The 70,585-nt window shown below is 38.3% G+C and overlaps 5 protein-coding genes across 20 annotated transcripts in view; 4 read left to right on the plus strand and 1 right to left on the minus strand.

Annotated features, from left to right (window-relative positions):
• The window catches only part of LOC113655878 (receptor-type tyrosine-protein phosphatase beta-like), a 10,611-nt gene extending 3,363 nt beyond the window's left edge, over nt 1-7,248 (plus strand). The window contains exons 5-11 of the mRNA XM_027166713.2: nt 278-354; nt 2,719-2,853; nt 3,560-3,682; nt 3,774-3,934; nt 4,115-4,250; nt 4,402-4,466; nt 5,522-7,248. Of these exons, the coding sequence (XP_027022514.1) occupies nt 278-354; nt 2,719-2,853; nt 3,560-3,682; nt 3,774-3,934; nt 4,115-4,250; nt 4,402-4,466; nt 5,522-5,798 (974 nt within the window). The 3' untranslated portion in view covers nt 5,799-7,248. The remainder of the gene's footprint in view (nt 1-277; nt 355-2,718; nt 2,854-3,559; nt 3,683-3,773; nt 3,935-4,114; nt 4,251-4,401; nt 4,467-5,521) is intronic.
• Nucleotides 7,249-11,033: 3,785 nt separating this feature from the next.
• nadka (NAD kinase a) lies at nt 11,034-28,953 on the plus strand. Of its 6 annotated transcripts, none has more exons than XM_027167133.2 (12): nt 11,034-11,302; nt 13,883-14,040; nt 17,092-17,175; nt 22,064-22,193; nt 22,365-22,470; nt 22,568-22,653; nt 23,257-23,359; nt 24,116-24,255; nt 24,714-24,813; nt 24,908-25,065; nt 25,662-25,744; nt 27,239-28,953. In XM_027167133.2, the coding sequence occupies exons 2-12, from the start codon at nt 13,883-13,885 to the stop codon at nt 27,384-27,386; spliced, it is 1,296 nt and encodes a 431-aa protein (XP_027022934.1). In that variant the 5' UTR covers nt 11,034-11,302; the 3' UTR covers nt 27,387-28,953. The 6 variants fall into 6 exon arrangements, with proteins under 6 accessions (XP_027022934.1, XP_027022932.1, XP_027022936.1 ...); XM_027167131.2 differs by having other exon boundaries at nt 11,037-11,302; nt 22,362-22,470; XM_027167135.2 differs by lacking the exon at nt 13,883-14,040 and having other exon boundaries at nt 11,038-11,302; nt 22,362-22,470.
• A 1,496-nt stretch (nt 28,954-30,449) lies between these two features.
• LOC113656038 (solute carrier family 35 member E2A-like) lies at nt 30,450-56,340 on the plus strand. 4 transcript variants are annotated; one of them, XM_047823172.1, is made up of 10 exons: nt 40,635-40,792; nt 40,877-40,917; nt 44,584-45,029; nt 46,411-46,546; nt 47,273-47,400; nt 50,184-50,304; nt 50,408-50,461; nt 52,107-52,179; nt 53,952-54,097; nt 54,425-56,340. In XM_047823172.1, the coding sequence occupies exons 3-10, from the start codon at nt 44,738-44,740 to the stop codon at nt 54,651-54,653; spliced, it is 1,179 nt and encodes a 392-aa protein (XP_047679128.1). In that variant the 5' UTR covers nt 40,635-40,792; nt 40,877-40,917; nt 44,584-44,737; the 3' UTR covers nt 54,654-56,340. The 4 variants fall into 4 exon arrangements, with proteins under 4 accessions (XP_047679129.1, XP_047679128.1, XP_047679127.1 ...); XM_047823173.1 differs by lacking the exons at nt 40,635-40,792; nt 40,877-40,917 and adding an exon at nt 30,450-30,632; XM_047823171.1 differs by having other exon boundaries at nt 40,635-40,917.
• LOC113656039 lies at nt 31,646-40,481 on the minus strand. Of its 2 annotated transcripts, none has more exons than XM_027166976.2 (9): nt 40,170-40,481; nt 39,604-39,697; nt 39,327-39,495; nt 38,530-38,672; nt 38,054-38,230; nt 35,696-35,812; nt 34,713-34,799; nt 34,480-34,627; nt 31,646-33,157 (listed from the first exon to the last, which is right to left on the minus strand). In XM_027166976.2, exons 1-9 carry the CDS (start codon nt 40,304-40,306, stop codon nt 33,135-33,137), a joined length of 1,095 nt encoding a protein of 364 aa, XP_027022777.1. In that variant the 5' UTR covers nt 40,307-40,481; the 3' UTR covers nt 31,646-33,134. The 2 variants fall into 2 exon arrangements, with proteins under 2 accessions (XP_027022777.1, XP_027022778.1); XM_027166977.2 differs by lacking the exon at nt 40,170-40,481 and adding an exon at nt 39,879-40,040.
• Nucleotides 56,341-60,063: 3,723 nt separating the features above from the next.
• The window catches only part of cdk11b (cyclin-dependent kinase 11B), a 15,031-nt gene continuing 4,509 nt past the window's right edge, over nt 60,064-70,585 (plus strand). The window contains exons 1-12 of one of the 7 annotated variants that reach the window (XM_027167068.2): nt 60,064-60,203; nt 62,641-62,771; nt 63,363-63,478; nt 63,657-63,784; nt 63,865-64,012; nt 64,395-64,546; nt 64,735-64,872; nt 67,395-67,484; nt 67,593-67,721; nt 67,926-67,997; nt 69,605-69,801; nt 70,526-70,585. The exon at nt 70,526-70,585 is cut by the window's right edge and continues 153 nt beyond it. In XM_027167068.2, coding sequence (XP_027022869.2) covers nt 62,661-62,771; nt 63,363-63,478; nt 63,657-63,784; nt 63,865-64,012; nt 64,395-64,546; nt 64,735-64,872; nt 67,395-67,484; nt 67,593-67,721; nt 67,926-67,997; nt 69,605-69,801; nt 70,526-70,585 — 1,341 coding nt within the window. In that variant the 5' untranslated portion in view covers nt 60,064-60,203; nt 62,641-62,660. Of the gene's footprint in view, nt 60,204-60,494; nt 60,612-62,634; nt 62,805-63,133; nt 63,248-63,362; nt 63,479-63,656; nt 63,785-63,864; nt 64,013-64,394; nt 64,547-64,734; nt 64,873-67,394; nt 67,485-67,592; nt 67,722-67,925; nt 67,998-69,604; nt 69,802-70,525 lie in introns of those variants that run through there. The other 6 variants (XM_027167069.2, XM_027167075.2, XM_027167070.2 and 3 more) reach the window with 6 other exon arrangements.

Here is a 70,585-nt window from a genome sequence, read left to right on the forward strand (position 1 = left end):
TGGAGCTGGTTGGACAGCACTCTTTTATCAAACTGTTTCATTCCTTCTTCTTCTAGAGCGGTTAGATCATGTGACTGATCAGGCCATTACAGACAGCACTGTCACATTCCTCTCTAATTCCACAGCTGGTTAGCATAGTTTAAAGATGTGTTTGTGGTCAACAATAAAGAAAAATATTTTAGAAACCTGACAGTACTAACTTAGGTATACAAGCACCTGGTACTGGCTTGGAGCCTACCCTGTACATTTCCTAACACATTGACTTTTTGTTTTTCAGATGATCACTCCAGAGTTAGGCTGACTCTATTAGAGTCACAGCCACACTCGGACTACATCAATGCCAACTATGTGCCTGTGAGTGAAGCAATGGCTTGATCTACATTATTAATCATTCTGTCAGTTCCCTTTTTAGAAGGGAACAGTCTATCATTTCCTAAGTTAATAGTAAGAAAAATACAAGAAGTCAGTCATACAGTAATCAAGTGTAGTAATCAGAAAGAGTTAAATGGTGTCTATTCATGTGACAGAAGGGGGGCATGGTGGGTAAATGGTTACCTCGCACCTTCAGGAGTTTAGTTTGTTTCCTGCCTCCACCCTTGCATGGAGTTTACATTGTACCCACTGTGCTTTCATGGTTTTTTCTGGGTACTCAGGTTTATTCCCACAAAGTCATGTGTTGTATACTGATCTCTAAATTGTCTATAGTATGTGAGTGTGCAATTATGCCCGGTGATGGGTTGCCACCTTCTCCAGGATGTTCCCTGCCCTTGTGCCCCTAATAACCTGGTATAGAATCGAGGTAGAGAAGTTTGATGGATGGATTTAACAAAACATAGCAACAAAAGCAATTCTAAATGTCTTGCCTTTTGATAAATGTTTAGCTACATTCCTACAGACATGCTATAAGCTCAAATAATTATAGATGCATCTGACTAACTAGTCTTCCTAAAATAACATTAGTATGAATCTAATCAGCTATGGAAATACGGCATTAGCGAATCCACAGAAGGACTAAAGAAAGAATATTACTTTCAGGAAATGTGATAGAGTTAAAAATTTGTTCTAAGTTCTACGCACACTTAATCTTATACCGTACTTGAATAAACAGAAGAACATTTGCACATTCATAAGTTTCCCAGTACACTCTTCCACTTGGGCTGTACTACCCTGTGGGGTTCAATACAACCGGTTTCTGTAGATCTTAATTGGCTGTATCAGACTATATTACCATATGGTTAACTAAACAACACAGATTATTAGGGGTCCAGTGGCTCAGCATGAAAGTAAAGCCAAACACACAAAACACAGATGCCGCATATTTGATGTACACTCTCCATCTGCTTTATTAGGAATGTACGTACCCCTGGCTTATTCATGCAAATATTTATTCAGCCTATTCTGTAGCAGGAGCACAAAAACACATTTTAGTGACTGTTTAAATAAACCTCAGGATGAGGAACGATATGTAATCGTCAACATGGCATTGTCTAGCACTTACACAGTATGGTGTTAAAACAAAAAAATAGCAAGTGGCAGTTAAGCATACAGGCAGGTGAGAGAAGAGTGGCCAGACTGGTTTGGGCTTAAACAAAAGCTTCTTCTTCTTTCAGCTTTTCCCGTTATCGGTCGCAACAGCAAGTCATCTGTTTCCACCTAACTCTATCCTTGGCATTCTTTACTCTTGCACCAGTTACCTTCATATCCTCTTTCAACACATCCATATATCTCCTCTTTGGCCTTCCTCTTGACCTCTTACCTGGTAGCTCCAACTCCAATATCCTTCTACCAATGTAACCACTCTCCCTCTCCAACCACCTTCATCTCTTCCTCGTGTTTTTACGTCACTGTTACAGTCTCTAACTCATACGGCATAGCTGCTCTCACTATGCCCTGTACACCTTTTCTTTGATTCTTGCTGACACTCTTCTGTCACACAACACTCCTGACACTTTTCTCCATCCACTCCAACCTACCTACACTCGCCTCTTCACCTCTTTTCCACACTCCCCGTCACACTGGATGGTTGACCCCAAATTTTAACTGCTTACAGGAAAGTTACAGTGAATTAAATAACCATGATTTACAACTGTGTTGAGCATAAAACCAGCTCAAAAAACACAGCATGTCATACCCTGAGGTGGATGGGCTACAACCGCAGAAGACCACATCATGTTCCACTCCTGCCAACCAAGAACAGGGATTTGATGCAGCAGTGGACACAGTTCTTTGGGAACAGACAGCTGAACACTGGAAAAAACAATGTCTGCCTTTTTTGCTAGCAAAACTGTCAATATAGCTGGATATTTGGGGGGGGGGGGTTGCACCATTTTATGTAAACTTCTGTTCCTGAAGATCCTGTTGTTGCTGAAAATCTCAAGATATCATCAGTAGCCAAGCCATGGTCAAAGTCACTAAGATCATAAACAGTATGAACTAAAGTTCTTGACCTATGTCTGAATAATTTTAAGCTGCTGTCACATGATTAGCTGAATGGAACATTTCATTAACTGGCAGATGCATAGGTTTTGCTATTGAAGTGAATTGCCCTACACTAACATAGATGATGTTAGTGTATGACCAGAGCACCAGATCAAAGGTCAATTAATATAGAATTAATGATTCAGAAGTCAAATTCATTCAGTATTTAATGAGTAATTAATCAGAGAATCTAGATTTGCCAGACTTAAAACCTAAGATGTTTTTCCTTTTTGTCTGTAGGGTGGCTATACAGAACATGACTTCATCTGCACCCAGGCTCCTTTGCAATCAACCATGGCTGATTTCTGGCGGATGGTCTGGGAGCAAAATGTGCAGGTCATCGTCATGGTGACAGCATTAAATGAGAGGGGCAAGGTGTGTAAACAGACCAGTCACAATGGGAATTTATGTTATAAGCACAGATAGTAGCACTTGTATCCCAACTGTAAGCAAATACTAGCTCTCGAGTCCTCTCTCACTATATCCGCACACACGAGTTTATACATGATCATAAATCTTAATGTCTAGTCCTTTATTCAATACCAGTAGAAGTGTCTCATAGAATAGATGATTTAAAAGTACAGACATAATTGCCTATCAAATCATATAGCACTTTTAACAGTGGAAATTTTCATAAAGCAGCGTCACAGAAATCCAGATGTAGATTTAAATTTTAAAAAAAATGTATACTTAATGGTGGTAAGGAAAATTTTATTCAGAAACCTTTCTCAAAAGCGAACGCATCTTCGTCTTATAAGTGTATTTATAGACACATACATTATGATTATGAAATATCAACTCATATTGACTTTCAGAATCTTCCTAATATTATGTTCCACAGACTACAGAAAACAGTTGTTGTGTTGTTGATTGCTGCAAAAAGCAACTGAACAGAATTGAATAAAAATCTAAGAATTAATGGAAACTTTAACTATTTAAAAGTGATTTTTCAGTATTAAGGTTGACATTTTCCTGGAATTGCTCTAAACAAAATCAAAACAGCACGATGGTTAATATATCTGAATGTATACGATCATAAACATGTTTTGAATTATATTTGGAATGTGTCATGGCTTTCTAGGTGCTATGTAATCAGTACTGGCCTCCTGAAAGAGGCACTGGTTGTTATGGTGCTCTGCAAGTCACCACCGTCTCCCGTCACCATGGTCCAGATTGCTACATCACAACCATTCACCTACAGCAGGTGACCCATAAATAACCTGAAGATTATCTTAAATATGAAATGCATTTTCCTGTGTCTCTGTTCATTATCATGGTTCTTGTGTGTTTTTCAGCATAGCAGCCATACAAATAGATACATAACACATTATTATTACCCGAGTTGGCCTGATCAGGGTGTTCCAAATGACCACACATCTCTCGCCAAATTCGCCGAGCATGTACGGAAACAGCTGGATGATAGTCCTCTCTTAGGCCCCACGGTTGTTCACTGCAGGTATAAAGATACAAAACACACACACACATATTCTAAATGTGTCATATGAAATGTCTAGTATCATCTCGCAATGCAACTCGATTCATCTGATATTATTCTGATTTTTTTAGTAATAATGTTGATATTTTTGTCGAACCTTCCTGAAACTAAAAAGAAACGTGTGTTTGTGTGTGCAATCAGTGCAGGCATAGGTCGCTCTGGAACATTTGTAGCAATACTGTGGTTGATGCAGCTCTGTGCAAGGGGGATTCCTCCTGATGTATATCTCGCTGTCCGAGACCTGCGCAGACACAGAGTGTTAATGGTGCAAAATGTGGTGAGAGAGCTTACTCATACATTTATTTGACCAAATATCACATATTCACACTTCTGATTCAACCTTTCAGCATGTTGCATCAAGTGCATAGAAATACTACAGTATGCGGAAAAGTAAATAACATGTGCATTTGTATATGTGTGGTTTTTAGGAGCAATATATACTTGTGCATCAGTGTCTACTTCACTGGCTTGGTGGGAACAAGGAGAGACCAAGGTAAGAGCCTCATGCGAGCATGCACCCACACATACACATACACCATTTTAAACCGTGCAAGTTCTATAAACAAAAATGCATAAGAAAATCACAAACGATTACTAACTCTTCAGCAAATTAAACTTCCATGATCATGACCATCGTATCAGCAGCTGGTATGCTGGGCAACTAAATGTGGACAGAAACATTTTTCCAAAAACATTGCAGTGGCCAAGCTTTGGACAGACATCCTTCAGGTGTCAGGAGTCAAATGTCCCATAGTAGCAAAGGAGAGCAAAATATATAGAATTGGGTCTTGAGTACCACAGACAGGGCTGAGAGTCTAGACGATTTTCAGGGCACTTTTATGCGAGGCATAAGAGTCACCACAGACAGTAAGGCCATTAAGAGCATGCCTATAGGTCAGGTTTGAAATCTGTAGGTCTGTGAGTGTCTACTTGGACACAAGTCAATTACAGATCAGCCCCTGCTGATTTGCCTTGGTGTGGATATCTGCAGCTGAGAGACCAAAAACACAACATGGCCTCAAGTCAAGTTTAAAATGTATGAGATTAAGTTCTTTTAAATCCTCTTTAAATATTTAGGATTTATTTAGTTTAATTCTGATTGATCTGAGCCACTGGTGTGGCATTGGGGCATCATTCACCATTCACCTGAAGATAAAGAGTAAGCTTTACTTTATCTGTGAGATGTTCTCCCATTCCATGTGATCGTTCCCCCAGATTATTTGGTTTCATCCCAACTCATCGAAATACATGACTATACAGTACAGTACGTGGACTAACTATGCTAAATTGTCCCAACTGGAGATTTGAATAAATGTGTGTATATTTATGATTATAATGCCCAGTGACTGTTCCCAGTATAGGTTAATTAATGATTCATATTTAAGCTAAATATATTTTTATTTAATGATTTTATTTATTTAATAGTGCCATTTACAGTAAACAAGTCCAAACAGAAACAGTACTCCATGGTTATTAGCTTTAACAAACACATCATTGCATATAAGCAAAGAATTAGTTGTTGATAGAGTGCAACCTTTTTGTCAACAGAACCCAGAATGTAGTGCATTTTCAGACAGAGCCACCACAAGCACACAGGCAATCCAGAAGGGATCGAAAAAACAGGAGGAGAAACTCTGATCACACACAACGCCCTCAGACCTCTAATTCCTCTGTTCCAGTGTCACACACACCCCAGCCACAGCACACAGCATGGCAATCATTACGGGATTCGCTACATGCTTTTAATCCTGGGAAACTCCTGCAGAGGATAAGGCCTCTATCTTCTCAAACCAACTCAAACACACAGCACAACACACAACTGTAGGGTAGATCTACACACCGGTACCAGCTACTGTTAGGGTTATCCTTAGAGTAGTGTTCAATAGCTAGCTGATTTTGTCTCAAAATACGTCAAAGAGACTGGGCTCATATTTAGTGCTGAGCAAGGATTTCGGCTCGTGTGCAGCAAACAAGATAAACAACAGCAGCTGCTCAACTTGTTATATCTTAATACCAAATAGATAGCTGTAAGCCAGTAAGCAGGATAAACAAAATAATCCTTTCTATTTTAGATTTTACACCATAGATTAAAGAGAAACACTAAGAAACAATGCCAGTCTCTTTACAGTTCCGAGTCATCAACTTCCTTTAACGTAGAATCCATGTGTGTCTTACTTTACAAATGAACACTTGCAGAACAATCAACAAACTCTTAATGATTCTACATTTGTATAAAAGTGTTAGAAAATAGAAGTATTCAGAACCACAAGTGTCTGCGATTACAGCTGCACATTTTTTGCCTGTCCTTCTTGCCGATATATTTCTTTGACTGAATCATATTAAGGTATAAGTGTAGATATGAAGAGGAATTACTAACACAACAACAATTTAATTTTCAGCCTTGATGAAGAGTGAAAAAAATAGTTAGACGAGACAATGCTGTTGCTATATAGCTTGGATAAAGTTAAACACCTTGAATTTGAACACCTACATCAGAATAACACAATAAAAATCTGTCTGCTGTCTATTGTAAATACGTTTATGTTATCTATAGCTACTTTTAACGCTGGGATCATTTTTCCTTATTATAAGAAATGTTACAGGCCAGAGGTCTGTTGTGTATTTACCGTTGCTTCTGTGATTTATGAAATGAGATTAAACATTCTAGTTTGTTTTGCCTTGACATTTTATTCTGAACACCAGATCAGCTTCACCGGTGTGGAATTACATGTCTTCTGAGATATCATACTGTTTATTAGCAAGAAAAACATGTTTTTGGAATACATGCATTTTTTTTTTTTTTTGTAAGTGAATGGATTTTTTGATTGACATCTCTGTAAATAGTGTCTAAGGTAAATAAATGAAGGGATATACTGTATATAATTTTTCAACACAATTTATATAGTGTGCATATGTATGTATATATACTGCACCCCATTTATCAAACTGGATATGAACTATTTTTTTATTCATAAAATCCCAAAAAATGTGAAAATCCATCTCAAAATTATTATCCTTCGAGAGCTCCTGAGCTTATATATGCTTATATAGTTTATATATATATGTTGTCAAATAAAATAGAACAAAAGGTACCTTTTAAAAAGAGGATGTTTCTCTGTTAACAGACATGCTTTTTATAGTTTACTGGAGTCACTATTAAAAAACAAATACAAAGATGTAAATATATTTACACTGTATAGTCACAGTATAGATTTCCACACTTTCTACTGGGCAACTATTGCCTTAATCCTCCATTAAAGGCTTGTTAACATTCACTCTTGTTTTTCTGTTCTAGTTGTATCATTTGGTTATTTGTATATTAGAATTTCATACAGATATATAATATATCGTTTAGAATTCCAGTTCCTTTTTCATTCAATTCAAAAATTCTAAAATATTCTTTTATCAGTATGTGCGAAGATTGTTTACATATAAATCCAATGTTATTTTGGCCAAGTTTAGCAATACAATATTTTTCCCCTTCCTGATTGGTTGGCATATTATTTGTTGTAAAATGTCACCTTAGAAAAGTAAACAAGGTAAAGAAAAACATTGTTGATAATGTAGACTGACAGGTCCACTTTTTATTCATGAAGCTTCTCTTTTAGATTTTCTAGTGTGAAATTTTCCCTTAGTGTATTTGTGAAGAGGCAAAGGAGAGGGAAAGGCAGGTAAATTAGGTACCGAGCAGGATAACAACATGCACATGTGACTTGACTCCTCACTCCTGTATAAACGTGCAATCATGATATAAATAAGTTGCTTTTGCAGTCATTCCTTCTTATGAAGGAGTGCATTTATGGCCTAAAGTGAACAAGTTTCGGCTTTTACCATTTCATTTGTCCAGGTGATCAAAAGAAACTTAAAATTTAACAAGTGGAAATGTCCAGTAATGTCCTATTTAGCTGTCCAGTTGAGCTTATTTACTTTAACAACTTGGCTTTCTTCTACTTGCTGCCACTTTCATCAAAGTGCATTATGGGAATTTTGTACCTTCAAAGTTGGTGCATAATTTGCATAGGATGCTGTCAGTGTTAAACATACCGATTCTCATCCTGATTGTTGTTCAGGTTTTGAGGCCATAGACGCTTGAGTGATCAATAGCACTATGAGGGGCTGAGTGCTGTTAGACTAGCTGGTGAAGGTGAAAGCAGACAGCACTGTGTGAAAGAGTTACTGGAGTCACTAGAAATTAAACGACCTGAGGTGTTCAGCCAGCAGGATTTAAAAACAGCAAAGGCAAACTACATCCTAATAGACAGCGCCAAAATGTCTGGCTCACTTCTGGAGCTCACCTGTAAAGTAAGAGAGAACTTAAAATGGTAACATAAACTTAAAATGGTATTTTTTTTTTAATTCCATGTATTATCCAATTGTTTGTGAATACACGGCCTTTCAATTGTGTTACAATTTTTTACACCTACTCTGAGTGCGCTGCAATGCTAGCAGCAGAATCCTAAGATTTACATTTCTTTACAAAATGAAGAGCTTTGGGAGATATTTTTTGCCTAATGCTCCGAACAATTTCATTTCTTCCTCTGAGCATCTGGAAAGCACTGTATGAGTGGATTTGGTCCATATGCTTCATAAGAAGGAATGATGACATGATAATAAAAACAAACATGGAAAACGAAAGGTGATAAAAATACAGAGAACAAACAACTAAAATTACAACTACTATAGTCTGAGACTTTAGAGCCCGAGTGCTTTGCTACTGTATACAGACAGTAAATCCACAATGATTGTTGCTCCTGCCAATCACCATATAGTCAAGGTTCTTTTGTGTCTGAAACTGTAATGGCGTATGACCTATACATACAAATTTCCACCAGTTCTCGCCTGCCCTTTCTGACACAGCACTTCCTGTGAATTACTAATGCAGGAATGCCAGGGAAGGTCACATCAGCAACCAAATATTATTTTGTCAATTTTTAACAAAATACCCCTTCACGCCATAGCTTTAAAATTACAGAGAGACTATGGATATTTTCTTCATCACCCAACATCAAAAGACAAATTGTCTGACAGGCCGTGTATTCACAAACAATTGGATAATACATGGAATTAAAAAAAAATTATAAAAAAATCAAAGACTGATTTGTTACCATTTTAAGTTCTCTCTTACTTTACAGGTGAGCTCCAGAAGTGAGCCAGACATTTTGGCGCTGTCTATTAGGATGTAGTTTGTCTTTGCTGTTTTTAAATCCTGCTGGCTGAACACCTCAGGTCGTTTAATTTCTAGTGACTCCAGGAACTCTTTCACACAGTGCTGTCTGCTTTCACCTTCACCAGCTAGTCTAACAGCACTCAGCCCCTCATAGTGCTATTGATCACTCAAGCATCTATGGCCTCAAAACCTGAACAACAATCAGGATGAGAATCGGTATGTTTAACACTGACAGCATCCTATTTACTCTTTATTGCATTGTACAGTATATGAAATGCAAATTATGCACCAACTCTGAAGATACAAAATTCCCATAATGCACATTGATGAAAGTGGCAGCAAGTAGGAGAAAGCCAAGTTGTTAAAGTAAATAAGCTCCTCAACTGGACAGCTAAATAGGACATTACTGGACATTTCCACTTGTTAAATTTTAAGTTTCTTTTAATCACCTGGACAAATGAAATGGTAAAAGCCAAACTTGTTCACTTTAGGCCATAAATGCACTAGCTAGACTGCAAAAGCAACTTATTTATATCATGATTGCACATTTATACAGGAGTGAGGAGTCAAGTCACATGTGCATGTTGTTATCCAGCTCGGTACCTAATTTACCTGCCTTTGCCTCTCCTTTGCCTCTTCACAAATACACTATGGGAAAATTTCGCACTAGAAAATCTAAAAGAGAAGCTTCATGAATAAAAAGTGGACCTGTCAGTCTACATTATCAACAATGTTTTTCTTTACCTTGTTTACTTTTCTAAGATGACATGTTACAACAAATAATATGCCAACCAATCAGGAAGGGGAAAATATTGTATTGCTAAACTTGGCCAAAATAACATTGGATTTATATGTAAAAAAAAACAAATAAATAAACAAATAAATAAATATGATGATTAAGGATAAATATTGTTATATTTATGTTTAAGAATGGAAGCATGGTGCACGTGTTATTTATACTTATAAACGTGTAAGTAAGTGTCTTAAACTGTGCGCACGTAAGGGGGCAGCAGTGAGACAGAAAAGTGCTCCCTTTCATTTAATAATGTGAGGAAATGCAAAGTTTTAGTATAAACTCGTTTATTGAGACGGTTATTCACTCCAACCGCATCTGCCATAACATTTGCCTAATATTGTGTAGGTCTACCTTGTGACATTAAAAAACTCTGACGCTCTGACCTGTCAAGGTGTGTACTCCACAAGACCTCTGAGTTAGCAGATCTTTTCATTCCTGTAGTTTGTGTAAGGTGGGGCATCAATATGATGTAAAACATAATGTGATTCATCAGACCAGGCCACCTTCTTCAATTGCTCTATGGTCTAGTTTTGATGCTCACATGCCCACTGTAGGTGCTTTCAGTAATGTACATGGGCAGTCTGACTGGTCTGCTGCTTGTTTGGACACATTCCAGTGATAGCCAGATTTAACTTTTAAAGCAATTCGTGCTATAGTAACTCATATATAACTAACTATTGGCCAAAATTGTATCTGTAAAGTTGTGCATCTAAGTCAGTTTATTAATAATAAATGTATAGCTAGGAAATACTAATTCGCACTTTTTACTTATTTCTTTATTTTTGCACACATTTAGACATTTGCGGGGGGGGTAGCATTGTGAAACGTGGTGGTGAAGTAAAGGGTGGCCTGGTGGTGGGGTAAAGAGTGGAGTGGTGGGGTAATGGGTTTACTGGTGGTAAGGTAAAGGGTGGACAGGTGATGAGGAACAGACTCCAGCCCTGCGCTCTTATTTTGAATCAAACCCCACCGTCAGAACACCAGCAGAGGGAGGGGCTTAAAACCTGCTTATCCACATCTTGACTAATCATCGTGGGCACAGCAACCACCCGTCCATTTCAACCAATCGGCGCCGGCGTTGACATCGCTGTAATAAATGCATAGCAACCGGACTGGCTGGGCGAGTAGCATTCAGGAACAACAGATGACAGCTCAGAAGCTGCCGCTAAACCGGCCCGCGTGCTATTGGGATAAACGCCGAAACCGGCGAAATGTCATCGTGAGAACAGCAGCGTGTATGGAGATAGACAGCTAATTACTTATTCATGGCGGTGCTGTGATCTTCACAGCGCAGCGGCCACAGAGTTCCTTGAATACCCGCTTCCCTGCAGGGTTTAGCGCGTAACCGCGCAGGATCAGGCCGAATGTAAGTAGCCTGTTAGCTAATACTTAACCCAGTCGGCGCCTGGAAGCTAGTTAGCTAACTAATGCTAACTCTACTGCTCACGTGCAATTCCTGCATTCAAAAAGGTTCCTTGTATGTGTGTGTGTGTATATATATATATGTTCATTGTATAAAAAAGTTGTTTATGTAAATAATTTAACTAACGGTTTGTGTTGTCAGTCATGTAGCTGGTGTTAGCCAGAGATACCCATACATTCCCTATGATATCTCTCTTCTGTTCTTTGCCTTAGTCCCATTAGAAAGTGTTCTATTGTTTTAAGAGACACGTTTTAAGGTTTTTTTCTAGACAGACACGTTTTAATAGGATGAAATGAATCAATTTCCCCCACAATACTGCGATTCGACACTGTATATCAAACCTTGTCTGGTACAGAAGTATACATATATATCAGCCATAACACCTGCTTAATGTTGTGTCGGTTCCCTGTAAGATTCGTCTGTGATTCTTAAACGGTTCTGAGTCGAATGCTTGAGCTCCAAAAGACCTCTGAAATTGTGCTGTGGTATTTGGCGCCAAGACTTTAGCAGCAGATAATTTTCTGGGGAAATTTAAAGGCCAAATCAACAACTTGAACTTTTTTGCCATGCTGCTCAAACTATTCCTGAATATTTATTTTGGGAGAATTATCCTGCTGAACGAGGCCACTGCAGTTAGGGAACACTTTTGAACAACAGAATGCACAAGAACGCCACTCCTTTCACCATTTTACATATTGTGCCATCGCTTCCCTGGGTTACAGACACACAATTCATCAGACAATGATACCAATGGCTCCGTTTGTTCACCTTTAGTGGTGAACAGGGGTGATCTGTGGTTACACAGCCCCGTACATTCATGGCGTTTGGCACACCCTGATCCAGAGCGACTAACGTTTATCACACTTTTTATACAGCTGAGAAATTGACAGTTAAAGGCCCTGCTTAAAGGCTCAGCCGCTCGGTGCTTGGTGGACCTGGGATTTGAACTCGGAACCTTTCATACACTAGTCCAACACCTTATATAGCGAGCATTAACCTTTGCGGGAACATCCTGCAACAGTCCATTCAATTTGTCCCCTTGTCAAATTTGCTCAGAGCCTTGTGCTTGCCCATTTTTTCCTGCTTCCAGTACATTAAATTCGAGAACTGCTCGTATATTTGCTGCCTAATCTATCCCACCCCTTGACAGATGCTATTGTAATGAGAGAGTCAGTGTTATTCACTTTACCTGTCAGTGGTTTTAATGTTCTGGCTGATCAGTGCATAAAAGTGGGGGTCAAAAGTAGAGAACAATTTATAAACACTTGACACTTTTTTTCTGAAATGTTAATCTAATGAGAAGAATTAAAAGGAAGCGTAAAGGCCCTGGTTTTGAGTGACTTCAGGACATCTTGTGGCCACAGGACATCACAAGTTTCATCTTGACATCACATCCATGTATTTGTCCCAACTTTGCTGCAGAAAGAATCCCCTAAACTTTCTACTACACCTTTCACAGACTTCTTTATCTGGTTTGATGCGGAACATACTGTTTCCCAACAGACCCAAATAAACAGCAAGAGATATTTGTGTTATAACGACAGCAACCGCTCAGAAAGCAGAACAGTTAAATGAACCTGGATAACCGAACTCAGTTCAGTGTGTTTTATTGACTATTGTATTCTCAATATTTATTTGCAGAACAGCAGCTTGCCACTTCTCTCCAGATAACAGAAGTCTGATAACAGAAATCCGATTCTGCTCTTGGACTTCTGTTTCTCTGCCGAGAGGAGAACTTTGCCCTCAAAATGCTAAGCTGTGTTTTCACTACTTTACATGAAGTTAACACTGCATCTTGAGACACCGAGCATTTGTCTAACCGCCAACATCCTTTGTTTGTCCCTGGCTGAGTCCCCATGTACTGCAGGCAGTTTGGCCTCATTAGAATTCGTCATCCATCACAGCAGCCCCGGTTTCAGCCCGTACCAGTACTGAGCCACTCTGTAATCCTTCACCAGCCTCATACATTCGCATCTGCCACCCTGCTGTAATCAATCACATCTATCACACGATGGTCACAGACAGTCTCGGTTGCCAAGTCTTCTGTCTGTAATCTGCAGAGCCTTGACATCAGCCATGGCAGCAGAAGTGATGACATAGTGATGAGTGACATTTTTAAATAGAGAGATTTTTTCCCCAACCATTTATGACATGCTGAAGCAGCAAATCCTGATAATTAACTGCAGCAAATTGTTCCTAGTAACATTTAGGGGGGGAAATGGTAATGAAAGAAAAGTTTGAGAAAACATGCAGGTTAAAAGAAATTTTGAATACTAGTGCAGCTTTAATTAACGAGTGGAGTATAATGGAGTATAGCTGTTCTTTTTCAGTCTTATTGTGTGTCTCTCTTCATTTCCGAGTTGCATCAGCCTTCATATCCTCCTGAACTAGATTGCACAGAAACCCATGACACAAGACGATCAAGAAGCCAATAAGCCTCCGTTCGCGTTAAAGATTTACACAGCGTTCAGACCTTAAGCCATTCTCGCTCTGTTTCTGTCGTCCTCCGTGCCCTTGTCTCAGATGGAGAGTTCTGGAGAGGCGAGCTGTGTGCTGAAGCCAGAGGCAGCCTGCTCATCCTATATCGGAACAGAGCCTCCTGTTTCAAGAAAAGCTTTCCGTAAAAAACAAAAAGCCAGGAGCATGTCCACCTCAGCTTTGCCCAGCTGCGCAGAGTTCAGGTAAGAAAAAAAGTTTAGCATGTGCAGGTTGTCAGCTCTGTTTCAATGACATGAGGAGAAACCTGATGAAGAAACTTCATGTAACATTTTAACCTATTATATTATATTATATTATATTATATTATATTATATTATATTATATAGAGAAGCAAAAAGAAACAAAACATTTACAATTTTTTTCCTTCTTTCTAAAAAAAAAAAAAAAAAAAGTGGCTTGTACATGAGATGAGACTTTTTTCTCTCTAAAAAAATAGAATCATTTCAAATAGCCTAACATTTCCCATCATGCTGTTGTTCTGCGCTTAGACTTTCTCTTCTAGCGCTAATGTAATGATCTGTGTGCAACCAGTAATCCATTTAAATAGCAAACAATGAATTTGATTAAACAAAAACATTTGCGTGCGCGCGCGCACACACACACATATACATGGGGTTTTGTAGTGTTAAACAGATTATCTCTATATGTCTATATGACAATGATGTTTGTCATTTTGTTTGTCAGTTTGTTTGTTGTCCACATACCAGGTTTGCATCCTCTTTTTGTTTCAACTGAAACCACTTCTGATATTTCCCAGTTGCAGCATCTTGTGGGTTTCGTCGTTTCTAACAGCAAATCTCGCAACACCTTTAACGCAAGCTGTTTAAACTGCATCTTGTATAACCTGTCCAATGTAATTTGACGTTGCAGACTGTCACTTGTACGCCATAATCGTCAAGTAAGGGTTGTTAATTTTTATTTCTTTGCAATACTCTGGACATTTGTGACGTTGTGCAAACACCATGCCACAGTACACAGGCTGATTTTTGTGTTTATTTATTGTAACTAAATCATGGTGCCATCCCAAGAAGTCCTGGTCCTCTTCTAGCGAGCCCTGGTCTTAGTATCATCACAAACAGTTTCCCCCAATAAAATCATATACAATACATATCAACACAGAGGAAAAAATAAATGATCATTATAATGAACATTTAAAAGGCAGTTTTTCATCAAGCTTTAAACATTTGCTCTTTTTTTTTTTAAACCATAACTCTTTAATTCTGAAGCACGGATCTCCTGATTCTGGGCCAAAACACTTTAACTCTGTTAAGAAATAAAGAGACGGTTTGTTTTAAAAAAGGTTAAGAAATACCCCCATACGAATACAAGTACTATTTAAAGTCCTCTGGACAAAAGCCTAGCAAATTGACCCCGCCAGATGCATCGCTCCTGGGCAGAGACGCAGTCTTACCCACAGCTCAGAGAGCACGCCGTTCCTTTGTGTTCGTGATAAAGCAGCTTATTAGTTTTGTTAGAAATGTCTACTGAAGTAAATTCTCACTGCACCACAAGTTCTGCTGTCAGAAACACAAAATGCCTTCAGCGCACTGCCATCATTTCTGTGACCCACTTAGCCACTGTTCCATTTTTTTTTTGTATTAAACATTATATTTTTAGAACTAAATAAAAATGTTGTAATCTCTAAAATGGTCTTAGAGCATTTATTAACCTGCATAGTCATGCTGTTATGCAGGTCAAATGATCCTGTGTTATCAGTGGTGTTTATAACTTCATGTAGATCCACTTCAGTTAAAGTTCATATCAACTGCCAGGATGGTGAATTAAAAAATATATATTGCCCAGTAATTCTTCAAACTTTATCATTACATGTTGTATCATAATTTGCTTGTATTTCAGTAACTTGTTGCACAAACCAAATAAATAAGGACTGAAATCAGCTTCTGAGACAAGTAAACATTCAATTTCAACAAACGTCCCATTAACTACAGACACTGCATCTATTGATTCCTGTGTGTTTTCTTACGGACACACCCCCAACTCGGAAACTTGTAATTCCGACTTTGTAATGTCGTTCGACTCATAAATCCGCTCTTTCTACATAACTCGAATGCACCATGATTGCCATCGTACCATATATGTGCACATAACGTTTCCGAACATGTGATGTTTGCTGTCTGCCAGCAGGGGGCAATACAAAACCTCTGTTTGAGTGCAACCAAAAAGAGAACTGCAGAAATATACATGGTTCCTACATGACTGGAAGCTGTACATAAATCAACGCGTTCTTCACAGACCTACGAATTATATTCCTGATTTAAATCCGTCGAATTCTGAAACGGGCTTGTTCAGTTCTAGCGACTCGTCCCTAATCATCATTTGAAATCCGTCACCTTTGATGCGGTCTGTGTTTTGAATGGAGGCTTTTCATGTCTCACAGGTGTCCCATTGTTCTTTCGCATTTTACTCACAAGCATGAAACATCGTGCTGCAACAGGAAAAAGGGAACCTTTTTATAGACCCAAAAAACCGAATACAAATCAGATTGTGTGTCCTAATCAGTTATTTCTTCTTTCTGGCCCAGAGTGAAAGAGTAATATGTTTTGTCATGTTTATTACTTTTTAATAAGATAATTCAAGACTGCATGAGTTTAATTCTCATGCTCGAATGCGATATGTGTAGTTATAAATGAAACTGAATTCCGTGTATGCAGAAATGCATTTTGGGTGTCAGATTAGTATTCTGTACTTGTGTTAGCTCATGGGACTTAAACAGAAGTCGCTGAAGACATGTGATCTCGTCTATAAACGAAAATACTTGGCACAAACCGCAAATGTCCTCTGACCTTTGTGCCTATATTTGGGTCTCTAAACAGACATTATGTAGTGCATAGCGATCTTCCAGACAATGTACATAAAGGAGAAATGTGTATTATGCTAAGAAGTTCCTTTTAAAGCATTTCAGCCTTGAACAAAATTGTATAGACTTTTATACGGTGTGTTTGAAAAGAGGCATGAGGAACAATAATGATCTGTCAAAATGTTCCTTTCTGTTTCTGTTGTATGGAGCAATAGAATGCACGAAACTGGAAAGATTTCTTGTATTTCTTCGATTAGCTTTCACAGCTAGGAGGTTTGTAGATTTGTACAGACATAAATTCAACCCCTTTTGCTGCTTTTTTTTTTTCTCTTTGTCGTGTGTGTGTGTGTGTGTGTTTCTTTAAAAAAAATGTTAACCTATTTATTTTCTTTCCTTTTCTTTTCTTTTTTTTTAGGCGGTCCAAGCCACTGCATGGACCGAGTCCAGTGACCACATTCGGGCCCAAAGCGTGTATGATGAAGAACCCAAAAGCAGTGATGTAAGTCAATAGTTGTTTGTACTCCTTCATCTCGGATGGACGTTCAAGTATTTAATGTGCCGTAGTGGAAAGCATATGAAATACTCTGACTTGAGTAATAAAAGTACTGCTACTGTAATAATAGTAATAATAATAATAATAATAATAATTTACTTGTGCTAAGGTAAAAGTTGCCTTTCAGTAAAACTCAAAAGAAAGAGTAAATAAGTTATCCGGGAAAACTGCTCGATTCACATGTCTTCAATTTCCACAATTCATCTGAAATGTTCTAACCAAGTGAGCGATGCTGAAGTGAAGTGAACACCACCTCGAGTCACAACACTATATAAAGAAAAGGTATCATTAACTGTCAGTAGCTTGCTTGGTTTATCAGTCTGTCGGTCTATCTAGCTAGCTCATGTGTTTTATTAAGAAACCCTTCACACACTTGCTCAATACAGAGCTTTCAAATAGTAAAACATCAGAAGATCTGATGAGCACTGACCCTAGCTTTTGGCAATACAGAGTTTAATGGCTTTAACTGTACATTATTATGAAGTGTGGATGTTAAAATGGCAATATATTCATTTTAGCTTCACCGTCTCAGACATTGCTGTAAAGCATTTTGGAGATTTGTGTTCAGCATTTCAGCTTCAACTGGATATTAAATTCTTTAAAATGTAAGCATATTAGTGTTTAATAGGTTTACATGCTACAGTACCAGGAATAAATGCATGTATTCTGTTGTTAACACTGGTCAAAAATAAACATGGCAAAGGTGAAAAATCACAAAGCTCACGTAGCCACACATATAATAATAAACCAGATACTTGCACTATGTTACGCCATCGTGTGGTATAATGTGTTCACACTCGAAATCCAACACTTCTTGTACCTGGAAGATTCTCTTATTCAGCTGAAAAGAATGTACTGTGGAATGTTGGTCACTTCACACACACTTAACAAACGTAGCTTTATTTACATAGCGGGACAGGTTGGCCGGGGCTCACAGGCACTAATGCTGGATGAGAAGATGCTCGACAACCCTTCAGTGGACGAGACCCCATGCAAATGTCTTTTAAATTAGCTGTAGATGAAGCACATGAAAGCAAAGCCGTGGCAGGCATGAGTAATGATTTCCCCTTTTTATATAATGTGATGTGATGATCAAAGAAGTCTTTTTAAATTCTATTGACCAGTTTGTTTGCTGTGGTCTCAGTTTTCATCTGTATTGTGTGTGTCTGTGCGCGCGCGCGCGTGTGTGTGTGTGTGTTCGTTCTGAACATGGACACAATGCAGTGTAATATTGAAGTACCACATTCAATTTCAATGCAATGCTATTCACTAAAGGAATAAATGCTCATAAATATATCCGGGACAATATTTCTTAAACGTGTGATTTGAACATAGAAAGGGGAAATTTTATATATAAAATCTTTGCCTTTAATAAACACACACACACAAAAGATCAGAAGGTATTAGTGTAACCATTGCTTGGCTTTTTACAAGGTGTTTTTAGATTGTTTGTATGAAAAGGTTTGTCCACCCACCAAAGAAGACATTTGTGTGAAACCCGAATTTGCATAATGAGGAAGAGGAAGCTGGGTAGATTAGAGAATAGTCCCCCCCCTTCCCATAATTTGGGAAACCCTAGTTACTCAATACTAAAAATCACCTCAGTCATTGTTTCCTGTATTTATGGGTTTAGGCATAATGTTAATGGCACAGTATAGAAATGAGGAGAACAGGAGTTTCACTATAAATAAAAAATCAGAAGAGGTAACACATCCATAATGTATAATCAATATTAAGAATGAGAACAGTGTTGACTCTAGTATAACACTTCTTGAAATTTCAAGTGTATTATGCATGACCAAGGGATCTATTACTCATTAGTCACAAGCAGAGGATTTCAGCATTTGGTCTGAAGATACACTGATGATGTCCAAGCCCACACAGGAATAACACTTAAAAACAAAAACAAACAAAAGACTACGTGTGGGTTTCCTAAAGGACGGTGACTTTGTCAGCATTGCGAACAGAAACTAATCTGATCCTGAAATAAATTTTAAACTTTTTATTTTTTCCTAATTTTCAAAAAAAAAAAAAAAAACTATATCGGTAGAAATGAAACCCTGTTAAAACAAACGGCCGTCATAACGGATGTAAATCTGTAAATCTATGCTTTGTTGCTGAAAAGGAAAAGGTATGGCTGCTAAATAAGGAATACAAGAACTGACTGTGTTTAGTATAAAATAGTATACAGAACATTTACATTCAAAGAATTTACAGTTTTGTATTACAGCTGTTTTTAGCTGTTAGTACAGAAGTTAAAACTTTCATAAGCCTCCATGTTAAAACCAGGATGAATCTCCTGGTTACACAGTTGCACATTTTGACTATACGGTGAAGGGAAAATATTTATAATCGCACTATTCAGTGTCGCCTCTGGCTCATCGTGAAGAACTTTTTATATCCTTGATAAGTAACATATTTGTGTAAAGCTGCTTTGTGACACTGTCAATAGTTACAAATAGAATTGATTAGCATTAGAAAAAGCGTACGATTTGTAGTCGGCACTAGTGACAGGGCTGCCATCCGAGAAAATAAGTCAACACTACCTGACCAATCAGAATAAAGATTATCAGCAGTACTGTGCTTCGAATGTATGTAATGGACTGATAGGACAATTCTGTATAAATAGTTTAGTGTAGCATGTCGTTATATTGACTTCAGTCGCCGTCCGTTCGCATCGTGCTGAACGATAATCAGCTAAACTCAGTACAGAATCCAACCAAGCACTTGGTCAACAGGTTGATTCATGCCGACATTTATAAATAAACAATTAGGTTGTGAGATTCGATCTGACAACGTAGCCTCTGATCATTTGCAGCGAACAATCAGGTAATCTAGTCTGTGTCCGAAAGCTGGGCTTCGTTAAAAAATAATTGTCGTGTCCGTGTTTACTTTTGCCTGAAGGTAAATTTGCTTCTGTTGATCAAGACTTTTTTTTTGATGAATGCAGAGCAGGTATGGTAAAGGCTAAAGGTTAATCACCTTTGGGGTTTGTAAAGGTATTTTAGAAGGGTGACAGGACATGACTTTAACACACACTCCTATCATAGCAGGTAATGTGAGCTGATGTGTACACGGTGTGGTGAAGGTTAACCTGTTTGAAGAATGATTAAAGTTTGAAGGTTCATTGTGAATTATTATTTAGTTAAACTCGAAACTACATGAAAGGTGTCAGATGAAACCGCACGGTCTCTTGTCGTTACTTATGCTAATTAAAGGGAATGTGGAGTTTTTGGGATACATATGTTTTTGTTTAGGCTGAAAGTGGTAACTCCCAGTTTCACACCCAAAACAATACACTGTGGTACAGAAAGAGAATTTTAATATCATTATGGGGTTTTTTTGTGTTTTTTTTTTTTCTTTCTTTCTTTCTTTTGGATCACAGCCTTATTTATCCAGCTGAGGGTCACGGTCAGTGTCTAGTTTTAAAGTAGCTGCTCTTGTTTATAGACAGTTTATCTCCTGTGGACATTGAACTGTGTCTCATTTCTTCCTCTTTCCGTAATCAGGTTCCTAGAATTCAGGTGTATTTCCGCTCCCTTTTTCCTCTTATGTTTATATTTCCCTTTTATATTCGCTTTTATATACAGAACTTTCAGTCTTTTTATTTGGTCAGAAAGTTTGGGTTGCAGATTCATTGTGTAAAAGAAGAGAGACACAATTATGCAATTCAGGGAGGGAGTTGCCTATAAGGGAAAATCCTGCCTGATCTAGCCAATCACAAAGAGCCTGGCTTTGTGTCTGGTTGGACCACATGGCATGTGGGCGAGGCCTGAGTGGCGTGGTCAAGAGAGAGGTTTGTTTTTATAGTCAGAGGCTTTCTGAGGTTAATCACTCGAGATGGCAATCAGGGATGAGGACTGAGACGTAGGACCGGTTTTGGAAAGAATTAGAAATGGAAGAGATGACAAACACACCCAAATAACCTGAACTCAGTGCTTTATTAGAAACCTGTAAGCAAATTAGTTTGCCTGGATCGCATGCTGAAAACCATGAAGTTCAACACCTGCATGTGGAATTGGTAAGATATCTGCATAATAATGATAACAGTGTACGATCAAGTCGTGTACGAGATAGTGAACTAGTGTTAAAATACTAATGTTAAAACACTTGTTGATGAGAGAGAGAGAGAGATTAATACTGATTAGGGTTATGTAGTATCCAAGGCTGCCTCTTTGCACAAAACTAACTCGGCAGAAATATAGGCAAAGTGTGTTTAAAAGATTGGAGTTTTAAAAAAAATGAAGCACTTTTTAGCACTTAACTCTGCCAGTCATTACTTTTTACAAACCTGCATATGTTTGCATTGATCCAGTCTCTTTGCACAGTCTGTGGTAGTGACTTCAACAAAGTGTAGGGTGCTTTCTAAGCACTTAGGCTTGTTAAACTATTTACTAAAGGCTACAATGGGCAAAGTGCTAAGTCGTTTGATTACATACCAGATTTTGGTGGTTACAGAATGTTCTTACTTGGAGCGACTGAGGAATGCACTTGCTGTGAACAGGTTTGCACTTCAGGATGAATTGGTTCTGGATATGGATTTCAAGTTAAAACCATAAAGAATTTAGACGTGACTCCGACGCTCTTACACATGAGTTGCCTTTAAGCTTATAATTACGCTTTATGGTTGTATAGTATGCAGGGAGCTGGTTTAATGAGTATAGCCATGGTTTCTGTCATGGTTTCATCACCACTTCTGGTTCAGTCATTACGGGTCAGTTTATAAATTTAAATATATCTAAAATTGATCTATTTCTATAGAGCTGTTTTGTTAATGTCTATTGTTTAAAGTTCAGTTGAATGTAATTGAAGTGTGTGTGTGTGTGTGTTACAGGCATATTCAGGACCCAGCAAGTCAGAGGTTGACCTGGAACAAGCCACCCAAAAGTGTCCTTGTAATTAAAAAGATTCAGGATGTCAGTCTTCTGCAGCCTTTTAAAGAGCTTTGCATCTTCCTCACAGAGGTCTGAATACTTACTCGCTGTGCAGATGTGCACAGCTGTTTTTGCTCATGTTTGAAATGTGCATAAAATCCCATATGATGACATACTTTAAGCAATTTCTGGTTATCATCTTGGCATCTACAACATGAACTAATTTGTTGTTCCTGTGATGTTTTGATGCCCCTTTAGCAGAAAAAAATGATTGTTTACGTGGAGAGGAAAGTCCTGGAGGACCCTGCCATTGCTAACGACGAGAGCTTTGTGGCCGTGAAAAAGAGTTTTTGCACTTTTAGAGAAGGTACACCACAGTTTGTCCACATTTACAGTGCGTGTTTGTAGAGCACCAGTGTTTATGTAATCCCTGACCTTTACTCCTGTTGCTGTACTTCTCACAGATTATGACGACATCTCCAATCGGGTGGACTTCATCATTTGTCTGGGAGGAGATGGAACTTTGCTGTACGCTTCCTCCCTCTTCCAGGTACAGAGACGTCGGCCTTGATTTAGAAAACCTCAGAATCTCACGTTTGTTGGTTGTGACCGAAGCATTACTTGGTAAATCAATTGGACTCTACAGGAACTATAGTTTACTAGCAGACACCTGAAGGTTTTGCATTAAAAGTGACTGCTATATTTGTAGTTATCCGTGATTCCCTCTACTTTGATTAATACCCCAGAAAAGTAGCCCTGAAGCATGATGCTGCCACCACCATGTTTCTCTGCAGGTATGGTGATGTACTAACATACCTTTTGGAACTTGTGTCATTAGACCGTAACACATTTTTCCACTTGGTTTTGGGTGATTTATTTGAGCCTGAATGTTTTTTTGTTTGTTTGTTTTGTTTTGTTTTTTGCTGTTGTTGTTGTTTGGTTGTTTTTTGTGTGAAAGTGTGTTCCATCTAGCCATCCTACTCCATTACCCAGAAAAATCTGCCATAATATATTACATTCCAGTGCTTTGGATATCTCTCAGTACAGATTTGCTGCTGAAGTTATTCCACCTTCATCAAGCAATACTACAGGAAAAGAGCTGAACACTGTATGCCTTCACCAACGTTCCTGTGTGCTTTTGTGTTTGTTTTAGGAGAGCGTACCTCCAGTTATGCCCTTCCATTTGGGATCTCTGGGCTTTCTGACACCTTTTAACTTCGACACCTACCAATCTCAGGTTACACAAGTGATCGAAGGTGAGCACACAGTGCTTTATCCTGGAATCTTACCGTTTTATTTAACATTAACTTTATCTTTCTTCTTTTTTACACACTTTACTTCCCTGTATGTTTCAAGTACAGGAAGTGTTTATTCTTTTGCAGCCCTTTTCCCATCAAACCAAACCTGATGTGCACACTTTGTTACAGTGTTCTTTTCTTTTATGGAGACGTACTGTATTACTCATGTATAAAGAAATCTGGAGGAAAAGAGAGACGGTGGTATAAAAAGCAACCTGGCTGGTGGATTAGTTCTCAAGGAGTATTGCAGTGAAAATGATCATGACATTATCTGCTATGGGGAAATGTGGATTGGGTTACAGGAAGTCCCAAAGTTAATTAAGCTGGGGATTTATCCTAAATGTAGTTTTAAGACCAGCCTTAATATGTGTATGTGTTCATATATAATAAACACGTCAGTTGAGCACAACATCCATCGTGTATTTTGTAATTGAGAGAAAGTGAAGTGTTTTCACTAACTAAAACCTTATTTAGTTGAGACTGTTTATTTCATTCATTACTTGTTTCTCTTTTCCTTTCCAATTTTCCCCCAACAATATACTTCGAATTTCTTTTTTTTTTCTCAAACCATTTATTAATGTTAAAACACATTTCCGTACGAAGGGCATATGAAACCCCTCCTTTCGTTGTCTTTGTCTTTGTCTACTACTAGTTTTAGTCATTTACTTGGAATCAGAATTTTAAGCTTTCGTCTGTCTGTAAATGTTTCCATAGGCAATGCTGCCATAATCCTGCGCAGTCGACTGAAGGTAAAAGTGGTGAAGGAAAACTGGGAGAAAACCAGGCCAAAGGAGAAAAACTCGATCATCGCAAACGGGGAAGCCGAGTCGGGCCGCAAAACTATGCAATACCAAGTGAGTGAATAAGCATGGAGTGTTTTAAGGACAAAGGGTCATCTGAGATTGTGTCTGTGTTTGGATGACAGAATAATTTGGTTAAACTTCCCGTTGGTTGGGTTTCGAATAATGAATGTCTCAGTGCCTGTTGAGACAGCATTGTGATGTGTTTTGAAACCTACACTTACAAAAATATGTCCGTCTGATTGTCAGCCTGTGTGTGTGTTTGTGTATATACCTAGCCACCATTGCGGACTTCTGGTTAGTTAATGTGTACATGCATTGTTAATAACATGGTGTCAAAGCCACAGAGGTGATCTGTTCATCTGGTTTGTTAGAATTAGCCACAAATTGTTATGTCACTCTAACCACAAATTCCCTGTGTGCACAAAACTCGATTTGTTAGTGTGTAGTCATTCAGTATAGAATCGGGTTCAGCAAAGCCTTGTATAAAATGACTCCTGTCTCTCGCTCAGGTGCTAAATGAGGTCGTTGTGGACCGAGGTCCTTCCTCCTACCTTTCTAATGTTGATCTTTTCCTGGATGGACACCTTATCACCACCGTACAAGGCGATGGTCAGTGCTCATAATGATTTCTGCTATGAAACCTGAATGTGTCACTATTTTGAAACAAGCAAATATCCCTAATCCTCTTCCTCTACCTTAACAGGAGTGATCGTGTCAACACCGACAGGCAGTACCGCGTATGCCGTGGCAGCAGGAGCCTCCATGATCCACCCCAACGTCCCTGCCATCATGATCACCCCGATCTGTCCTCACTCTCTCTCTTTCAGACCCATCGTTGTCCCTGCAGGTGTCGAGCTCAAGGTAAGACAAGACACCTGAGACAAATCTGAAGCATTGTGTCATTGTCTCTTCATCAGAGTTTCACCAATAATGCATGAGGAATGATCTACCTGTATGCAAAGCCCACTGTAATATACAGTAACAGCGGAGCATGACTAATGGGAAACCAGTGACAAAGTTCCTGGAAAGAAATGAAACCAGAAACTATAGTGTATAAAAGGAGCAAACAGAGACTACATGAGATTAGATGAATTCACTAAACTCCCAGTTGCTATCGCCCTGAACTTGATCTTGTATTATTTACTCGGAAAATCATAAAATGAATGAACTCGCCCTCGTTACAGCATTACTAATTTACATATTTAATACTGTACAATATTGTGTCTTATCTTTGTTTGTACCACAGCGATTGGTCTTGGTCTTGATTTATTTAATTAATTTCTTGTTATTTCTTACGTAATTGACCTTTTACCTTTGTAGGTGCGATAAACAATGATTTGTATATGTCGTAAACCTCGTGTTCTCCGTCAACCAGGATAGTAATTGTAATATAAATGTAATAGAGATCTTGTGGTAAGATGACTGACCTTGTTATTCCCTTGATATCCTGCTTTTAGATCATGCTCTCACGTGAGGCAAGAAACAATGCATGGGTTTCCTTCGATGGCAGGAAACGGCAGGAGATTGGACACGGAGACAGGTGAGAGTTAATACAGTCCTTGCAGTTACTGACTTAACCCCGATCCCTGCAGATATCTATATCTCATTAAAGACAGGTACAAAGTCTGAAAAGTGTATTAACAATCACATGCTGTCTGTTACCAAGAAACAACAAAATATTCACCACGATTATCAGCGTCGGTGTCGTACTGTGCATTGTAAAAACATGTCAGAGTAAATAACAATTACTCGGGTGCTGCACTGGATCCTAAGACATGAGCATCTGATAGGTGAAACCAATATCCTGTAGTCATAAAGGACATGAATTATTCAGGCCTGCAGCTAGCGTGTGGCATACATTTACCTTGTTTGTTATAACACTAGCATTAACGCTCCTATTCCAGGCTAAAGAAACAAAATTCGGACATGTGTTTTATAATAGACTAGAATCGTTTCTTTAATTTCACGAAATACTTTTTTTAACAGGCTTGCTCGTAGATTTCAATAGTGTAGCAAAACAATATAGAGGTTTTCACTGCTTTTCAGCTGTTCTCTACAAGTACAAAGTACAATAAAGGTCCTGGAGTGATGGTGAGTTGTGCTGCTCCTGAAACACAGACCTACTTCAGCTTTCCTAATCAGTATACGGTTCCACCCTGTTGTGCAAGTTAACAGCTGATGAAAAACACATTATCCATTTAGCTATGGCATGTTTTGTTTGGCTGAATATCTCTTTAACTAGACAATAAAATTAGGACTAAGTGAAACAAACAAGGATATAATCATGTAGGGTAATGTGTCGTATCCCTCAATAAAGCAAATCCTTGGCCAGTGTTTTGGCTTTTTATGTCTTGTGCTAACAATAACCCAATAACTTTGACATTTTTAGCTTCTCTTTTTATATATATATATATATATATATATATATATATATATATATATATATATATATATATATATTAGTAATATTTTCATGTTTGTTTTTCTTAACGACTGATGTTCCACCAACTCAGTCACTTGATGTCAAGGAACCAGATGGAGAAGTTTGTCTATTTTCATTGCAAAACTTCTACGTTTGGGCGGCACTTCAGCCAGATTAGCGTAGGAGTTCAGCAATAAAATAAAAAAAGGTGTTTTTTTTTAGGTTTAGAGAATGTTGTAGTGACTTTTGTTAAATAAACAAATTAATTAATTGATCAAATATTGTAGTATGTTGTAAGTTTCCATTAGAAGCCCCATTTGTAAATCAGCTGCTGAGTTACAGTAGTTATAATTACAGCATGATGGTCAAACACGCCATTGTAAATTGAAGAAAGTTTAAAACTACGAATTAAAAAAAAATTCTGACTGTTGGTTATTTGTTGATCTGGCTATTAAAAAAATAATAATAATTAATAATAATAATAATTGCATCCAGGTGCCTGGCCTATTGAGCGGTTCATATTTTCCAAACTTTCATTGAAGTTGGGTTGCATGTTCTAAAATTATGAAGTGATTTCTCCCTCACTCTCCCTCCCTTACTCTCTTTCTCTAGCATCACCATCACCACTTCGTGCTTCCCTGTCCCATCCATCTGTTTCCGTGACCCAGTGAACGACTGGTTTGAAAGCCTGGCTCAGTGTTTGCACTGGAACGTGCGCAAGAAGCAAAGCCACCTGAGCTCAGAGGAAGAAGAGTTTTGAATATTTTCTCCAAAGCACTTTGTTTCATTTATTATATTTCGCTCTTTTTATGCCTGTCTGGGACGTGTCGTCCTACTTTCGACCACAGAACTTCTGCGAAGCTTGCTGCTTCATGGTCACTTTTGTGTGTTTGTAAGAATTTTTTAAAAGGAGAAGAATTACTATTTGTAGATTGTGTATGACACATAACTGTCATAAGCTGCCAGGATATTACATATTACAAAGACGTTTCATGAGGTGTCGGAATGAAACATCAGGTATCGTCTGCATCGTGCATGAGGAGCATTTAAGCACCAAAGCAATAACTGGATATGAATCAAATTGTGCCTTAAATGACATAGAACGTTAGAAATTCTTAAAGCGGATTTTAACGACGTCCTGCATTTGTGTATCATAGTTATACATATTCTATAAATAAATGTTTGGTCACAGGGACTTATTTGTGCAGGCCACTGCACACAAAAAAAAAAGCTAGAACATAATTATTATTATTATTTTTTTTTTTTAATCTACCATTTTAACACTTACAGGTAAACAACCACCGCAAAGTATTTGATTCCTGAGATCTCATAGCTCATTCCAGGTCTGTTGGGGCCCACTTTTTTGTTTGTTTGTTTGTTTGTTTGTTTTGTTTTCCAGACTTAGATTTCTGAGCAATATTTTATTAAGGAATTATTAGGTGTTGGTTAGTTTTCCCCATTCCTGCCCCTGTTTGAGTTAGTATAAGTAAGTATACAAGTGTCCTTCTCACTGAAATTTAGCTTTACATCTCAAAACATTTAACAGGCTTATCTACTACATAAAGACTTACTTTGTGTTACTACATCGTGCAGTCACGCGCACTCCGACTAGTTTACTAGTACATTAAGGCTGTTGGAGGTCAATTCAGCCACATGTGCCCTATTCTCGAAGAAAACGAGGAACAAAACTGTTTACATTCACTTACCGTCTCAGAGGTGACTGATCTTTTTATTAAATCATTGTTCAGATAACGAAAGGAAAAAGATGTCATTGTCATATTTATGAGCTCTAACTGTTAAATAGTAAGTAATGCTGTTCTGGTTTATGTTATGTAGAAGCCACTTTCTTAAATAGATCTGTCAATATTAGTTTTCATGAATTCTTGTTCTTAGTACTTTTGGGCCTAATGCATAATCATGACGTAGTTACTATTTTCTGAAACCAAAACAACCAGTCTTAATTACTCTCAGACATCAAAACATAGATCATTGTCTGTGAGTGACTATATATAATGCTCAGGAGAGAATTCATTTTGTGTGCAAAGTTCTTGGGGCCTAGACGTAGCGTAACGAGGTGTCTGGCTCATTCCTTCAGATTTGCTTTTAGACATGACTAATTAAAAAAAATAATGTGAGAATTGTTCAGTCTTTTCACACAAACCTGTTCATCTGTTTTTTGGTTTGTTTGTTTTTTTTTGGGGGGGGGGGGGTTGCACAAGTTTTTTTTGTAATGTATCTTTTCTGAACATATTCTAAATGGGTCTTGATTTTTTTTTTTTTTACATAGCACTTTAATAAATGATCCACAGTTGATCAGTAAGATAAAAGCTTGTGTATGTGGTTTTTATTTGAGATTCAATTGATTGAACGGATTGAATTGATTAGTAATGTTAAGAGATATCTGAGGGGAGTAGATGGGGAACAGCAGAGAAGGAAATACTTTGTCTCACGAGTTATTATTTTAGGAAATGTTTCAGCAAGTAGTGTAGCTTTAAGGTCTTTGCTTAGATATTGTGCTTGGGTTACAGACTGGGTGGAGTTTTTGTTGTGAGCATACGGATTTCCAAAAGTATCATCTAGGATGTTGCCTCATATACATTTATGGCATTTAGCAAATGTTCTTAATCAGAGTGACTTATGTTTATCTCATGAATTCATCTGAGCAGTTGAGGGTTAAGGGCCTTGCTCAAGGGCCCTACAGTTATTCTCAGCACCTCGTACCCAGTGTTCATTGAACAAGCTCTGGATCCACCGAAACTATGATCAGCAAAAATTAGTTACTAAAATTGAAAGAGTGAGTAAATGAAATGCCATACTTACTTATATACAGTTTAGAAAAAAAAAACTCTCTTTGGACTGTGCAAATAAATAAACTTTAAAAAGAGGATGAATGGAAATCATAAGAAAACAAAGAAATTAATATATGATAACCGATATGTTGTTACATGTAACAGAACAAGATGTGCAATTTTTGTCACATGTAGAAACTACAAAATGTGAAAACATCACAGAATGGGATGTGCTGTATGAAACCTGCATCTCTCAGAGAGAGAGAGAGAAACATCAGCAGGGACTGGGGACCTTGATAGAATTGGAGGGAGAATAGATGGAGCATAATATTGGGGAATACTACAAAGGAACCTGCTTTTAATATTATGTGCATATAATATTGTAAGATCATTTATTATACTATTAATTGACATTTTCATTTCATGACACTACGAGTCTAAAATCTTCATGATATTATATTTAAGCTCATCTGCTTCAACGCTCCAGTGCAGAATGAAAATATTTTTACTGACAAACTGTGCTTCAGAAGTGAATGAATGAACAAATCACAGTGTAACACTTTGAGTCTGTTTTTTGTTTATTTTGTGCAAGATTGATCTGTATAGGTTCACCTTTTAATTATGATGTTTAGGCTATCATTACAAAATAGATTGTTACTTAATTGTGGAAGTCTTTCCAATATTTATTTTATAATATTGGGTCATTTTGGTCAACTTTGTGTCTCCTATTGCTAAATAAAATACAATGGCCTTCCCTTATTTTAAAAACGTGTGTGTGTATATATATATATATATATATATATATATATATATATATATATATATATATATATATATATATATTCGTGCTTCGATTATTTCTAATCAATAAGATACTGATTAAGAAAACTCCAGCAAGCAGCAGAGCATTGTTTATGATGGAAAGATCACATCGTGATAAATCAGAACACATGGTAGTCTTACAAATAACAAAATAAAACAAACAAAAAAGTTATATAAATCTTAAATAAAAAAAATAATTAAGGTTAATTTTTTTGGATGGATTTAAAAGTTGAGCATGTAAATTGTTGCAGTTCAGAATAAATCCATTAGGTGGTGCTGTTCCTCAGGTTAGACCTGATCGTGGACACTAAACACTAAACAACATATTAGCATTTTAGCTGTGTATAGTCTTGTGGAGACGAAATAAGAGTACAGCATATAACACCTACAAAAAGGTAATTACATGTTTTCTGCATAAGATTCATGCTAAAGGGAAAAAAGGGGAATTATTTATCAGCATTGTTTGACAAAAATCTGAGTGCTCCATCAGTTTATTACTTTTTGTTTGCTTGTTTGTTCAATTGTAAATGAACACTTTTTTTATTAATAGATGTCACAAATAATGCTGAAAATATTATAATGCTGAAAGTATTAAGTTTCCTTTTGTAAAAACAAAGCTGAATATCTGCAAACACAGCATTTCTTCATTCATTATTCCTTGTCATCTATATTTTATTAAATAATTTACTATTCCCTCGATTTTGTTTTTTACATTTCATTTACATTTCCCCAAAATGCAAATGTGTGTGTGTTTGTGTATATATACATATATATATATATATATATATATATATATATATATATATATATATATATATATATATATATATACACGACTTTGACACTTTTTCATTGTAACTTTGAACAAATGTGTCATAAGTATGTAACCTAGTGAGCCAGTATTAATGTATTCAATGATTTAAGCACTTATGTATGTTGCTCTGGATAAGAGCATCTGCCAAATGCTGTACATGTATATACATCTTACATATTTTATATATAATTGGGAACAGGGCATTAGGATGATGAGGTAGCAGATCACATGACTAGTGTGTTGTTTTCCTGAGGCAGTGTTACTGTCTTTGTTGCTGTTAATTGTCATTATCTTACTAAAATATGTATTTCAAAAAAGTACATTAAGAGAAAATTATTTTAAAGTTAAACCTTGTTTCTGGTTTGTTGTTTGGCTGAGAAGTTGAATCATGTGACCTGGGAAACAAAGATTACACCAAAATGGACTTTGAGAATATTGGCAGAATAGAAAACCGCATGAATGTGCAGAGGTTTCCTATTAAAGTGGACTTTAAAATGTTAAAGTGTTCGACACAACAGATACAGAAACAGCAGCTTCGTTCACAAAGAGCATCTTATAAACATTCAGAGTCTGTTCTGAGCCTATAAGAGAAAATTGTTTAAAATATATTTATTAAATTTTGTATTACAAATACATGTTTCTGATAGTAATAAATCCATACTATCAAAACACTGAACAGAAAACATACATAACAGTTAAACCTCTTGGTTCTGTAAAACTCTTTCACAAGTGCTCTGGTGATTACAGTGTGTGAAACAGTAGTGGAATCTACAAAAAAAAAGAGAGCATCCTGATAAAAAATTTAAAAAAAAGAGTTTTCCCTACGTTGGCATCAGTACAAACAAATTTTGTTCCCCTTCATAACACTTCCTTAACACTGAGTTCTTTGTCTGATGCCTTCCGAGGTTAGCGTATAAAAACATAAATGTAATGTTCACAGGAAATTGTGCTTCACACACAGGGTTGTCCAAAACGTCCGAGACCAATGGAGGTGAAACCTGCTTCCGAAAATACGTTTGCTTTGCATTTTCAACTTTATACGGTTCCTGATAAAGTGAAAATTAGAATCTTAAAAATATTCACGAGTTTCTTAGTATTTGTGTTTGTCCCCTTTTTTTCTGTGCGCTCGAACCTTCATGGCGTCCGAGTTTGTGTAAAGCCTGATGATCCGCATTAGATCAAATCCATCAGAGTGATTTATCACACTGATTAGGTTTTAATAGACTGGACGAGAGAACCAGAAAATCCAACCTTTTGTAGCAAAGCATTACCATATGAATTTGCATGTGTTTGAACAGTGACCTAAAATCTGTGCATTCTGAATAATGATTAAGCGATATGTTGGATTTGTTTTTTTTTCCCTAGAATTTACAGGGAATTTTTAAATAAATAAAAATCCCAGATTTCCAGTGTAGTCTTAAACTTTTGGACCCTTCTGTATATCCAAGTGAAATGAATCCAGTGTGTTTTTTTTCTGCATGCAGTTCGTCGTTTGTTGTTGTTTTAAATTGATGTCATATCATTAGAAACACTATAATATGCTTAGATTATGTAAGGATTTAAAATGTGTCTGAAGTGCGTTTTGCATGAAATGTGACACATACACAGTGCAGTTTGGTACATATTGGACACTTTGATATGTATCCAGGCTTAAAGTAATATATAAATACTGAAAATAGGAGATTGGAGTTAAAATGGAGTTAACATATTCACGAAGCCAACATTTAAAGCGTAAAAAACAGATAAGCGCTAAATATGGAAGTAATAAAATGTTCAATCATTTCATGATGACCTTGGCATTTCCATGTGGAATAAAAATCAAATCTTATCTTTTAGATATAATCATGAACATGAACTCCTTAGAGAATTTATTCTCTCTTAAGGATTTTAGAGCTGGATTTCTGAAGACTTTTCTTATGTAATGTCACTGTAGTAAGCTAAGTGGCAGTGTTGTCTCTGAAGATTTTACGACTGAAATTGATTTACAGACGTCTTCCAGTTGAAGAAGCTCTGCTCTAAGCACGTGATTTAATGGTGGACTCCTTGCTGGGCTTTTTCTTGCTGGTCCTCTTCTTAATGATCCTTACTGCTTATCTGCAGCAAACACTGAAGAGGACGGAGACAAACAGAGACAAACGTAATCAGACACTCCGATTTTTGATCTTTTGATTAGATAACTAGAGTGTAAAACATTTTGTGCATCATATCCAGCGTTTATTGACTTGTCAGTCTAGCTCCTTTGGGTCACTTTGCATTTTGCAGACCAGTTCAGCTTAGCCACGGCAGCTCCTACACACCCCTCGGGCAGCTCCTACACACCCCTCGGGCAGCTCCTACACACCCCTCGGGCAGCTCCTACACACCCCTCGGGCAGCTCCTACACACCCCTCGGGCAGCTCCTACACACCCCTCGGGCAGCTCCTACACACCCCTCGGGCAGCTCCTACACACCCCTCAGAAAGCTCTTACACACCCCTCGGGCAGCTCCTACACACCCCTCAAGAAGCGCTTACACACCCCTCGGGCAGCTCCTACACACCCCTCGGGCAGCTCCTACACACCCCTCGGGCAGCTCTTACACACCCCTCAGGAAGCTCTTACACACCCCACGGGCAGCTCTTACATACCCCTCAGGAAGCTCTTACACACCCCTCTGGAAGCTCTTACACACCCCTCTGGAAGCTCTTACACACCCCTCGGGCAGTTCCTACACACCCCTCGGGCAGCTCCTACACACCCCTCGGGCAGCTCCTACACACCCCTCGGGCAGCTCCTACACACCCCTCAGAAAGCTCTTACACACCCCTCGGGCAGCTCCTACACACCCCTCAAGAAGCGCTTACACACCCCTCGGGCAGCTCCTACACACCCCTCGGGCAGCTCCTACACACCCCTCAGGAAGCTCTTACACAACCCACGGGCAGCTCTTACATACCCCTCAGGAAGCTCTTACACACCCCTCTGGAAGCTCTTACACACCCCTCGGGCAGCTCCTACACACCCCTCAGGAAGCTCTTACATACCCCTCAGGAAGCTCTTACACACCCCTCTGGAAGCTCTTACACACCCCTCTGGAAGCTCTTACACACCCCTCTGGAAGCTCTTACACACCCCTCGGGCAGCTCTTACACACCCCTCGGGCAGCTCTTACACACCCCTCGGGCAGCTCTTACACACCCCTCGGGCAGCTCTTACACACCCCTCTGGAAGCACTTGGCTCATGAAACCTGGACAGTTAAAGACTGGACCAGGTAATATTTTTTCAGTCTCTATTGATTTTATACATCGCTCTCCTGCCACATGATTGGCTGAATCCATAAAAGCAGGAATGATCCAGTGTGCCTAATAAAGTGGTCAGTACTTCAGTAAATCAAAATGACTCAAAACATGCTTTCAGTTCTTTTGAAAACAAGCACAGCAGCTCTTACTTCTCTCACGTAGACCCTGGCCGAAGCTGCGGTACAGGCGGAACAAACCCCAGAAAAGCACACATTTGATGGTCACCGAGATCAGGCAGCCCGTTATAGAGGCAGCCTCCAGTATGTACGTTGGACTCTGTCCCCACTCAGAAATTATCTATGAAGAGAGCAAAGGTTTTTTACTCAGGTATGCTTCTGACTGTTCACTCACGTTGTAAACAAGACTGTAAATGAAGGTATACCGTATATAGCAGGTAAATAAAATAAGCCAGCTGAGGTAAGTTCTGGAGGACAAAAATCCAGACCAGTGGCTTCACTTCTTTTAAGACCTGAAAAACAAAAACGAAGAGCAAATCCTGACTGATTTGAGGTGACAGTGATGTAAGAGTAATGCTCAGAGTGAGATAATGGACTTTATTCATCACAGTTGTGTAAAGATCAGTAAAACCAGCTTTCCTGAAATTCCACCATTCCTTATGTATTGATTTCACATGGCCATATCTAGACAATTTAACCCATTTCTGGTGAAGTGTATGCATATTTTAGCTTTACAAATGCAGTTAAAAATAAAAAATTGTCATCATAATAATTATAGTAAAGTAATAAAAATTAAAACAACATTGTCACAATTGCACATCCGAGAAACTCATACACTTGGGGCAGTGGTGGCTCAAGTGCTTAAGGCTCTGGGATGTTGATTAAAGAGGTCCCAGCACTGCCAAACTGCCACTGTTGGGCCCTTGATTGAGGCCCTTAACCCTCCCTGCGCCAGGGGCACAGTATCATAGCTGCCCCTGCGCTCCGACTCCAACCTCCTCAGTTGGGAGAAAAGAATGTAAAGAAAAGTAAAGAATTCCACTGTGCTGTAATGTATATGTGGTGATAATAAAGGCTTCCAGGCCCCCAATTCATTCATTCATTCATTTGTGAATGTGAATCAGAATGATAAGGCACAGAACAGCTCATTAGTCCTTCAGTTAAGCAAGAAGAACATTTGCCTACAAGAGAAGCTGAAGCAGATTTTTCCAAGACTTTTGCATATCACAATATGTGATTTGAGGGATTCCCAGGGTCCCATGGATGGTCATAGTTCACCAGAATTTAGTCCAATCCTTACTATAACGTGCAGAATTTACTTCTCCTTTAATTACTCCATTTCATACGGTGCTTTCTATTTGAGAAAATCACCAATACTGCAAAACGCCTCGAATTGTTAGTGACTTACAGAAATGGCTCCAGTCACAGCAGTAATAATTGCCCAAACGACTCCGACTCCGAGAATGGCGGTGTGAATTTTGGACACAGAGGGGCCTGACGTCAGGATCAGGATGCACAAACACAGCTGGTAAAACAAGGCGAAACACATTTTAACATTTGAAGTTATTCCTCGATGTTTCTTGTGGCCTAGGTTGTAACTAACTAATTAATAGCAATAAGTTTAAAAAGTCTACACACTTCTGTTAAAATAAAAATATGAAGATATCAAGATAAATAAATTCAGATCTTTTTCCACACAATTAATCGAGTCAAGTCAAGGGACAAAATAATCGTAAGCTAAAGAAGAAAAAACCCACAGTAACCTGGTTGCAATGAATACCCATGACTAATACTTTCCTTAAACCACCTTTAGCTTATAATACAACAGGCTTTTTTGTAAGACGCCAACTTAGCACACCTTGATATGGCAATTTTGTTCCGCTTTGCTATCAGACTGTGAGGGGATTTCATGTACATTCCACAGGTCCTATCACGGTTATGGTTGAGGCTTACAACAAAGCAACCCATCACCTGTAATCAGCATCAGGTTCTGCTATTGATCCCTTCCTGTCATTTGTACTTTGCTTGATAACATTATATTAGTCCGATAAGCAGGCTTAGAAATTTGACCCAGTGCAAATTAAATTCATGGGACATTTCACCAAGTGCATCTGACAATAATGCTATTTAATTTCAGGGGTAGAAATAAATCAGCCATAGCTTTTACCTCATAGCATGCTACAGTTATTGAGATAGACCTCGCTGTAGAACCTGTTAGTCCAAGAGTCAGAGGCAGATCCTGGTACAATGAATCCTTTTAAGCGTAACCCTAACTGTGCAAGAAAAAACATTCCACTCAAAACACTTAAACAGCTTGAATCAAACTGAACTGTCATCACCTTCTGGAGTTTTGTCTTGATTGGGCCAGTTAAGAGGTACTAGATCGGGTCCAATCCAGACCGGAGCTTTGTATTCCTCAGGGAGTGTGATACTTCTTGTTTGTGCTTGCACAGAATTTAAAAATAATCTACTTTATGCCATTGGTTAACAGAAAAAAAATTGAGCTTTATCCTTATTTTTTCTAGCCCGTTTATACTAGAAGGCCTTGACCTTATATCACAACAAGTTACTTCTTATCCCACTAAAAGGTGATGAAAACTGCAAAAATGCTGGGAAAAGGACAGACAAGCACTTCCTATAAAGCCAATATAAAGCCAAGGTCAAACATATATATGGATGTCATGGCAGTCTTGTGATTTCAGTGATTTCTGCAAGTGTTCTTTTTCTGGGAGAAAATGATTGGAATGAAAAAATAAAAAACATGCTTGCCTGCACCTCCGGGGTTTGGAGTTCAAGTCCCATCAATTCAATTCAATTCCCATCAAAGACTGGCATCTCTAAATAGTCTGTAGTGTGTGAATGGATGTACACCAGAAGCTTGATTTTAGCCTGGTTTAACAATTCCCCAACGAGTTTTTATCCGGGTTTAGCCAATTCTCCAGAAAGCTTTGGGTCACTGTCCTGCTGGGACAGTAATCATGTTCTTCATGAGTCTGTCCACTTTCCTCATTTAGTCTTGGCCATTTCCCAATTAGCTCTCACCAGTCATCTGTTTTCTATTATAAACAGCTACAAAACAGGGAAGGTGAAGGCTGTCACATGCTTCCTCTGAGACATGTAAAGCCAGCCAAGTCTTTTTAGTGTCAAGGGAGTACATAAATTGAAAGGGGAGAGCTGACTCGTGAGTCATTCCTGCCACCAAGACAGCATAGACTGTTTCGTTTTATTATAACTCCGATAGCTGTGGCTTTTTCAGATTTGAACGTCAATCACAATCACTCGCAATCACAGGACGAATGACTACACACTTTTCACGTTGCACTAATGTGTATTCCATCCACTTTATGCAATGCATCAGTTCCTCTTGCAGCCAAACAGCCTAATACCAAGTTTAATACTACCACCACCATGCTTTACTTTCTCCGATAAACATATGTCAATTTTTCTCAACAAACAATTTCTCTTCTCTGACGGTCTTTCACTTTATTGAACATAATCAATAACACATTTCTTCAAGATTCTTCCTTGTTCCCACAGTGCACACAGTCACAACCGTATTCCAGCATGTCATGGCAGTCCGGGATTTTGGTCTAATACAAATTTTGGATAAAATTAATGGGGATTTTCTTTTTTTGTGTGTGTGTGAAAAAAACTGAAACATTTTACACATACCTTATCAGTGTATGTAAACTTTTGGCCTTAGCTGTACATAAATATTTGTGCTTCTACTCTAATTGATATACCCACAATTAAAGGAAGAAATTACCTGTGCCTGAAGATCAAAGGTCACCATTGAGAAGCAGAGATTGAGCAAGAAGTACTGCTCCTGCAGGCTTTCCAAAGCTCCGCCTACCCTGAAGGCCATCATGTTGGGCCTTAGGATGAGCAACAAGGCACAGAGCAGGTGTACCACACCCAGGCACATGATGCACACAAACCGCACCTGCAAAACAGATCATCATAACCTGAGGACACATTAGTAGAAGATTGTGGACTTGAAATCTTGTCATCAGTTCTGCCCTTAAGTAGCAGACTTCCTTTTGCTACATCTGTGTTCCTATTTTAACTTCTGCACTTGGAAAGCCCCAGATCCTGTGATCTGCTTGCAAAAGAATAAAAAAAACTGTAGGATCTACAAGCATGCAGCTAGAACAGGCCAAACCAACTACACCCAAAGGAGAGATTTATTGTGGTTTGTTGGTGTTGAAATGGCAGCCGGTGTTGAAATGATGGTTGGTGTACCATTAGCAGCACTTCTTTCTCTTTGCTGACACTGAAGTTGACGATAGAGCGCACCATGACCACGAGCACACAAACCCCAAAGATAATCAGCTCCTGCCTGTTTTCCTGCAGCACGCCTCGTGAGATGTAGTACATGCAGAACACTGGGGAAACATCACAGACACAATAGTTTTAATAATAGCAGTTATTATTCAATGCTAATCCCTTTTGGAATGTATCACAAAGCAAAGGTTGTTGTCCAGATGACAGATCTGGCTATAATGTGTCTTGCAGCCATGATCCAGAGCATTGCACAAATAAAAAATCTATCCATCGTGGGCAGACCAAAACTTAAGGGAAACATAAGGAAAAAATTCTGTCACATAGAAGCAGTAGTGCTGGATTTTCTGTACTGTAGAATACAGAGCATGAACCCTGGTCAGTGCTGCTTTTGTGTATTGTTTTATATTCCAGTGTATTGACTGCTCCCTTACAACTGCTTTTTGACCCTTACTGTAAGTAAACAGGTGAACATTTTCCATTTTTTCAGTACAAGAAAATATATTGGGGGGAAAGATAATGTTTAAAAAAACTCTGGACTATTCTAACTTCATCCCTGTTTGCTTATCAGATCAATCTGTGACCAGACTTGCACCAACTTGTTGTAACAGACCAGAATACCTGGTCGAGTATAGCAGAGAGAAATTTAAAGTCTTTACGAAGGATGCTTCGTATATAAAGTTACATTTTGCTTTGGTGTTCATTATCCCTATGAATGGAGACATTCTGGAGTGTATAGAGTGGAGATTGTTCCTTACCGATGCCCACAAGCTGGATGATAGAGACACTGAGATCATCATCTTCACCTTCTTTCCATCTTTCATTTACGATGTTGATTATAGTGAGGATAAAGAGCACCAGCATGGAGATGAGTGTGAAGCAGAAGTAGACCTTCACGAGGCACTGGAGCTCTGACAACTGCTTTATCTAGATAAAAGACGTGAGACATACTGCTGAATGGGATGTAAGACATACTGCTGAATGGGATGTGAGAGTGAGTTTAATCGATTCATGCCCCAGATTCAGATAACCTACTGGTCCACATGGTGTGGGTATCAGCTCCTCGTGCCTCGGCCTCAGGTTAGGAGATGGATCCTCCGTGCTCTCTTGGCGTTGAGGCAGCAATGGACTGTAATGTCAGGAATTTATACACACATTCATACATACATACATAAATAAATACACACACACACACACACATATACATACATGCATTAGAGTAGATGTGTAAAAGTCATTCACAGAACATGTATTAATAATAGAAACTCATGAAAAACAACAACTGAGCATAAAAGTAAAGTTTTCCCAACCTTACACTGTGCATCCTGATTATCCCACTCATAATTGATGTCCACAAGATAGACTACTATCAAAAATATCTACTTTCATGCTATAACGATATTCAGTTATTCCCTTTGGTTTTTTCACCAGTACCCCCAAAAAATATATCCCCCCAAATGGCTGCCACGTATTAAAAAAAAGGGTCACATAACAAAACTGCACCCTACCTAGTGCACTATGTCTGAATGGTAGCGATTTGTAACAGGACCCTTAGCTGTTTTTAGCTTACAGCTAACGGGTGAATTTTACCAAGCACTTACCGGATCTCGTCCATTACGCCAAATCTAACAAGGACACTGATGCTGTTTAGTAGTGCGTTAGTCTTGTACTTTACGATGTTCACGCTACATTTTAAGACATATTTGAAGTAGCAGGAGGGGCTGAGAGATGACAACATACCCTACTTCCGCTTTTACATTCTAGCATTTTTCCATATAGTACTGCGCGTTAAAATTGCAATATAGTTTTTTTGTTTGTTTGTTTGTTTTGTTTTGTTTTTTAATTTATGCCGCGTAACACGACACAACACTATTAAGTAACGTCCGACATTTATCTGTATCTACAAACCGACCGTAATACTATCCCGTAAGGAAATATTTTAAGGCATACTGCGCGAATTTGCGCAGTCACAAACCGATTAACGCTTTCTTTCACACCGGATTAACCGACTACGATATCGGTTCCGTCTCAAATACATTGACGCAACGTACAAAGTGCACTAAAAGCGATAGTTTTTGTGCTTGTTTTTTTCGAGTGCACTTGGTGTAAGAAGTGGGAAGTCGTTTAGCATTCGGTACGGGAGCTGACACGTGGTGTAGCAGAGGGAAAGGCTTGCGGTCTAGAGGTTCATTATCCGTGTTGAATAACAACAAACCAGCGAGAGGTGATTTGAATTAAGGATTTTGTGGCACTTGTAATTGTGCATTCGTTATTTTATTTACATCTACACTTTTATTTGTTGTTTAAGAGCTGGTTTTACCCACGGTCAAGAAAAGCAATATGTGGCAGGTAAAATGCCTTTACTTTATTTTGTGCAGCCAATAAACTGGATGAATTAACTCTGATTAATTAAGCCGTTATAAGTTTTTTTTAATTATTATTATTTAATGACGTTTTTATATTAAACTGCATGGTCTAAACACTTTTTACAGGAAGGAAACTACTTTGTTAAGGGTGATAATCTACTCCCTGCACTGGCATGTCACACAAAACTGAGCTAACTCGATAAACCTGAGTGGGTTTTTTTTTTGTTTGTTTGTTTTTAAAACAAACACGGCTAGTTTCCATCTTCAGCTCCACACTGTTAAGATGGCGACATGCAGACTAATTAGCTTTAGGTTTTAATTACAGTCTACGATAGTGCACGAGCCTTACAGCAAGAAAGGTTGTGGTGTAAGATAACAGACCAAAAAAAAAGCTCAGCAATATAAAATGTTCCAGTAATGCAAATGGCAATTAAAGTTAGTGAAATAAATGAGAATGATTATGTAGTTAAATTTATATTCAATTTTATTCTATATATATATATATATATATATATATATGTATGTATGTATATGTGTGTGTGTGTGTGTGAGTGTGTGTATAGAAAGGCAGCTGCAAAAGTAAAGTATGGTCTCTTAGATGAAGGGAGATTATTGTAAATGATGTAGATAACAGCAGTCATGTACAACTACAGTGCATTAATGTGACTAACGTGGTCTAGTAAAGAAAAAGCTTCTACAGTTACAGCAGACACCTTTATACAGGGTGAGTTACAATTTATACAACTGAGCAATTGAGGGTTAAAGCCCTTGCTCAAGCAGTGCCAGCTTAGTGGACCTGGGATTTGAACTCATGACCTTCTGGTCAGTAGTCCAGCGCCTAGGGTTAGTGAGTGTATACCTGCGAAATCACAGGCTTTGTAGTGTCTGTTCATGGTTTGAATGGAATTTGCGTTTGATAACATCTCTCGCTCTCCAAAAGCCATATTGTTGCTAAATGTTGAACAGCTTTGAACAAAAGTGTTGTTCAGGTTTCACTTCCTTCTGGTGACACACAGCGCTCATTTTGACAGTAGGATTGTAAGGTTGCTTTCATATCTAAAGCAATATATATGTTTACTATGATCGGAGGTGAGCTTTATACTGTAATTACTTGTTTAATCAAAGAGTAAATGAGGTTTAGCGTTATATTTATTGTCATAGTATCCTCTTATCTTAGATTCCCCTTTTGTCCTCTCTTTTGAATTCAGTAAGACAAATAACCACAAACTGCTTTCGGTGTTAAAAAAACTGCAAATAATGCCGTCTGTTAAACGAACTCTGTTCTTTGTTAAACAACCCATTCTTCTACTACTTCTTCTTCTACTTCATTAAAAATATCTTGCTAAAATGTCTTTTACTGAGATTGAAACTCTCATTTTCCACCTCCACGAACAAATGTATTACTACTGTCATAGCTGCTGTTAAAGAAATTTAATCAACTGATTAACAGACCAATCAGATTTGAGAATGCGGTGTGGCTTAAAAGATCAAAGGCCATTTTTAATCAAATATGAATAGGACACGCAATTAGAAATCAATTAGCCAAAAATGCTAGCTTGCTTTTCCAGGAGTAAACTGAAGTAACAATAGTAGCTTGCAGTGAATATTTTTGGACTGTCGATCATGTTGTATCTGTAAATCCAGTGGATGATAGGGTGCGTTTCAAAGCTGCAGGCTTGTCTCCGGGTGTGTGTTCACGGTGTGTGTGTTCACTGCTGTGTGTGTACACTTTGGATGGGTCAAATGCAGAGAACGAATTCTGAGTATGGTTCACCATACTTAGCCGTACGTCACTTTCACTTACAAAGTCGTCGATATAGGTTCTGTAATTACTGGAAACTTACATTGAACCCATTTTAAAAACTGTCCACATCACTCTGCACTAAGGCAACCAATCGCTGACGAAGTAAGGCAACATGTGTTGTCAAAGTAGAAAGATCCTTCATTTTTTTCAATGGCTAGCCAACAGCCTTATTACTGATTGCTATAACCTACATCAGGATTGCTTTCTGTCATGTTCATGTGCATAATTCTGTGTTTCGAACTAATTGAGGGACACATGATGAATAATGTCTTCTTGATTTATTTTGTATAATTTCAAGAAATTTCCCATAAGCTACATACAAGTGCATAATGTAGACTGATGAATGACAAATAGTATAATTATGGGTGCCAATAATTTTGCCACATTTTTTTTTTAAAGTAGTAGCTCCAAAAAAGATTTTTATTGTATAAAAAGTAAGGCATTCATATGGAATCATATACGTTGGGTGTTTGTGTTTCGCCAGGTGTCTTGATGGGTGCCAATATTTTTGGAGACGACTAGCTGGCTAGTGTAGGAAGGAATCCAGTTGTTTTGTTTTTTGGTGGATTTTAGACTTTTGTTCAATGTTTTTATATGATGTGGTTTTATTTGATTTTGTATTTATATCTATGGTACATGTAATATACTGTTTAGGCTGGTGCTGGCAACTCTTTCAGATCTCCTTTGTGAATTTTCATGGACAGATATGCTTTGAGATTAGACTGGAACAAAGCACGATTGTTTTGTGTGCACATGCATGGCCCTTTTTTGTTTTTTAATGGAACAGGTTACAGGGTGATGAAAGAAAGTTCTTAATTTAGATCAATTATTAGCAAGTCCATGCCTTGATGTGTCTGTCGTGTTGTTGCAGCAATAGGGGCATTTACACAATATTAGATACTGATTTTAATCGCTTCTTAATTATCATTCTCAAGTCTGTAGACCAATGCATTGTAGAAGCTGAGAGACAGTTAATTATGCCGGTAAGTCAATAGATTCAACTGAACAAGTCTTGTGTTAAGATGGAATCTGCTTTCACTGTTGAGACTTGTTTGAGACATATTATTTGGATACGCTTCATTTGAGGTTAGAAGAGCTGCACACGTACCGTGAAGCACTTTAAAGAAAGACAGTGCTGTGTCTCGAAAAGGTTCATATCTGGCACCAAGCCCTAAACGTTAGTCCTGTGAAGGATATATTTACATTAAATTACATGTGGCATGGGTTTTTGGCACTAAATGTACCGACATAAATTGGTGTCACGTGAAGTTATCCGGCTCAACAAGTTTAAAGGAAATAACATGTTATTGCTCTGTGGAAAAAAATGCTAGCTTTTTATCTTTGCTGCTTGGTATTCATATCAGTAATACCATCTAGGAAGAACGAAAGCTAATACATGCAACTTTCCAGTGGCGTCGATGCCTCGTGGTTTTTGGTCGCACCTGATTAGCATATCACATTGGTATAAGGGTTGAATAGTTTTTGTGTTTCACGCTTGTCAGTTCACTTTAGTATTGTTCTGCTGTTTACAGGTTTGCTCTTTGTAATTTTTATCGAGCTACTAAATTTTGAAATTTGTGCCACCCTGTCTGACTGTAGATTGTCGTTGACTGGATGTAGCATATTAGCATACAATGTATTTGAAACAATTTAGCATACACCAAGTGTGCAGTGATGACATTCAGAACAACTACACTTTTGAAAGCCTTAAACAGTCTCATTATGATAGAATAGCATAAATGTTAGCGTCCGTTAGTGGATCTGACCTAGCTACAAGTAAAAAAAAGTCTTCCTTCTAACGAACGAAGTTTTACTGAAAACAGCAACATCTGCTTTTTATTGCAGAATACATCCGACTTCCACGGCTAGACTCATCAACATGCACTTCTTCCTCCTTTGATCTCCATTATTGCCCTTAACAATGGAATAGAACCGCCTCTTCACGACATTTTCCTGCGTCTTGAAGAGCGGGTGTTCCCTGTAAAGCCCCGTGCTCGCTATGTGCGCCATGCCATGTAACGGCAGAGCTGGGATATCCGTCTTCTCAAAGCTTCTTTTGCCATTCAGGAGGTCACGTCACGAGAGGGTGATCTTAGCGCGCAGCGAGAGCGCACCCAGCGAGCACGTCTTGAAAGTGACCATCACCGAGACGACGGTGATCGAAGCCGACTCGGGCGTATGGAATTCCAAATCGCTGGCGTACCTCATCCTGTGGTACTTCTTCAGCTTCTGTACATTGTTCCTCAACAAGTACATCCTGTCCCTGCTGGAGGGAGAGCCGAGCGTACTGGGTAAGTGGTTTGGCACGTCTGCAGAATTCTGCAGAGTATGTACATGAGAATTTGTTTTTAAGGCAAACTAACCTCTGCATGAAACATCATTACAGCATGCTGATGTATATGAAGGATCTGTTAAATGTGTATTTATAACCAGGTGTCAAAGCCAAAATGGTTTTAAGATGTACAGCAGTTCATGACTTTGCTGTTGATCAGTTGCATTTGGGTCAAAGTCTGGGTTAGGTGTTGTTTCTAAAGCTTGTTCATTTTTGTGCATACATACATAGAGAGAGAGAGAGAGAGAGAGAGAGAGAGAGAGAGAGAGAGAGAGAGAGAGCTCTTAATTATACAACTCACTTGAAATGAGAAGGACAAGAAACACAGGTATTCTCTACATGTGCTTGTGATGTCTTCAGATAAACCCAAGTGCATCGGTGTTTGATCAAATAAAGTGAGTTTAAATCCAGACCAGTGCTGAGTGGAACAATCACACACAAACACATGCAGTGTGAAAACCACCTGAGAAAAAGCATATTAACTTTCCAGTGCACGATGTAGGCTACTGAAAAACCAGTCAAGCCCTTCTGACCAATCAGAGTTGAGAATTCAAGCAGCGCTTTGGTTTAACATTGCAGAGGTGGGAGTAGTCACATGTGCGCGTCACAAGTAAGTCTCAAGTCATGAATGTCGAGTCAAGTCGAGTCTTTTTGTAATATTTGTCAAGCAAGTCTCAAATTTGCGACTTAAGTATGACTCGAGTCAAGTCATATGATTCAAGTCCCCCATCTCTGTAACATTGTATAACAACATATAGAGTTATATTTTATCTATAATAGCTAGGAGCATAAAACTGTGCTACTTGTAGAAGACAGTGATTTGAGGAAAAGGTATTTTTTATGTCTTAGCATCAGGATTATTACTGATTTCCCTTGAAATCTTCACCCACTGTACCATGCATAAGCTGAGTCGTATTCTACTGTGTGTGTCCCTTGTGTATTAATGACTAACAAGATATTGTACAGCGCTACAGGAATGATTGCCCTGGCTCTTTATAGCTATGATTAATTTACAGGCAAATAAACGAGCAAGTAAATATTTAACATAGTGTAAAAAATACTCTCTCTTTCTCTCTCTCTGTGGGGTTGTATGTATCAGATTTCTTAAATGGATTCATAAAAATAATACCTAAGTGATACCAATAGTATGTTAAGAACTGTTTAAAGTTCATACACAAAGCATCTGTGGGAACCTAGTCATTTCTGCCAAAAGGTTTTGTTTTTTTTTCGCCGACAGGTGCTGCACATTTTAAGATGCTCTTTTTCACCATGCAAATAGCTGTCTCAGGTTCTCTAGAGCAAGTCCCTCATGTGATTTCCCTGCTCGCCTTATGTTTCAGGTGCTGTACAGATGCTTTCCACCACAGTGATTGGCTGCATTAAGATGTTTGTGCCTTGTTGCCTGTACCAGCACAAATCCCGTGCTGAATACCCACCCAACTTTCTCATGATCATGCTCTTCGTGGGAATAATGAGGTGTGCCTGGCTGCCGCTGCTTGTTTTTCCTGTCCATCCGTGTTACAACAGGGCTTATTGCCCTGAAAATTGAGCTAGAAACCAGTATGAGAGCCAGTAGGTGTTATTTAGTTGCTTCAGTATTCATCAGCTTTGCTTATGAGGCTTTTATGTAAGTAGATTCAAAACAAACCTGGACATGACTGTACTGTATGCTCATTATACTTCATGCTCTGAAATAATTTACATTTACAGCATTTGACAGATGCTCTTATCCAGAATGACTTACATATTTATTTTCATTTTATACAACTAAGCAATTGAGGGTTAAGGACCTTGCTCAAAGTCCCAGCAGTAACAGCTTAGTGGGCCTGGGATTTGAACTTAAGCACTAAGCTACTGCATCCCCAATGATCTGTGTAGCTTTTGTATTGAAAATAAATATTAGGTTAGAGTTTGCAGTTGTTATAATGCTAGATACATTTTCTTATGAATAATTATCCAAATATTCAAACATTTCATTCCTTAAGGACGTGTTAGGTTGTAGATTTCGATATCATTACAGTCCAGTTGTTTTTGTTGCTGAGGTTTGAATTAAATCCATTCAATTCAAGCTACAAATCAAATTCATTATAAGTGTAAGTTGATTTATTTTTAATTTAGGACAATAAAACGGAGAAAAAGTCTTTTCTAGAATAGTAAATATTGGCCTTTTTTTTTCTTCTTCTCTTTTTGCTTTTCTGTCAGGTTCACCACTGTGGTGTTGGGGCTGGTCAGCCTGAAAAGCGTAGCCGTGTCATTTGCTGAGACGGTGAAAAGTTCGGCACCCATCTTCACCGTCATAATGTCCAGACTGATACTGGGGGAATACACAGGTAACACAGAGAACGTAATCATTCTGATATCACAGTGTCACCATGCTCACAACACGGAACAAGTACAGTTACTGACTTATTCGTTTTATTCATTTCATCCTGCAGCCGTTTGTCATATCAGTGTCATTGATAAGTCCTGAGTTAATTATTAACTTGATGTTGTGCAGCGCTGCAGGAGTGCACTAACTATTTATTTCTCTGTGATTCACTGTAGAATCAGTCTTTAAAAACCAAACCTGCAATCTGGACAATCAGTATCAGATTTTATAGAATTAAACACTGTAGTTTAAGACTATAGTTAAGCTATAGCCAGAAGTTTTATGTGCAAGTGAAATAAAAGATATGACTAAAGGCTGGTTAAACATCAACCCTTTTATTATACACTGCCTGGCCAAAAAAAAAATCACACAGGCACTATTTGTTGGACTTTGGCATTGTTTCAATAAGCTTATGCAATGACACAGCTTTTATTCCCATCCAGAATTGCATTAATTTCTTGCCACAATCTTATTTTGATGATCGGCGAGCCAAGGAGTCTCAATGGGGTTAAGGTCTGGACTCTGTGGTTGCCAGTTGTGCGAAAATGATGTCATGTGCTTCCTGAACTACTCTTTCACAATTTAAGCCCTATGAATCTGGGCATTGTTGTCTTGGAATATGCCCGTGCCATCAGGGAAGAAAGTAATCCACTGATGGAAAAACCTGGTTATTTAGTATGTTCAGGTTGACTTCATTGTTCAAGTATCCAGACCCCCTTCACTTTTTTTAATTTTGAAAAAAGTTCAGTGTTCAAAAAGAAAAAAGCGGATACATCAGATGTACAAGTATTTAGACTCTTTACAACAACACTCGAAATTTAGCTCGGATGCCTGCCATTTCTCTTGATCATTGCTGAGATGTTCTTCACCTTGATTAGAGTTCCCCTGTGGTAAATTAAATTGATTGGACTTGATTTAGAAAGGCACACATCTCTACTGTATGAAGGATCACAGCTGACAAAGCATATCAGAGCAAAAACCAAGCCATGAGGTAACTGGGAAACTGCAGAGCTCAGAGACAGGATTGTTGCAAGGTACAGATCTGGAGAAGGCTACAAATAAATTTCTGCTGCACTGGAGATTTCTAAGAGCACAGCAGCATTCATAGTCCTCGATTGGCGCAACCAGGACTCTTCCAAGACCTGTTAGCCTGGCTAAACTGAGGAATCGAGGGAGAAGGGCCTTAGTAAGAGAGGTGACCAATACCCCTTTTCCACCAAAAAGAACCGGGTGCTGGTTCAAAGTTGGTTCCACTGGCGAACCTTCTAAGAACCGGTTTGCCTTTCCATCGGTTAGAGAGCTTTCAAAGAGTGTCACATTACACAGCAACATTAGCGCAGCAGCGGCAAACACAAACACATCAACAATGATGGATGGTGCTTTACTGTTAATGCTCATGGCTTTGTGAACCTACATTGGCATCCAAATGCGGCGAATCCAACGTTTACGTGCAGCTCCATGTAATCTGTATAAACGGGGGTTGTAATCGAGAAAGTACATAAGACTCATGGCATACTCATCAGAGTTGAGGCAAAGATGAATGGAGCAATGTACAAAGATATTCTTAATAAGAGCACTCCGGGCCTTACACTGTTCACCTTCCAACATGACAATGACCCTAAGCACACAGCCAAGACAATAAAGGAGTGGCTTAGGGACAACTCTGTGAATGTCCTAGAGTGGCCTAGCTAGAGCCCTGACATGAGCCCTATTGAACATCTCTAGATAAACCTGAAAATGTCTGTCCACCCACAGTCTCCATCCGGCCTGACAGAACTTGAAAGGATTTGCAAAGAAGAATGGCAGAAATTCCTCCAGTCCAGGCGTGCAAAGCTTGTTGCGTCATACCCAAAAAGACTCAAGGCTGTAATTGCTGACAAAGCTGCCCCAACTTAGTACTGAGTAAAAGATCTGAATATTTATTTAAATGTGATATTTTGGCTTTTTTTCTTTTTAATAAATTTACAGACATTTCTAGAATTCTGTTTTGACTGTCATTATGTGGTACTGAGTGTATTTATTTATTTATTACAATTTGATTTCACCAAATTTTTAAATGGTCTATATTAAATCATATTTCTTTTCATGAAGATAATGGTTCTCCATTATCTTTCCAGGTTTAATTATGTATCGGACTAATATTAGCAGAAGTGCTAAAGAAAGCTTTTTTTTTAATATAATGAGAGAGAAGAGTTAAACAAATGGTTACAGGAACTGACCTGTTGACCAGATGTACCTTTATTAGAAAATCTGCAACTTTAGGGTGGTTAACTCCTTGAAACGTCAGACTGCATCATCCCACCCCAGCCTGGATTGTTTTTCTATACCAATACACCCCTGTGTGTTTTATTCTTTACATTTTGTAGAGAATAGACACTTTCCTTCACACGCCTAAGCTGGCTTAGTGACGATGCCGAAGACAACCATATATCAGCTGACCTCAGAGCAGCTGATGAACATTCTAAGGCAGCGGTGTCCAATCTTATCCACAAATGGCCGGTGTGGGTGCAGTTTTTCATTCCAACCAAGCAGAAGCCACACCTGATTCCACCTGTTTAATCAGTTGTTCTTGGCTTTTAGTAGATTCTGGTGTGGCTTCTGCTTGGTTGGAATGAAAACCCGCACCCACACCGGCCCTTTCTGCATAAGATTGGACACCGCTGTTCTAGAGGAATGTAGCAAATATCGGTCATGTGATGTATTCCAACTCATCCCTTAACAGCATGTTGTGTGTTTGATCAACAGGTCTTTGGGTGCACTTGTCTCTGTTCCCAGTAATGGCCGGTCTGGCCCTGTGTACAGCCACTGAAATCAGTTTCAACATGCTAGGCTTTTCTGCTGCTCTCTCCACTAACATCATGGACTGGTATTTGTCTTTCAAATGTTTAGCAGAATCTCATAGTTCTCGTTAACATTAAAGATAAACACTGATTTGTTCTTCTTTTTTTTTCTTCTGTTCTGCATCGTAGCTTACAGAATGTATTTTCTAAGAAGCTGCTAAGTGGGGACAAGTATAAATTCAGGTGAGAGTTTTGTGTTATTCAGTGAAGCTTTCTGTACCAGAATTATCCAAATGTCCCGCTGTATCAGTGTGTGTTCATGACTATTTATATACAGACACTAATTACAACTAGATTTGTAAAGTTCGTCACAACAAACTTTGATGTTGGCTTTGATGGTGCAAGTATTCGCACTTTAAAGTCCGGTGCACTTTGGAGGCGAGTGGACAGAAAGATTGTGAAAGCTACTGGACCGCTAGGGTGCCAATACTTTTGGAGGGGAGCAGACATGAGCATGTGACGTGATCCGAATACCTGTGAGGCAGTTCCCCTCATTGTGCTGAGTGTTTTGATATGTCACATATCCATGTTGTGCAAATTTTTAATTTTCACGTGACATCACGTGACGCGACCAAAATACATGTGAGGCATTTCTCTCATTGGGCTGAGTGTTTTGATATATGACATGTCCATGTTATGCTAATTTTTGATTTTGCTTATTTTGGGGGCGGGCCGTCATGTCACGTGATGTCACCAGAATACCCGGTGGGGTGCCAATACATTTGGCGAAAAGTACCTACTGAGGGTTTGGACATTTCATGTCAATACTGCAATCATTATGGGATTCTACTTATACTGCATAGAACACAGAGAGAGAAGCCGTGCCTGAGCTCAGGGTCTACGACATATCCGAATTTGGTGCATGTGGCTCGAAAGCCCTAGGTGGAGTTACTCTTGATAAATTTTTGGCTAAGAAGAAAATATAATAATAATAAATACTAACTAGATTTGTAAAGTTCGTCGCGACAAACTTTGATGTTGGCTTTGTTCAGAGTATCACCCTAAAGGAGCTGGCCGAGTTTGTTGTAGAGAGTTCGAAAGCTTGCTGAGTTATAAACCTCCAAAGTTTATAATGGGAGTCTATGGGAAAAAGGCCAATTTGAGACCCAGTACCAGAAGTAGCTGGTACTCGGATCGCTTAGAAAAGTAATAGCAACAAACTTCAGACCAGGTTCTATAACATATCCAAATTTGGTGCATGTGGCTCGAAAGCCCTAGGCCGCATTAAATTTTATATATTTTTGTCTAAGCTTAAATAAGAAAACAGAATGTTGGCTTCTACAAAGCCAACATAATTAGCTTATAGCGGAAATCAGAATGTTGGCTTCGACAAAGCCAACATAATTACAATGAGTCACAGGTGTGGAAACTTCCCTTTATTAGCCATTTAAACCTCTGTGTGTCAACCTGTGTGTTTATAATGTGGCCAAACATTTAAGGATGTGTAAACTTTTGCTCACGGATGATTTCAGTTATCATTAGGTTTTAAAAAGGAGACGAACAACTATGTGATAATTAATGACCTCAATGACCACTATCATTAAATAAAAACAAAAATGCATTGCATTCTTATACTTCTAGAAAAAATGTACATGGATAATAAAGGTCAGTTTATGGATGTATATAATGTTTTTGTTTGTTTGTTTGTTTGTTTGTTTAATTATACATTTTATTTTCTTTATAAAAAGGAGACAGTTTAAAAAGGTCTGAGTACAATAAAACATTTGAAGTAATTGACATTATATGTAACAAATTATGTCATATGACTTTACTCATAATAAAAACAAATATGTTAGATTAATTTTGATTTATTCTTTCCCTTATTTAGCCCCCCAGAACTGCAGTTCTTCACAAGTGCCGCTGCAGTGATCATGCTCATCCCCGCCTGGGCGTTCCTCATGGTTAGTCCGTGCTTATTTTGGATTAGAAATGTGTTTTCTATCTAAAAGCTGTTTCGACAGGACACTAGGGACCTACACAATATTAGACAGGTGGGTTTATGTATTGGTGTATGTAGTCCGTCATCACGTTCAGTTTCATCCCTCAGCAGTGTCACAGTATGGTGGTGTTTATCACATGAACTGTGTAATAGAATTATTAAAAAAAAACAGCAAGCTTCATAAATGGTTCTTTGACAGGGTTTGTGATTCTTTGACAAACCTTGTAATGTTTCCCTTGAGTAAAAGTTTGTTTGTAAGTAAGAAGGGTTCATGTTCTTCATGGCATTTAAGTGTCATTTTCACACCATCGCACCCCCTGGTGTGCGCAAAGGGCCAGGTCATGAATGATCATACTTAGTCATACTACGACTACGACATGTACGACTCTGAATCAGACAGGTGCACATATAAAGTGTTAAAATCAGTATGAAACCAAACTCTCACACTCCACACCAGGGCCTTGTGTAGTTCAAGCACATATAATCTAACTGTGTAACTCACCCGCAAGGCCGTGATAGGCACCCCTAATGTGTACAAAGTGCTTGTGGTTTTTAGTGTCACTATAGCATAAGGTTTCCCAAACTGGGCAAGTCAGAAGTATCTAGCAAAATGTCACAAAGGTTTTTAGACTATCTATTGTGGATGGCTTCCACTTCAGGTTACACATGTTTTGTTGATTAAAAGGAAAGTGATTAGAAATGGCAAGATGTTAAGGACAAGAAGTTAGCATTCTGTTTTTAAATTTAAGCAGCTGAAGCTCATACATGGTAATATCTGGTATTTACAGTATATAGACTTTTGTACAGTTCTATGCATAAATTGCATTACATTGAAATAGTTTTTGTTTGTTTTTATTTGTTAGTTTATTCATTCATTGTTACATGTTTGTGTTATTTATTGTATTGTTTTTTTTAATTCTTTTTTTAATTTCATTTTCACATTTTTTATTGATTGAACAGGGAACACAGACGCTTTAACTGACACAGCAAAGTCACATCTTTTTAAAATGTTTGAGAGAAAGAAAAAAGAAAAGGGGGAGATTGAATTAGTTTCCATTCATCATGGCCGCTCTATCAGTTCATCAGCTTCATCAACACATAGTAGTGAAGTAGACCTTGGTTTGATGGTTCGGAGGTCATCTGAAAGTGAAAGTGACATGACATACGGCTAAGCATCTGATAAACTAATAAAGAGTTGAGGGCTAATATAGTTCTAACTGTTTAGGGATCCCAAAATTGCAATAGTAGAGCAATAATAAATATTGGTTTTAAAAGCTTTGGACATAGTCAGCAAGTAGGTATTCCAATAATTGTGAAGAAATAAAAAAATAATAATAAATTAAATTAAAAAAATTCAAACATCATGAGCAAGGACTTTTTTTTTTTACTTATTTACTTTTTTTAAGGGAAAAAACATGCAACTCAGATTGCATGGATTTTTATTTATTTATTTTATTAATTACTTTTTTAGAAAGGAACTCAAATTTCAGTGTAAATCTTTTTTTTATTCTGAAACTCACACACAGCTCTATGTGAATTTTATAAACATGTCCTATGAAAAAAAAAATTCATAATTCCTGTGCATGTTCCTCTGAGTTTTTGTTTTGTTTTGGGTTTTTTTTTTATACAGAGATTCTCTCAGGCATAAAGAAGCATGTTTGTGTGGGTATAAAACATGAAGGATGTGGGTTCACAATGTCACCTGTATCTCTTTTTCCTCCTGCCTACCCTCAGGATAATCATTTGTTTGGGAAAAGTGGCCGTGGTGTAAACCTGACCCAGGACATTTTGGTGCTGTTGCTGGTTGACGGAGTGCTGTTTCATCTGCAGAGCGTCACGGCCTACGCCCTCATGGGACGCATATCACCGGTCACTTTCAGGTAGGAGCACCATCTGGTTATTCAGTCTAGGTGTTTTCTTAAGATGCTAAAATTCAGTGTAAGTTTATCAGCGGAGGGATAATCTGAAAATTCGGATAAAGGTAGACTGATAGTATAGTTTCATGTGATGATGGTGCTATTTTACTTGCACCTGACTTTGTTTTGTTTCCTTCCTGTAACACACACGCTGGCTCCTTGTAACATCACATTGTAAGCGATTCGTTCTTATAGAAACGACGAGGCATTAGCTCAAGCGCAATTGGATTGCACCAGAGACACAAAGCGTCCATGCATAACACCTTATCTTTTGTCATGTTTCTTTACCAGTGTGGCAAGCACGGTGAAGCACGCCCTGTCCATCTGGCTGAGCATCATCGTGTTCAGTAACCCCATCACGCTGTTGTCCGCATCAGGCACCTTCATGGTGTTTGTGGGCGTCTTGCTGTACAACAAAGCCAAACAAGTGCAGAGGAAAACACTGCAGACTCTCGTCCAGTCAGATTCAGATCACAGACCCTTACTTCAAGAGTCCAACCTGAAAGCAGCTGATGACTGATGATGACACTGACAGATGGGACTTGAATCATACAAGCAATTTATTTTTTTTTATATTTATTTTCAAAAGATGGACAAAACCGGTATTACTCCAGCAGCTTTGTCCACACCACATTCCTGTTTTTGACGTATTTGATACCTCACACGAGTGCTGACAAGGTCAAGGGTCTAACAAGGAGCAGATGATTTGTACAGAATCGACCAGAAGCAAAATATACTTCGATGAATCGTTCAGATCTCTTTTTATATCTAGATCACTTCACCGTCTTTATTCCATGCTAGTAATATTTACATATCTAGAGCGTGTGTACATTTACAAAATGTCACCCCACCAGATCCCCCCCACCACCACCACCACCGCTTGTACATATACAATCATATAGATTCCTAGTGGTGATCTAATCAACGACAGGGAACGTTATCAGGATGGAGTTGGAAAGCTAGTGTCAGATCAGAGGTTTCGTAGGCAAAGAAAAGTGGAGCCGCTGAACAGCCTTTCAGAATTATTACTGACCCAAAAAATAGATATATGTTTGGGGGCCAAAACAATCCACGCTATAACCGACCAAATGAATGCGCTGTGATGGATGTTTCTGATCAGTTCGTCCTCTCATGATGTATACCGCTGTCATTCGTTTTTTTGTTTTTTTTTAACTCACTAAAAGGTAAAAGTGCATCTAGTCTAATTTTTACATTTCTGTAAGATTTTCTCATTTTTCTCATAATTGCTTCTTTTAGAAATCAGTGCTTTACTATTATTAGCAAGGAAAAAAGTGCCTGTCCATAAAACGATTTAAAAGCTTAAAATTATGGACTTATATACCACCGTTATTTGTGTAGTTCATCTGTTCATCTACGAGCAGAAATGACCACTTTGTTATAACTGTAGAGATTTTTTTTTTTTTCCAGGTTTTTTTTTTTTTTTTTTACACGGCATACAACATATTACGTGACTTACTGATACATATTAATGCATTATTGCATATCTCTGCTATTATCATTTTTGTTCTGATTGTAGAGATATTTGTTCAGTTAGTCAGTAAGATGGTTCTGTTTGTCTTACAGGGATGATGCATTGCATCCAGGCGTATCGGTGCAGCTAAATACGCTCTGTACTGTGATTCGGTTTCTACTTAAGCTTACAGTTTATCTATCTATTTTTCCCCCTCTATGCTGGGCCAAATGATGAACAGCCCTGCATTTCTGACAGAACCTGTGTTCCTTAGACTACCTGGTTTAAAGCCTGTGTGTCCGTCATCTAATTTCCACAAGATTAAGAGCCTCAGATCGTTGTCTTTTACTCGATCTGCTTTTACTAGACTTGTACTTGTATGAAGATTTGTGTTCGAAACCTGTGTACTGACATTTTGATTTCTATTATAGAAACAGCACCTTTCATCAGCCGGATGATTTTAAACTGTACTTCAATTTCTTTTTCCTTGTTGTAACATATCAAGATGACAGTCGTCATAGCAAAAAAAAAAAAAAGTTTGTTTCTATATTAATGACTAATATTGGTCAGTTTTTAATTCTGTACATGATGTTTTTGTATATATTTTTTTGTCTGTACTCATTGAGCTGGTGTGCGTGGGTGCATGCATGTGTGAATGTGCAGTCTGTGCATGTCACTTTAATTTGGAAGAACGATGTCTCTTTTAAATTCGTATTAAACAGAAAACATCTTTTCATGTTGTTTGGTTGACTTTTACTGGGCAACTCAAAACGAGGGAAGAATTGTGCTTTTGTCTGTTTCAGAAACACACGTTATATGACGTAATACTTCTTAAGTGTTTGGTTGGGGACGTTCCTCAATTTATAGCTGAAGTTAATTTAGGATGTGGACAATGTGGTTCCTATAGGCCTCTATCTTTGTTAAATGCTGATGTTAAAGTTCTGGCAAAAACTATAGCTCTGCGCTTAGAGAGAGTGTTGCCCAGCATTATTTCTGAGGAGCAAAACGGTTTTATTAAGGGACGTCATTTATTTTTTAATACTCGCACTCTTTTAAATATTTTTCATACTGTACATTCCGAAACGGTACCTGAGATTGAAAAAGCATTTGATGGGTAGAGTGGGAGTATTTATTCGCTGTATTAAAAAAAATTTGGTTTTGGTAATAAATTTATTGGTTGGGTGAAATGACTTTATACATCACCTCAAGCCAGCATTCAAACAAACAATGTGCGTTCAGAGTATTTCCCATTAAAACGTGGGACACGTCAGGGTTGTCCTCTCTCTCCATCTTTATTTGCCTTGGCCATTGAACCTTTGGCCATTTCATTACGATCCTCTACTTTATTTAAAGGCGTCACTAGGAACGGCATCGAACACAGACTATCATTGTATGCAGATGATTTGTTGCTCTATGTATCAGACCCTGTGTCTGGTCTACCTGGTATCTTGTCCACTCTTGATACATTCAGCTCCTTTTCTGGATATAAATTAAATTTTCAGAAGAGTGAATGCTATCCAATTAACACAACTGCTTTGCAACTTAAGCATCTGGACATGCCCTTCAAAATCAGTCCCGCTGGATTTAGATATCTTGGTATTAATGTGACACGTACATTTTCAGGTCTTTTTTCTGCAAACTTTATCATTTAGCATGGTGTAAGTTAGAAGCCCAGTCATGTTCTTCCTCATCCTCTATACCTACTCTTATATACTCTTCTCTTCCAATTAAAATTTCTTTTTATGTTAAAAGTTCTGTTGTGTTTAATACTCTAAAAATCTGGTATCAATTTAGGAAACGTTTCAAGTTTGTAACTGCTTCTCCTTTAGGTCCATTATGTAGCAATCATCTTTTCCCCCCTTCGTGTCTGGATTCTTTTTTTCTCAGTGTGGTATAGCAAAGGTATACACTGTCTTCTTGACTTATATTCAGAGGGATTTTTTCACAGTTCTGCTAATTTGTCGTCATTGTATGGGCTACCTGCCAGCCACCTCTTTAGATATTTTCAAGTTAGGCATTTTGTTCAAAAATGTTTTCCTGGCTTTCCCTCAGCACCACCTCTCCAACACTGGGAAGGTTTGCTTACGTATAAATCACAAGGAAAAGGTGCTGTTTCTGAGATTTATAAACATATTCTGGATTTCTGTGACCAAACTACCTCCAATACAAAGGCTGCTTGGGAAGGAGAGCTGGGACTTCAGCTTGGGGACGGATGGTGGGATAGTGTTGTGAATGGCTTTGGTAATGTCTCGTGTGCTCGTCTCGCACTTATCCAGTTTAAGGTCATTTATAGGGTGCATTTTTCTAAATATAGATTGTTTCAAATTTACCCAGATGTCGAGGACAAATGTGACAGATGCTCTAACGCACAATGCCACCTGAGTCACATGTTTTTCTTCTGTCCACAACTATATAATTATTGGTCGGGTTATTTCAGTACGATGTCCACTATTCTGGGGGTACATTTGGAGCCCTGCCCATTGATTGCTATATTTGGACTTCCAGATGAAGCATCTCAGTTAAACTATATCCAAAAAGAAGTTATTAGTTTTACATCATTGTTGGCCAGACATCGCCTTCTTCTTCAGTGGAAGTCCTCTGTCCCACCATCCCACTCACAATGGCTAAAGGATACAGAGTTTTTTATTAAGCTTGAGAAAATAAAATATACGATAAGAGGTAATACCTCCAAGTTTTTTCATAAATGGCAATCATTTATTTCATGAGCCTTCAGGTTTTGCCGGATTAGGTTTTCTTCTTTTGTAAATTTTAAATGACTTGTATTCGATAGTTAAAAAGGGTTAGGACCTGGGGTAAGCGGGTGGGGGGTGGTTTGTTCTTTTCTTTCTTCTTTTTTTTTTTACTTTCTATTATTGTTGTTGTTGTAATTTTACTTTACTCCTTTTTTTCCATGAAAAACTAAAATGGGATTGTATTGTTATTTGACTTTGTTTACAATAAAAAGACTTTGCAAAAAAAAAAAAGAGGATGTGGACAATTCAAATTTTAGATTTATAGTATAGATGTTACACAGAGGTGAAATAGATTTCCTGTCATTCGCATTTCATTGTCATATGTGCTACATAAAATTTATACAACCAAGAGTTTGGGTTAATAAAAATAAGGGGGGAAAACGTGTTTTTTGTAAAAATGTATTGGATGAGAGAGAACAATCTGGGGATGTTTTTAAGATTTATATGCTTCCAACATCGTGGCAATGATTTAACGGCCCTTTCCTATTAATTTATTTATTCGACAGGGACAGTGCTGATTAATAAACAAGAAATGATTAATAAGATTAAAATAAAATAGCTTACAAATTGCAAACAACTTCTGTTGCAATGAGGATATGCGCTTGGCAAAAATTGGAAAATATCTGCAATTCAGTTAAAATAAAGTACACAACTGAGCCAATAATTTGTCTGCAGTGTTGGTTCACCAAGAGCCAGTAACACTGTGTTCCTGTACACAAAGTGAGCTCTTTAAAGTCCATGTGTCCAATAAAATAATCCATTGTGTTCTCAGACGTTTTTCACCCCGCTGTACAAACAGGAATAGATGATATATTTTCTTCCAAAAGGTGCTCTACTGGGTTCGGATGTGGAGACCGCAGAGGCCACTGAGTTACACTGAACTCGTTGTCATGCTCCTGGAACCAGTTAGAGATGATTTCATTCAGTTTATAAGCTTGTGGTATAGAACAGACCACATTCATTAACACATGCACTTACAAATCATGTGCTGGTTGGATAGCCAGTCATTCACAGGTGCTTGAACGACAGATGCTTAACATAATATGAAGCTAGTGATAAATAAAAAGAAAAACATCTTTTATACATTAATATAATCTCTTTTTTTTTTAAAGGGGACATGGCTTTGCTGTTTGTGGATAGATGCCGAATGTCAGCTCATAATAACAGGCTGTTTTCCGCCATATGAAAGTCTTCAGGACAAGGAATTTTGAGCTTCCTGGTGCCTCTGTGTTTGTAAACTTGTTTTATAAACTTCAAGAAGGAAAAGGAAAAAAAGAAAAAGAGACTGATGAGGTCTTATTGGCTCTAAATAGTGTAATGAACCTATGACTTTCCATAACATAAAATGGATAGAAATCAAGACCTAGCTTTCATTGTTAATCCATAAATGGTAATGTTCGACACCTTGCTATGGTGTAAAGGACAATAAAATACTTTGAGGTGTGTTGTTAGAAGAAATAATAGTTTATTTACTATTATATTAATAATCTGCCTTAGATTTGTACCTAAGTCAGTCTGTAGGGACGTTGCCATAGAGACATACTGAAGGCGCACGTGAGTCAAAACAAGCACTAAAATACCCCCCCCTTTGGGTATTTCAAGCCCACTAGGTTACATCAATAGTACGTTATCCATAAACTGCTGCAATCTGATATCTTCAGCAATGATACAAAACGTCAGATTATAAAAACTGTACCAAAAGCACATGGCAAAGTTGTCCACAAGATGGCAATAACTATCTAGCAACCTGCCTGTTACCCGGAAATACTTTAAGGCCGGCCGGCGGGCGGGCGGACCTAGCTGTTTGTTTTTCCGGTTCATAAAAAACGCGCCGAGTAATTTTCAGGTTTGTAATCTGTTTTTGTGCTGCAGTTATAGTCGTTTGTGTTACTTCTAATATGGAGTAAAATGCTTAAACAAACGTATACAGGTGTTTTACTGCTGTATAATGAGGTCCTGACTGATTAGCATTGTGTTGTGCGCTACGTTAGCTTTGGCTAATCGCTACATCTCTGTGTAAACTGCGGATAAAGCGGGTCACGTGTCAAATAGCGCGCTTGTGGAGATCTAGTGCACTACTATAACCTGTTAGACCGCACTGTGTCGTGCACTATGTAGTGGACTTATAACACCGTGTGCAGGTGTTTGTTATTCAGCCCCACGGTATTGACCCTGTGCTAACTGAGCTAACTGTTAGTTACCGTCTGATGTGAGATTCAGTTTGAACGGTTTGCTGTAAAGAAAATCGCTCTTGGTCAGTTAGCCGGTTGCTATTGAGTAATTATATGAACCTGGGTTATGTTCAGTAGGTTAAATCAGGTTAAATCAACCTTAATTGTGCAGTTTTGATTCGTATGAAATGCTACTAACCCTTAGCTACTAACCCTTAGCTACTAACCCTTAGCTACTAACCCTTAGCTACTAACCCTTAGCTACTAACCCTTAGCTACTAACCCTTAGCTACTAACCCTTAGCTACTAACCCTTAGCTACTAACCCTTAGCTACTAACCCTTAGCTACTAACCCTTAGCTACTAACCCTTAGCTGAGGGGTTCTCAAGCGTTTTATTTAATACAAGATACAAGTCAACATTATTATTTAATACTGTACCAGGTTTGGTTTCAGCCAGTTTATTATAAGTAACTGGGTTATTGTGTTTAAAAAGTTTTAGTAATAATAAATTAGAACTTTGCTGTTAGTTGGTATAAGAAAAGTTAAAGAAACTTTCCAACACCGACTTAACTAGTATAAGGCAACTATACTTAACTAGTTAGACTTAACACTGACTTAATTAGCTAGCGACTTAACTAATCTAAAAAGGTCATTGCTCCTGATTCGACAAGCTTCCTTTGTTTCTTTGTTGGTGGTTTGTTTTTTTTGTTTTTTTAAGAACATTAATTTACACTTGTTTGACTATAAAACTATAAATGTTAGTAATACTGTTTTATTCGTAGTGTTTTTAATTATTTTTTAAACGATCACTCAGCATTAGAGGTAGCAGGAAAAAAAAGATCTTGGGGATTCAAATTGTAGCACTATTCGCTTTCTTTGTGTATTTCTGGACTATGTGTTCGTAAAATAAATACTTTCCTCCTCAAGTCCTTCCGGGTCAATTTGACTCAGCCATATTTAGTGGGGCAATATGCATAATGAACATACATACAGACACAAAAATGCACACACAAAATATCCACTAACACACGCACCCAAAACACACCACACACACAAATAGGGCATTGCATTTCATTAGGCCTCCAGAAGAAGAAAAAAGCCACACATTTGTAAATATTTCACACTTTTGTTATGCCTTTGCCTAGCTGGGGACAATATCGTCTCTTCTTCTACCAACAAGCTTTATACATACACACATTGTTTTCATATTCAAATCATATGCCATGTTTTTGAGTGGCGTGTGTGTGTGTAGCTCGTTTTTGGGTGATCAGATGGCATCTGGTAGGCAAAACCGACATAAGTGTAAAATGTTCACAAATGTAAGCTGATCACACAGGATGGTGATCATTGTAGAATTTTTTGATTTATAAGCATTCAAGTCAATTTGACCTGGGGGAAAAAACAGGTTCTATTATTTACTGACATTAAAAATGGTCAAAATGGTTTCAAAAGAATCTCCTGGCTTTGAAATATACCAGCCTGTAATTGAGCATTAACTTTTGTGCCTCTATAGTGAAAATAATTCTAAATTTCTGTTTTGTTTTTTTTACTAGAAAATGGGGCATTTTTGCATATTAATGAGGTTTATTTTACCAAATATTACAAAAATTTGTGTTAATATGTTGTAAACAAGTTAGACAAAAAAGGTGAAAAAAAGGGCTATCATATATACTTTGTTTTTTTATAAGCAGTCAAAACAGACAAGGTTTGGCACTCGTAATTTGCATAGGAATTCAGACGAGGTCTGCAAGAGGGTTAAGAGTAAAAAGAATTCAGCGCATGAGCAAAAGGTCCAAATATGATTTTTATTTTCATCAAACAAAATATTTGGTCTGAATTGCCACCACAAAATGAAATGAGTTTAATTTGACAAAGGGCCTCATTCTGTCACAAACCCTCTGCTGTGAGCTGTTACAGACCAAACCTAGAATGTTATGCTCTTGAACTCAGTATTAAGCACTAAACTCTCCAGCTGTAAGTTCTGAGAGTTTAAAACAAGGCACCTGCTACGAGCATCTCAGACTCCTAATCAGTTCAAAAGGAAAAGGACTGGATCACGTAGATCAAACCTATAAGTCTGACTAACTGGTTTTATTGCCCTTTTCTTGCAGCTGGTTGTGACTTGGAGCTGATGGGGGACGAAAAAGACACCTGGAAGGTTAAAACACTCGATGAAATTTTGCAAGAGAAAAAACGCAGACGAGAGCTCGAAGAGAAGACCGAACCCAAGCGCTTGAAAAATGTAGGCCTTGTGCTTTAAGTTTGTCAAGCTTATGTAAGTGTTGTGCTTTAGATCTAACTTATTTGTTTGATCAAAAACAGTCACTGCTAAGCTTAAATACTCCAGTATCTCATGTGTATTGTCTAATTTATATTAAGTTATGATTTTATGATCGTTTATCTCAGGTCTCAGTTATGTGAAACCTCGTATCTCAGCCAAACATGTCGCATGTCAGTCATGTCAAGTCTCAGGTGTCTCGGTTACCTAAAGTTTAAAGTTAGTGTGGGTTATATTAAGTCTCATTGATGTTAAGCCTCTGTTATCTTACTGCTCAGTTCTATAATGTCACACGTCCTGATTATCTCTCTTCTCTTTTATTTGAGGTTTGCTATCGTTAGTCTGAGCTATTTCGAGGCTTGGTTATCTCACATCATTTGGCTCAGGTGTCTCAGGTCACAGTTACCTCACGTCTCCGACTCAGTTGTCTTAAGTCATTTGTATGTTATTCCAAGGCTCATTAAACTCAAGTCATTTCTCTCAGTTATCTCTTGCAGCTGATCTTCTAAGCAACAGAGGGCTCTAAAAATTGTAAACCGTTTCCTCTTTGGGCAGACGGATGATCGGGAACCCAAACGTGACACTCCAGAGGAAGGAGAATTACAGGACCACAGGATGGAAATAACAATACGCAACTCTCCATACATAAGGGAGGACTCGACAGAAGACAGGTACCCCACATACAGACCTGTACTAATAGGAAATTATACCATTTGACATTTGTATCATCTGTATTACTCAGTAATATTATTAAGGAGTAGTCATAAAGAGCCCATTTTAACATCTAACGGGATGGAATTGTAACTTGGCAGAAAACAAATTTGACCCGTTCTTCCCTATTTATTGTAGAGGTGAGGAAGACGACTCGCTAGCCATAAAGCCTCCTCAGCAGATGACCAGAAAAGACAAGTCATACCACAGGAAAGAAGAGAAGCGGAAGGATAAGAGGAGACACAGAAGCCACTCTGCAGAAGGAGGTAGCCACTGTTGCTGTGATTAGTATGTACTAGTTCTCTCACAGGTTCATTTTGTGAATTTGCAGTTTGCTGTTTCTAAGCAGGAAAGCACAGCCGCGTCAAGGACAAAGAGAAGGAACGGGAGAACGAAAGGAGGAAGCGACAGTGGCAGGATGACAGCAAAGTTCGCAGGGACTATGATCGACAGAAGCGGCGTGATCAGGCCAGGGCTCACTCTCGCAGGGAGAGGTGTTTTCCTTTTTCTCTTATTTGTTTCGAATGTTGTGCCAGCGACATTATCCCAAACAATGGGAGTGAAATATTGCTGTATGTGTGACCTGTTGTACCTCTCACAACTGCTCACATTTTATGTATTTATGTATTTTAATTTTTTTTGTACTGTAAATAATCACCCATCTTTCAAAATTGGCTTATGGTTTATGTCCATCTTTCTTAATCAGTATTGTGTGAAAACTGTGTGAAGGTTTGAATGGATTAAATTACATTTCTCAAATCTGATTGCTGAGCTACTGGGTTTGTGATTGATTTGCTGAAGAGCATTTACAGAGCTTTGGCTGTTAATAACGTTATATAGCGTTGTATTGACGCTAATGTATTGTATCCCACCAAGCAGGGACCGCCTGGAGCAGCTGGAACGCCAGCGTGAGAGGGAGAGGAAGCTGCGAGAACAGCAACAAAAAGAGCAGAGAGAGCAGCGCGAGCAGAAAGAGAGGGAAAGGAGGGCTGAGGAGAGGCGCAAGGAGCGAGAGACACGACGAGAAGGTAACACATCTAATTTTGCTGTAGCTTTAAAAAAATGAAAAATTGCAATGCAGCTATTTGTTGTTTTGATTCTCTTGAGGAAAACTAGAGTTGGGGTTAGAATTGGTAAGACAGGATTGTTCTTTTAGACTACTATTACTTACTCAAGTAATCTTGAATTAATCTGTAAACGCTTCATGTTTGCACAGGTCCCCTTTCTCATCACCGGGGCGGCATCCTGGAAGATTACGGAGACAAAGCCAAGCCCAGGCACCGCAGCCGTAGCCGGAGTCCCATGCGTCTACAAAGAGAGCAAAGACCAGAGAGCAGTGAACAGCGGCGACCAGGTTAGTAAAACCAGGCCGAACATGCCAGGTCATGCTTGTCCTAATGGACCACTGTATAAAGTTTTACAGTGTCTCACAGGAAAACCCTAGTTGCATTTACTACATGTTATACATACTAGATTATACATACTATATACATACTAGATTTTTCTGACCAGTCTGACTAAAAAAAAAGACCGTAAAAGTCGTGATATCCTCAAGCTTTTGAGGCTTCAACATCAACCATCAATTATGAAATAAAGGCTCACATTTTTTAAAATCTAGAATATCCTAGAAATTCTATTGTTATATAATTAGATTATAATTCCCCAGAGAACAATTTGCTTTTTGTGCCATTTACAGGATTACAAATAAATCCAGCTATGTTGTGTGGGGTTTTAAATGATTTGGAGCGATTAACTGTACAGTGCTTTAATACAGAGAGTCAAATAATTCATGTTTTTGTTTTTCATTGTACTTACAATTTCAATAGACCTTACTATTAAAATAAGGTTTTATCGTAAAATAAAGCAGAATTTGTACATGTTGTGGAATAGTATCGATTTTTTCTATTGTTCAATTATTGTGTTGCTAAATAAGACCTTTTTTTCTTTCCTCTTTGTATTATCATGATGTCCTTCTCATGCATGGACACACACACAGTCAAGACTAGTCATCATTCCCTGTCCGTATTCACCCTATTTAACTTCTCACATTTTGTGGTGTTAGTGTTGAATTAAATAGTGTTCACCCCTTCTCTGGGTCAATACTCGTTAGACCCAACTTTGTTCTCAATTACAGCTGCAAGCCTTCTGGGATACGTCTCTATCAGCTTTGCAGATCTGGATCGTAATTATTATTTTTTTGCCCATTCTTCTTGCCAAACTTAAAGTCTGTCAGACTGGATGGAGACTGTTGAACAGCAATTTTCATGTCTTGCCACATATTCTCAATCTGATTGTGATCTGGGCTTTGACAGGGTCGTTCTAGCACATTCAGGTTTTTGGGTTTAAACCACTTCAGCAAAGCTTTGGCATCATGTTTTGGGTTGGAAGGTTAAACCTCTGCGCCAGTCTCAAAACTCTTGCAGACTGAAACATGGTTTCTTCTAGCATTGCCCTGTAGTTTTCCTGGTGCCAACCATCTTGACTTCAACCATAACCACTTTTCCGAGTTCCTGTTGAGTGTCTGGCCAATGATTGTCCTGTAAACAGCTTTCACCCTCTTGAGTTATGTATCTCTCTAGTTCCCTCAGAACTACTTTTGGCCACTTGACTACTTCTCTCGCCTTGTTTTGCTCTTGGTCAATAGCTTCCTTCAGCCATCAACACTAAAATTCTTTCCCCTTTTTAAACGAGAAACTAAAATGGACATCATTTGGGGACACATTATGCCAATTTTTTTACTGAATTAGTTTAATACATGTTTGAAGCACCTTTTATGTAGAATCTAAACTTGGCTGGTCCAAAATCGGCTTCAGGCTCAAAGCTGCCTGTCCCAGCAGTGTGTGTGCAGGTGCATGCCTGTTACATCCTAAAGTAATTGTGGTGTAGATCCTGAGATACCAAGCTTTCATGGCCAGATTGAGTTTGAGTTCGTAACTGATTATTATTTTTTTTATTAATTTATTAATTTATTTATTTATTGGTTAATCCACTAAATCCACATTCTACTGTATGTTGCATCTTTTAGCTGATTGCACGTTCTAAGTGTCTGCCATCTTCATATTGACATTCAACAATATATGACTTGACGTTTTTATATTCGACAAACCTTACATCACCAAAGAGGCACCGTACAGAATTTAGGAACTGTTGACTTGGACCATTTTCCAGACCAGACAGAGAGGATCCAGGATTTTTATGTAGCTCATTATACCGTTTTCCTGAATATTATTATTTTATAATATTAAAATATCCAGATAAACTGCACATAGGTTTTGGTCTAGATAGGAGATTCGAAGTAGGATTTGTTTTTTTTGTATTTTTTTTAAGCGGTAGAAGATGGATGGATGGATGGATGTATTTCTTTTTTGTTTGTTTGTTTTTTATTTTTATCATATTGACCTTATGTAGTTTTTCGAGGCATGAAACTACATACTTGACCTCACACCAATATTTTACTGCTATTTTATTAGTCTAGTCACTGACTTAAAGGCAAGTAGTCTGCCACTTTTGCACACAGTTATAGTAGCTATTAATAAGTGCATATAAGGTTATTTCCACCCTTTAAAGTGAAATTTCAGGAGTTTTTCCTCATAGTCTTAATGCACCATTCTAGCCCAGCTTGTGCGGTAATAAGACACTTTTAGTGGCGTGTGCTAGCCATTAAAGTTCTCTCACTGGCGGAGTATGTTGTGCGGTCTGCTGCTTGGAGGCCATTAGATCACTCGATCTCCCTCGCTGTTTTTTTGCGAGATCACTGTAAAAGTGATAAGCGTTCCCAATCTTACACGTTATGTGACAGACTTCTAAATTATCATTATTATTATTATTATTTAATACTAGCACTGATTGTGCAAGCATTATTATTTTTGTCTGCAGTGAAAGAAGAGAAGCAAGAGGATTTACTGGCTGATCTTCAGGATATCAGTGACAGTGAGCGGAAGACAAGTACAGCAGAGTCTTCAATCGGTAAGTGCATGCATACATGTGTGTGTATATATATAAAACGCACCCAAGAAACTAAAACCTGCAATGAAATATTGACATCTCTAAAGCTAGTTCCCTTTTCAATTAAAGGCTCAGCTTCTGGTTCAGAGGAGGAGGAGGATGACGATGAAGAAGAAGAAGAAGAGTCGAGCAGCCAGAGCGAAGAAAATGAAGAGGGAGAGTCGGGATCAGAGACTGAAGGATCTGATCAGAGTGCAGGTCAGTATCTACCCAGCTGTAGACCTCAGTACTCCCAATTACGTACTTATAAGTCCGTTATCTTCAGGTCAGTTTTACGGGCTTTTCCACTTCCTTCTGGCAGTAGTAAGTCATCATATAACTGACTTTCCAGTTCAGATGATGGAACCGGTTAATACATAATCTGTTTTAATTCCTGGTGCTTGTTTTTCTGTTGATTTGTAGAATACGTGAGTGAAGAAGAGCAATCAGAAGAGGAGGAAGACGAAAGAGAGAATGGCAACCACATACCTACTGGTGAGGGTGGGCTTATAAAACCAGACACTATATGACTCATTTCGTGCTTTTACTTTATGGGATTTTTTTTGGCTTAAATTCCCTGCTGCTGTGCAAGCCAGTAGATTTCCTTTTTTTCCTGAAAAGCAGCTATTAGGATATCTTAGTGCTGCTGAACAATAATGAGTCGGTCACAACGAAAATGTAAACAAAGCCAGATACAAGTATACAAGATGTATGTGAAGAGAACGATGGAAATATTAGACAGCTAGAGGTAATATGAAAAACGACGCAAATCTGAAATCTGTACCGTGTTCCATATAGACCTGTGGAAAAAGTTTTTTATTCTGACTTACCTGAGCAGCAGTATTTGCTATTTGCCTGTGTTTATACAAATTTGACCGAGTTTCTCCATTTAAAAAGTAAGCACACGCTTGCCTTCACTAACTGAGAAGCTTTACGTAGGCATTAAAACTGCTTAGCGGTCTCTAACATCTTCTGGGAGAAATGTTTTACCTGCTCCTCCATGCAGAATTCCTACAACTGTGCAACGTTTGAGATGGGCTTTGACTGGGTCATTCCGTAATCCTCAATTTCTTCCTCTTAAGCCACTGCTTGGTGGATTCGCTTGTATGATTGGAAGCAGTATCCTGTTGGGACGTCAGCTTCACCTTTTTTTTTGGATACATCTCCTCGAGCACCATTTCATATGAACGAGAACTACTAGTTATTTTGTGATCGCTAGTCAACCAGCCGACGAGGCAGCAAAGCAGCGACAAACCATAACTTTTCCCCTACCAGGCTTTTCAGTTGGTATAAGGTTCTGTTGATATCAAATGATATCATTGCCAAATTCCTAGATATTCTGCATATTCTTATAACAGCAGGGGTTTCTTCCTGGTACACATGTAGCCCAAATTTGTGCATGCTTCTTCTAATGGGTAAGGAGTGAGGAGCTACCTGCAGATTCTGTGCTGAAATCCTGGGGCTTCTTTTAGCATCAAACCTGGGTTGGTTTGGCCTGGACATCTTGGCAGTGGTTTTAAATCATCATCCGGAGGTAAACGCCTCCGGAAAGCAGAACGATTGTTTCTCGGAAATCTTCTTAGACTCACAGACAGGTACAGCCTTATTTCTGAAAGCCCCAGAGAACACTTTTGATCTGGACATAATGATGTCGCTCACCACAATAACAAAGAGAATAACGAGACCACGTACGAGTCTGAAATAAATGGGTTCCTCCAAGCTATGCTGTTATGGCGTACTAATCATTAGCACCAGCTTTTGTGCATCTGGGTTCATGTGCAGTCACGAGTTTGCTTACTTTTTCCACATATACTTGCATTTCTGTTTATTTCAGTTGTATAAAGGATGACTGGACTGTTCATTCACTAACTTTTATTCATCACTTGTGTTTAAACAAGGTGTACTTTACTTTTTTACATGACTTTAAAAAAAAAAAAAAGTCTCAGTCTCAGTTCATTTCGTTGTTCCAAACTACTGTCTGTTTTGTACTTCATGCTTCTGGATCTGTTAATCTATCGGAGAAATACTGATGTTCAAAATAAGGTCGCTGCGCTCATAGTGGAGAGTTTTTTTCTGTGATCAACACAAGCGTATCTCTACAGTCCCAGAGTCACGGTTCGATCACGACTCCGAGGAGAGTGTCGAGGACGAGGAGGTCGAGGAAGTGGACGCGGGAGACGTGACCCCTCAGTCTCCTTCTCAGTCAGCCACACCAGAGGAAAACTACGTCCCAGATTCGCCACCAGTCTCACCTGTCGAGCTGAAAAAAGAGCTGCCCAAATATCTGCCTGCATTACAGGTATGTACTAGGGCTATCACCAAGGACTAATTAAATATGGTGCGCTGTTTACGTTCATGAATGGATGTACCTAACTACATATAGTTCCATATTGATGATGTAATTAAAATATTAACTACTTCTTCTTTGTATGATGATGTTTTTTAGTGTCCAACTTTTTTATTTTTATTTTTATTTTTGAAAGCCACAATAGAACAATTCACTGTAGAGAAACCGAACCCTCATGCGGCATGGTAAAAGGAGCAGAGTGATGCTTCATGCAATGGACATCTAGCCTAAAAGTTATTGTCTCTCAAGTTATTGCTTAAAATTGATTATTTCTAGTCATTGGAAGTAGAAGTCATAAATACGGTTTGGTTGTTGATGTGTTTGATTGGGTTTTTAGGATTCCACAAAATGTCCAACTCTCTAGCAGTCATGTCCCCAACAAGTAATTTTATGTGCTGGATAAAATCAGAGCTGTTAAAATGTGTTCATGTTCAATTTGGCCTCGAACGAGTGCTCAGCAGGGACAAATTGGCAACTCTCTCCTTAACCACTGAGCTTCCACTGCCATTTTGTTTTTAATCCAATGCATTAAAGCTCTTTGTTTATTTTGTATGTATAAAATTCAAGCATTTAAAAGATAGGAAACTTCGACTTGGATGAATGTTATTCCTGAAACACTCGCCATACAGAACACTGCAACATGCTCACGGTTACTGCATTTCTGCTTTGTTTTAAGGGCTGCCGCAGCGTAGAGGAGTTCCAGTGTCTGAACCGTATAGAAGAAGGCACATACGGG

This window comes from Tachysurus fulvidraco, chromosome 14 (genome assembly GCF_022655615.1).
Source record: "Tachysurus fulvidraco isolate hzauxx_2018 chromosome 14, HZAU_PFXX_2.0, whole genome shotgun sequence".
NCBI lineage: Eukaryota > Metazoa > Chordata > Actinopteri > Siluriformes > Bagridae > Tachysurus > Tachysurus fulvidraco.

What these genes read in the sequence shown, in the direction of transcription:
- LOC113656039 (XM_027166976.2), bottom strand. Translation starts at nt 40,306, where the DNA reads ATGTTGTCATCTCTCAGCCCCTCCTGCTACTTCAAATATGTCTTAAAA. An exon ending in TACCCACACCATGTGGACCA is followed by an intron (nt 39,496 to 39,603) that starts GTAGGTTATCTG and finishes TCTTTTATCTAG; the next exon opens with ATAAAGCAGTTGTCAGAGCT. An exon ending in TTATTTACCTGCTATATACG is followed by an intron (nt 34,628 to 34,712) that starts GTATACCTTCAT and finishes CTCTCTTCATAG; the next exon opens with ATAATTTCTGAGTGGGGACA.
- nadka (XM_027167131.2), top strand. Translation starts at nt 13,883, where the DNA reads ATGGAGAGTTCTGGAGAGGCGAGCTGTGTGCTGAAGCCAGAGGCAGCC. An exon ending in GCAAAACTATGCAATACCAA is followed by an intron (nt 24,256 to 24,713) that starts GTGAGTGAATAA and finishes TCTCTCGCTCAG; the next exon opens with GTGCTAAATGAGGTCGTTGT. An exon ending in CACCACCGTACAAGGCGATG is followed by an intron (nt 24,814 to 24,907) that starts GTCAGTGCTCAT and finishes CTACCTTAACAG; the next exon opens with GAGTGATCGTGTCAACACCG.
- LOC113656038 (XM_047823173.1), top strand. Translation starts at nt 44,738, where the DNA reads ATGTGCGCCATGCCATGTAACGGCAGAGCTGGGATATCCGTCTTCTCA. An exon ending in CTCTTCGTGGGAATAATGAG is followed by an intron (nt 46,547 to 47,272) that starts GTGTGCCTGGCT and finishes CTTTTCTGTCAG; the next exon opens with GTTCACCACTGTGGTGTTGG. An exon ending in ATATCACCGGTCACTTTCAG is followed by an intron (nt 54,098 to 54,424) that starts GTAGGAGCACCA and finishes TTTCTTTACCAG; the next exon opens with TGTGGCAAGCACGGTGAAGC.